At 46.3% G+C, this 72089-nt stretch overlaps 1 protein-coding gene and 1 long non-coding RNA gene across 2 annotated transcripts; both read left to right on the plus strand.

The window, feature by feature from the left end:
• The first annotated feature begins 5676 nt into the window (after positions 1-5676).
• Positions 5677-27283, plus strand: LOC135823777 (bifunctional ribokinase/ribose-5-phosphate isomerase A-like). Its single transcript, XM_065336621.1, has 19 exons — positions 5677-6030; positions 9746-9802; positions 11188-11224; positions 13123-13199; positions 13646-13744; positions 14029-14054; positions 14258-14354; positions 15854-15944; positions 16174-16219; positions 17087-17133; positions 17627-17716; positions 19373-19487; positions 20481-20611; positions 21453-21530; positions 21977-22212; positions 22830-22931; positions 23982-24107; positions 24670-24776; positions 26677-27283. The coding sequence occupies exons 1-19, from the start codon at positions 5916-5918 to the stop codon at positions 26791-26793; spliced, it is 1794 nt and encodes a 597-aa protein (XP_065192693.1). The 5' UTR covers positions 5677-5915; the 3' UTR covers positions 26794-27283.
• A 9013-nt stretch (positions 27284-36296) lies between these two features.
• LOC135823778 (uncharacterized) lies at positions 36297-45095 on the plus strand. The gene is made up of 4 exons (XR_010554751.1): positions 36297-36677; positions 40421-40522; positions 41493-43228; positions 44757-45095. It is a non-coding gene; the product is annotated as an uncharacterized LOC135823778 (long non-coding RNA).
• Positions 45096-72089: the final 26994 nt, after the last annotated feature.

A 72089-nucleotide genomic window follows, 5' to 3' on the forward strand; every position in this document is an offset into this window, starting at 1 on the left:
TCAAAAATACCTGATCTAGAATATCAACTCCAAAAACGGTTTAACTTCATTCTCTTTGCTGACGAAGACCTAGTTCTGCGCCTTCATGATGAGAATGCTATCAGTGCATTTCATAACACGAGTACTAGACGATTGGCTGCAGCGATGAGGTTGCAGAAGGTTCTTGAGAGAGATCAGCCAGCTAGGGCGAGTGTGGAATATCCGCAGCCCAATGCATTCATAGATAAGTTCACGTCAGACTGCGTGCAGAGCTGCGCATTTGATGGTGCTCTGGATATCTACCATCGCTCCATTATTGACTATCTTCTTCCCTATTCAGATCATTACGACAAGATCAGCTGGTCAATGTCTCAGTATATTATGAATATCCGCAGTCAATCTCTCATACTGGAGCGCTGTAACCTCTACCGAGAACTCTACATTGCTCCAGGCCCAAACGAGCATGGGAGATACCCACGTGATCCGACAATTCGGGCTTCTGTCACTGATAACGTATTTCAGTGTCTGCTGAAGCATGGTGCTCCGCTAGTGCACAACAGGGCGCATTGCAGTGAGAGTGAGGCCCAGCGTCTGGCTTTGCAGCGCCCATGGCCTGGCCAGAATGTCACCTTCTGCACGTCCAGTCCACGGGCTGTAAACTATTCCAGCTTGTTGGGACCTGACCTAGCCAGGTGGCCACTTCATTGCGGCCAATGACGATACTAAAATGTATAATTATAGTACACTATTTGTAGATCCCTATCAGTCTACATACAGTGTAGAGATCCAATCATGAGCACGTATAAACGTCGTTGCTTTCAAGTTTCTACTCTTCTATCTTGTCTTGGTTTGTGACACAACTGGACCGCGAGCGAAGGGCCCTTTTTGTTGACAGTGCCTATAACACCCAATCCTTTCTGAAGGAGACTTACTGGTGGTCCAGATACTGATAGACTATTTCTCAAGCCGATTCCGGTACAGTGACAAGTCCGCTGCAAACGCCCACCGGCCTTGTGCAAGATCTGCTGCCATTTACCCGTGCACTTTCAACTGTATTGTAGGTGATAAGGTTGACTGACTTGAAGTGCATCTCTCACACCGTCCCACCTCCAACAGAGCTGTGCCTGTGCAGCTGCCTTCACTGTCCTGCACGCTCTGTTATGTCCAGCAGGTGGCTAATGGCTATCCATCTCTATGGCACGGAGAGTTGCGGGACCTGACCGCTACCATGCTCACACCAGCATTGGGCCACGCCTCCAGCCTATAATCTGGTGAGAATTTTCATCACCGGACGTCTATCCGTGAGGACGGTGCCAGGCTAGGTTGGATGTTGCTGCAAGCGGAGTATGGGGTGGTCGGTTTGAGCGAGCTTTCTTTGATATCCGGGTATTCAACCCTCATCCTCCCTCGAACTCGGTCCACTCTGGGCCGCATACTACATGTAGTACCCAAAACACGAGCGTGAGAAGCGTCGGCACTATGACTAGTATGAGGAGCGCTAGCGCGTTCGCGAGCTGGATCATGCCACCTTGCCTTCCTTCCCCTCGTTTTCAGTGCTACCGGAGGCCAAGGCAAGCAGCTGCTCTTTACAAGCGGCTTGGACTGATAATCAGTGACAAGAAGAACGATCCTTACATGTGCTCCATCACCATGATCACCATGATCACCATGATCACTGTCAAGGTAGTACACAAGTGAACGAAAGCCCAAAGCAGAGGCCGGGTGAGTTCCCGAGCGAAATGCTTCTTGTGTTGGCTGGAAAGTTTTAGTGAGGTTTGCCACATCGTGATCGCTTTGGAGAAGGAGCATTGTGAAAGGCCACATTGTATGCAACCCGCGGCCATATCAAAGGAAAGGAGAGAAGCAAGGACAAAGAAGGTCGGCAGCTAGCACCGCATCGTCGCCAGTTGGGAAAATATATGCTGAAAGGACCATGCTGCTTAACTGCAAGGAAACGACGTACAATACAGGGCAGTTAAGGCTGACCAAAACCTATGAGGTGGATCTAAGAAGTCGCTAGTTTCTTGCAAGCAGGTATGCCACTGGCCAACGTGTGCGAGCTCCGACCAGTACTGGAGGATTTTGTGTCAGGATCAGAAGGTCTGAAATCTCGATTAACTGCTCCCTCTACATAAAGTTGTCATTTCATTCTTCTTGCAGGAGATCCCCTCGACAGGCCCAAAGCCTTTGGGAAATCCTTAAATATAATAAAATACAAAATACTAAAATACCCTTTGCTCGACAATGACACTGCCATACGTGCCCTGAAGGAGGAGCTTCCTTCATATCTTGCATTTGCCAATGCGAATGATGTGACCACACCGGCCTTCATTGGTTGAAGCAGCAGGTGAAGCTACCAACCTGACAGCATCTTGCTATTTTTAAAAAGCATGTCTTTTATTTGCTCCCCGCTCCATCAGCCCCAGCAGTAGGGTCCAGCGGATAAAGCCGGCATTATATTCGGCATTATGAGACTATCCGAGCATCAGAGCATTATCTATGGAGCATTAGGAAGCAAGAAAACGAGCATTTTGTGAGATTTGATCGGCATTTGGAGATTTTTAGTGGATACCATCGGAAAATCCCAGCTTTTTGGCAACAATCGGCTACACTCATAACATGAGTCATAACTAAGGTACATGTTTGTAGATTATGCAGCCCTCCTCGTATTGCCATGGTTACTGGATAATTGTGGATCGCTTTGTGGAGAACAGTCATATTCTCATAACATTACTTTTTCGTCTTTTAGTTTTAGTTTTAGCACTTGATGTAGTAGCAGTGACTTGACTACGTAGTCAGGTCAATGTATATACTATAGACCAACAATGCATGACACTTGACAGTGCAGTGTGCCCAACCAAAGCTGTTGCAAAAATTCGAAACAAGGATTTACAAGGAGGAAAATGTTTTGTCGAAAACATAGAGAACCATGGAGGCGAAGTGGATATCGAACAGCCGAAGAGGAGTTTCTCGTTGTGCCTCAGGCTCTGAAGGTAGCGTCACTAGGCTACGGTAGAGATACTGAAGTAGACGCCGATCCTTTGAAAAATTGGACCCTGAGGCTGAAAGAGCAGCCACAAGCAGAACGAGATACAATGTTGTTCTGATGCTGCCTTGAACTGCCTTTGCGGAGTCCAGCCGAGCTGGCTCGAAAAGAACTAGAATTACTCATGGATTCAGCACCAATACGTTATGAGCACTCTACATGCAGCAGCGCGTGTCTGAGTTACCTGATGAACCACGGACAGGTACATGTAGATGTGGACAGCTGTACTCCCAAGACCGTGAGCAATGACTGAGCCAAGTGCTATCAACAAAGAAGAGTATTCTTGTCAATGTGGCCACCCAAGTTGTCTACGCAACACCACAAGGAGAAGAGGACTGCAGAGAAGTAGAGCAGCAAAATAATCTGGCCACGTGTTGTCAGGCTTATCGTAAATGGAAGGGATTTCGATCTGAGATCAGCCTAATACCTGCTGTTTCAGATGGAGAAATTATTCACAGCACCAATGCAGCCTCGGTGACAGCTTGTCTGCAGGCAGGACTACCAGTTGCCATGATACGCTTCATCCCAATGATGCCTAACATAGTTTACACCTTTCACTCCCTGGATAATGTTGGGAAAGGATTTGATGTACACTATTCAGCCATAGCCCTGCGTCAACTTGAAGCTGCAATGGAGAGCAGCCACTGGCGAATGGATTATGTCTGACAGTGCTAAAAGGTGGTGGAGCTGGTGGAAAATATTGCGGCGGATTGAGCAGGAGATTCAATATGTGCAGCCTTTCTTCCTTTTGACCCAAACCAAGAGCATTACAGCCCTTCGGTTGAAGCATTGTAATCAGCATTATGAGGCAGTTTTAACTTTTTAGAGCATTATGCTTAGCATTATGCGAACATTTTCGGAGCATTATCCGCTGGACCCTACCCAGCAGAAGGCATGTACATTGTATATGTGGATTTGTCATGCAAGAGAAGCAGACAAATGAGCAGAATAATGGTATTTTGCAATCAGAATAAAAGCAGAATCCACAATATTTCAGGGCAGACTCTGCCGACCAATATTCTCCATGGATCGGAGTCGTCAATATGACGACCTGGTTCAAGTCCTGCCTGGGAGCGGTTTTCCAGCCGTGCTACTACCCACAGTCAACTGGGAACTTGTGGCCAGACACAAGGGGTCAGTGGCTTTTCGCTTTTTTTCGGCACTTGTTCCCAAGGTTGTGAGACTTATATCACCCTTCATCCCCACCTTTAGGTGCTGCATCTGCCGCAGGATTTATTATCATTATTCTTTTATTCCACGATGGCGTGACGCCAATAAGGATGATTGATAAGTGCGATAGAACTGGTACTAGCCAGAAACAGCTAGATGGAAATTAACCGGGGAGGCAAGAAGCAATGGATCATGAAAAACAAGCGGGATTTACCGGAAAAGTACTATTTAGTAGCCGTTGCGAGTTCTCGCGACATACTTATTACTGTAGATAGGTAGGTCGATACGAGGTACATGTAGGTACCATTATTTTTTATTTGAATTTGACGGACCAAACGGGCGCGGTGGAATCCGGAAGCGCTCCGTAACGATACGTTAGAACCAGGGAGTAGTACAATACCGGTAGTACTTCTCCCTGTACTACTCCCTGGGTAGAACAAAGCACAGGCGCTTATTAACTTATACTAGTTATAGTTATAGTCTGTCCCCGGGGAAAATTGCGGAAAAAAATCGCAAAAAACGCGGGGAAAAACGCGGCATAATATGGCATAATTTGCGGTGAATTTGCGGTAAATATGCGGTAAATATGCGGTGAATAATATTGATGTGCGGCAATTTTCAGTGAGTATGTAGTGAAATCAATCAGTTACAAGTCTCTGGTGTAAGCACTCGTCATATTTGAGTAAAAAGCCGCCACGATGAGACGTTGCTGACCGAACAGTGCACTGTGTGTACGTGTAGTGCAACAAAAAAGTTCAAAAAACGCGGGAAAATTGCGGAAAACGCGGTCTTTTAAAAAATCGCAAAAAACGCGGAAAAAAACGCGGCCGCGGAATTGCAATTTTCCCCGGGGACAGTATAGTTATACTTAATTAATAACTTATGCCTGCAGTGCAGGGCCGGGTAGACTGTACTGGTAGATCTACACGTGATGTCAACCAGGGAGTCGTAAAATACCGGTATTTTACGACTCCCTGATAGTCAACCAGTACTTGTACATGTACTAGCTGTACAGTAAGATCGGGCGCCGAAGAACACCTCGCCGAAGAACACCCAGGCTGGAAAACCGGCAAAATTTAAGAACAGTCCAGGCTAGAATTATCAGATTTAAGAACACTTTTAAAATTTGGAACATTCTACATGTACATGATGTATGGGAGGTGAGTACATGTCATGTACACGTGTAAACAGTAACTGCTACATGTACAGTCATTCCCATTTACGACACCCACTAGTTTAGAAGTACTTACATTGCACTACAAAGTACATGTACATGTACATGACAAACGTCATGACGTCACTCGACTCGCCGCGCGCGTGTGAATAAGAACGGTCTGGCTAGAATCAAAAATTTTTAAAAAGAACTTTCCTAGACTGCGCTCGAGCCCCTGCGTTCTTCGGCGCCCGATCTTACTGTACGGCAGTAGCTAGCTAGCTGTCTTGATTTGAATTATTAAAATTTTTTATTTCGGGTCTTCTGGTCTTCATGGTCTTGCAGCTCAGAAAGTGTCATGGTCATGTTCCTTAGTTGGTGCTCCGCGAGCTCCACACCGTTCTTCTTTCTTGTACTGTCAATAGTGTGCAGGCTGAATTTACAGGTCAGGGACAAGGCCGAACTCGTGCTGTGCCAGTAGATATTATTGTGGCCAATTTCAGTGACCTTGTTTTCTGCACTAGCCATTGAGGTGTTCGTTCGATCAAGCGCCGTTGTACAGTCGACATGCATTTGCATTTGGTCAGCTTGGGCAGAAGTTTACGTCCGCTGCGTCAGACCCTGTACAGGGGCGTCACTCGGTACTCTAGGTCCCTGTCGTCACCTGGTCCGAAACACCAAGGTACCTTCTAAACACACACACTCGGACCCACCACCCTCCCACCACTCACTCATCTGCCTACCTAGGCTTGGTGCTGTCAGCTGAACTACTGTAAAAGCAGATATTTTCGGTGGTGTTTTATTTTCGGTAACTTCGGTGCCGACAATTTCTACCGAAAATAAAACGCACCGAATTTTTCGGTACAACCGATACTGTATACATGTAGTACTAGTACACCTACATGTACCTGGAGAACGGGTTTTACGGAAAATTTCCTGCTACCGAACCGCCGATTTTGGCAAATACCGAAAATATTACACCACCGAAAATTTCTGCTGTTACAGTACTTCTCTAGATAATTGAATGATTGTGAATCAAACTGACTTCTTAGATGTCACTCGCACTGCGGTCTCATATCAGTGATACTTGTGAGTTCAATGCCCGCAAGGGTGTGCGATGGGAGAGACTATACTGTCCCCTTGGAAAAACGCGATTCCGCGGCCGCGGCAATTTTCGCAGAAGTTGCCATCATCCGCGGAAATCACGGAATCCACACTTTTGCCCGCGGAATCTGAATTTTTTAGGGTAAATTACTAAAATTACTACTCAGAAAGCATCAGAAAAACTACTTTGCGACTGTTTGAGCACATTTCTCTTGCCAGTGCAGGTCTCTCCAAGATTCTTCGCTCATATTCAGTTTGTGACTGCAAAGGATAGTATGAAAAGTGCTCCTTCATGCGACTAATTGTCATAATAATTATCCTCTACGAGGAGGGTGAGAAACTTGCAGAAAGTGCCGCAGATTTTTGATTTTACCGCAGACAATGCCGCAGAAAACCCCCCTTTTCCCCGCGGAATTTGCCGCGGAATTTTGAATTCTTCGCCGCGTTTTTCCAAAGGGATAGACTATAGTACATAGAGGCTGTGCCGCGAAAGCTGTCATAATGACGAGTCCGCAGAATTCCCGGAACCGCTTACCGTAATGTCGCGTATAAAAGCAGGTGCCTACGGCCGTATAAGCCGGGGTTCAAACCATGCTTCTATTCAAAACATGCTTCTATGCTTCTATTCAAAACATACTTCTACGTCAACATCATCAGTCTGCACCGTGCAGTGCATACTGCCATGCATGTACGTGCACAATGTACTTTGCAGGGAGCGGCTTCTATTCAAACCATGCTTCTGTGTCACGACGCGCTTCAAAAATCGGCTTCTATTCGAGTCCTGCTTTTATACGCGACACTAGAGTATGTGCGCTAAGTATACGGCGGACGCGCGGATGGGCACTATGTACACGCAGGCTGTCCAACCGCTCTGCTTTGAGCAGGACAGTCCTGCTTTGGACCAACACATTTGTATACATTTACATGGGAGACAATTACCTTTAATATTATAATTATTTTTTTACTTTGCACATTCAAACGGGATGACGACCCAATAAAATGATGGCCTTTGTATACAATAATAATAAATATTTATACTGTATGTTAACTGCAATCAATAAGACAAGCTGAATCGCATACGTATACACACATGTCGATTCAGCTTGTCTTATTGATTGTGGTTATCAAATTATTGTCTCCTCGCCGTTTGTTTAGGGGCCGTCCGGGGTTACCGATTGTTTTTACAAAACGAAAGTTTTAGTATTTTTCAGCCCCCACCCACCCACCTTCTCTGCAGGTAAAACGAATTCCAATAAATATTGATGTCAATTTTCGACACCCACAAGTAACTGGACATTCCCCATCTGCATTCAATAATTATTTTCAAAACGAAACTCCATCAAACCCACCCACCCCCAAACGAAAACTTTTCGTTTGTGGGTGGGTGGGTTTGATGGAGTTTCGTTTTGAAAATAATTATTGAATGCAGATGGAGAAGCCAGTTAGGGCCTGGTCAGACTGCGGCAAGTTTTGGTTGCCTGGCGAAAAAAGAACAGCGTCCAGAATTTGAATCGCGATCACACTACACATGTGGGGAGAGTGAAAATTCAAACTTCATTGCGAGCGTCAAGTGGGTAATCTCCACGAACGACGTCAAATTCCTTCACCTTGGGGATCGCCAACACCTTCAGTGCAATCCTTGCAACCATTTTTTTTGAGTTTTGTTGTTGTCCGTGGCCAATTAGCTCCTCGATATCGAGATGAAAAAATCAGTGATTATCAGCGTCCCCAAGGTGAAGGAATTTGACGTCGTTCGTGGAGATTACCACTTGACGCTCGCAATGAAGTTTGAATTTTCACTCTCCCCACATGTGTAGTGTGATCGCGATTCAAATTCTGGACGCTGTTCTTTTTTCGCCAGGCAACCAAAACTTGCCGCAGTCTGACCAGGCCCTTACTTTTGGGTGTCGAAAATTGACATCAATATTTTATTGGAATTCGTTTTACCTGCAGAAAAGGTGGGTGGGTGGGTGGGGGCTGAAAAATCCTAAAACTTTTCGTTTTGTAAAAACAATCGGTAACCCCGGACGGTCCCTTATATACTGTGGGTGTCCTGCTTTGGAATGGTGGCAAGGTTGGACAGACTGTACTTCTGTACAGAGTGAGTCGCTAGTGGCAGTGCATCACTGTGCCGCGACTTTGCCAACACCTATCCACTGATGTAACCACGCAACCTCTATATTATACAGTAAAAACCTATGACTAACGACCACCCCTTGGGGCCCAGAGAAAACGGTCTTTTGTGGCAGGTGGTCCTTAGTTAGAGGGTTTGCACCGCACAGCCATAAATATAATGTGAGACCGTCCGTGCCTGGCGAAGTGGTCTGTAGTACCAGGCTGGTCGCTAGTCACGGTGGTCTTTAGTTTCAGGTTTACTGTAGATGTTATGCGAATGAGTTCATCGGGATTTTCTAATGGGCACAAGTATACAGCGTGAGTCAGCAGATTTTCGAACGTGAGCCGAGGATGCAGCGTGCCTCGCTAGTGCAAGTGCAGGGCTGTGCCGTGAGTCCGCGACTTCGCCAAAGCATATCGACTGATGATGTAATCGCGTTGCCTCTGTATAAAGGAAAAGACCAAGGAGCTACAAGTTGCGCTACTAGCAGCATCAGTTACTTGACAATCTGTTCCTGGTACATACACACACGTACATACACAAGTAGGAGATCCCCCAGGTACAAGTAGACGTTAGCGTTTGGGTAATCCTGAAATAAAGATTATTTATTATACAGTGAAACCTGTGACTAACGACCACCCCTTGGGGCCAGAAAGAGCGGTCTTTAGTGGCAGGTGGTCCTTAGTTAGAGGTTTGCACCGCACAACCATAATATTATATGAATGTGAAACCGTCCGTGCTTGGCGAAGCGGTCTGTAGTACCAGGCTGGTCGCTAGTCACGGTGGTCTTTAGGTACCGGTTTTACTGTAGTATTTATATATTATCAACTCATGCGATAACATTGCACGGCACTGATCAACGGTAGTGACATTCTGCAACTAACTGTAATCACTTGAGGCAAGCACGCCTTGTTAGTCCTTGGCTCTCCACCTGAGTCTCTCTATATAAAGGCCGGCATTTGTATTGCCTTCATTTCGCACCATTCGCACCCACGGTCTTGGAGATTTGTATGAATTGTAGTACATGTACATGAAGTAGTAGTAGTAGTAGTAGTAGTAGTAGTAGTAGTAGTAGTAGTAGTAGTAGTAGTAGTAGAGCTGTACCAGTCACTACCAGTAGGTTTGGACACGATCAACAGGATGGAAGTCTGTGTACATTTACTGTCTGATGCTTCAGGTCGTGTTGCGCTCGGTTGTGGCAGCAATGTTGTGGATTCGTTCTACATGGTCAAAGGTATGTGTGAGAACCGGTTACAATGAGCTGTAATGCTGCATGGATATATGAACTCAACGCAATAATTAAAGCAAGTTGCGTGTTCAAAGCACACACCATTCGTACAGGTTAGGTTTCCTTGAACGTTTCCGTTGCCATCTCTTCATAAGGAATTTACTGGCAAAGGTAATTCAATCTAACGTGTGCAAATGGTGTGTGTTTTGAATGCTCAACTTGCTTTACTTATTGCGTTGATTTCATTTCTGTCTTCACGAAAACTGTAGAATATATGAGCCGCACCATGGCAAAAGGGTGCTTATGGCGAAAATGTCACAAACTGAGTTATGAATACACCGCAATGGCTGAATTCTCACTGCTTGTGTTGCAAAAAAACGCATTCAAAAAGCTTGATAAATCGCAACGAAACTGATCGAATTCAAAAAGAAAATGTGCACTCTCAATATTGCATACTCAACTTTCAAACGAGTTTTTCGCAGTTTTATGTCGCTTGCCATAAGCACCCTTTTGTGATGTCGCGGCTCATATGAACAGTGAGCCTATCTTTGGATGACAATCGGCTGAATTGATAATACATGTACCACAAGCACTTCTTTGAATTACAAAGAAGGAGCTGTATTGGAGAGAAGTGTGATGAACAGAGACTACAAAGCATCTAGAGGTCTGGCAAACTGCCTGAGAAGTGCCCAGTGCCCAAAGCGTTGTCAGTTGGACCCTATCTCTTTTTCTAAGAGTACATGAAAACCAGAGTGTGCAGCTTGGAGCTTTTTCTACTGTGGGTGTCTGTCACGGCAGAATTCCGTGATTACATCATATTTGGCGCAGGTCTGAGGCGGGAAATGGCTTAGGGGTCGTCCATAAATATCGAACTTTTTTCACAAAATGAAATAATTTCGTTATGGGGTGGGAGGGGGTTGACCAATTTCGTTTCAGAAAACATTGATACATGTACATGCCCATAGGAGCAGTTACACACTTGCAACTTTTGTTGTATTATGCATGCATATGTCAAACTTTTTTTACGTTCTGAGGGGGAGGGAGGGAGAGGTTGGGTCTAAACTAAAATAATTCGTTTGGTGAAAAACGTTCGATAATTACGGACGGCCCCTTAGTGTGTACAACTGAGCTGCAGTTGTGCAGAAAGAGACCTGCTTGAATCCTGCTTGTACGCACTACATCACTAAAATGATTTGATCACGGAATTCCGCCGTGACAGCGACCCATCCGAGCTGCACCCTCTGGTTTTCATGTACTCTTTCTTGCTTTTTCATATGTGAACAGATTATAGCAGGAACTGCGCAACATGATTTGAACTAGCTTTCGTACAACTCTCACGAAACGATCCTGTCCTTGTCAACCTTTTTTTTCTCTATCTCTCTCGCTTGCAGCCCTTCCCCGGCCCGGAGAGAAAGGTTTCTTTCAAGAGTAAGTGGCTATGGATATTTGTGGATGTTATTTTGTGTTCTTTCTGACACCTCACATCAGCCATAGCTAGTGCAGGGTTGGCTGCGGACAGCCATATTGCACGACCTTCCATGTCATTACCATGACACCACAATAACATTCAAAAAATAAAATGAAATAATTATATACAGAAAAGAACAAAAACACAAAAAACACGCATCGCAGATGTTCGTCGTTCGAAAGAACAATACTTCTCGTGTATTTCGAATATTCAGCCAACGAGAAGCGCACGCATCCTGTCATTGGCGAGTGATGTACACGTCAGGCTGTGTCTGCTGACATGTGTATGTGCGCGTACTATAATTATATTATATACTGCCGACATGTGTATGTGGGCGCACTATATGAATCATTCAGGGGGAATCAGGGGACTAGAGTTGCTCGCGTCATCTCCAAAGTCACCGTAAACGGACGCAGTGCTGCTCAAGGAAGTCGCCGGCAAAGACATCTTGGCGCTCGATGCGGGAATCCTCGTGCCGGGGCAAAGTGCCACGAAATATCTGTGGTGATGAGTTCCCAGGTAGTTTGGTGTACGGGTGGTGCATCTCCCTCCTCTCCGTACATACCGAACACGTCACGACCGGCGGAAGTAGTTTTTGATTGGTCCGGGCATACCATCATAGTCTTTCATACTTTGTGTACATGATACGGCGGGCGGGTACACGTGACCTCCTCGGCAGTTAGCACACGTTGGTGGCCAAAAACGTTTGTCCGGCCGTGGCCTGACCAACTGGACCAGTTCCGGCGGGCCTGCACGTGCCTAGCTTCTGTAAAATGGAAGAATTAAGTAGCGTGCAACTGTTGCATTTTTAAGAATTACTCTGGTTTACGATTAGAGATTTTTCGCTATTTGATCTCTTTTAAAGTCTCATCATGTATCGTCCACAAAATGCACAGAGTAGTTTGGTGAAAAAAGGAGAAAGACAAAATGTTGCGAGTTATGACTAACTGTCCACCACTGTCCTTTTTTCACCATATTTTAATTGGCTCACCATCAGAGCAGTTTGGGGCGATTAATGAAGAAAGTGTCTGCTCCAAATGTCGGAGCTCGCGCTTCCTGCCGACTGACTAGACCCTTGACCAACTCACGACTGCGTCTGGAGCACACGAGAAGCCTGTCGAACCTTCCACTCGGCAAACCTGGAGGAAAGCATCACTCCCTGCTCAATACACAGTGTTTCCAGACGCATCGTGAGTCAGTCAAGTGTCAACAAATCAGTCGGCAGGAGGCGCGAGCTCTGACGTTTGGAGCAGACACGTTCTTCACACATCACCGCCGATGTTGCAACATCTTAGCTCGGAATGTGTGATGGTCGCACATGTAGTAAAGTCTCATCCCTAGCGAACGTTTCCCACCACTTTACAATACTCGAGTTTTAATGGGCCGGAAGATACCTCTTGGTGGAGTTGTTCATGATGAATATTGAGAGTAGTAAACTAATAATACTTATTGCATGGCCTTTTCCATGCCAATGTCCAGTCTGGGCAAGCTGGGGATGATGTACGTATTTGCTCTTTTCCTCCCAGCATGCCGAGGAGAGATGTCCTAGATGATATTGCTTCAAACTAGACGAAGCACAGTGAGGTAAATGCGATCACCAACTACCTTCACTCGCTCAAACTGGACATCCAGGTCCGGAAGAGAAGAACCGAGAAAACATGGGAGCATCGGTGTACTGTGCACTACTGTGGGTCTCTGAAACAGGGTGAAATATGTTGCACGGAAAGAGACACTCCAGGCACAATCCCACCAGTACTTCTGGTGGGGAAAGCGTAGCATGATGTGGTAGCATGCTTGCACGCAGCTGATACGTTTGTTTGCCGTTTCCGATTCGTATTGTATATTCTATGGTCTGTAGCCCAACCAAGGTGCTGGAGGCCGAGTATGTTGGTGGCGTGACATTGAACCATCTGTGTTGGGCCCAGCTGCTAGGGAGTAAGTTATGGTCATTGGTACTTCGTTTGGGAGCAGCGATAGATTGGTTTTGTGGTACAGTCTATGCACCTATTGAGTCGGCTATGCACGATACGCCACTTATTTAGTTATGGGGACAAAATTCGTAATTTCATGCAAGCGAATGGCTTGCTAGTTTAGTAGTTGCTATTCACATTCATACATGTGCATGCTGCCCTGACGTGTGTGTGGCTTATGACGAGTACGTGTGAGCTAACTTAGACATGCGAGAGTCATTGCCATTCTGTACTGTGTGGTCATTGTAGTTATGCATTCTCGTCCAGACACACTCTAGAACAGTTACGAAGGGACTGGGATTTATCTGATGACCGAACAATGCTCCCGAAGTCTTGCTTCCTGTTGTTTGGATGCGTGTACTGGTGTATCCAGCAACTTAATTCATATGATCCTGCTGTATCTTGCTGCAGCACCGACGGGCCTGCTCGCACTCCAGGGCACGGATCACCACGGCAAGCTAATTCGGCAGGAGCTTGACAAGATGGGCGTTGCAACGAAATTCATCGAGGGTAAGCACTGCTCTGGTGCTCCGCTTAGCGATGCGGCAGGGTGGGCAGCGTACAGCAGTGTTGCACATACAATGTAGTTGGTCATGGAACTCCGAGTGTGGCCGCGATTTATCTTGTCCTGTTGCAATATTACCACATGTATATGACTATGACTGCGCTGTCTCACCACACTTGCCGGCTTACGCGTGCATTCATGTGTGTACGTGTGTATGTGTGGGTGCACGCATGTATTGAGTGTGTGTGTGTTTTGCATGCGTGTGTGCATGCGTGTCTGTTGTTTGCAGTGAAAGATTCGTACACAACTGCCCAGGTACGAGCATACACTTCAAAGTAATTCTTGGCAATGCTTGTGTATACGTCCGTGAACATCTTTCGTAGAATTCAGAAGTACTAGTAAGTAAATGTTTGCGTTTTCGTTGTTCTCAATCCGAGGCACTATCAACAGGAAGTAAGAATGACAATGGAAATCAAGTAGTGTTCTTTGCCTTTTCTCGTTTGCTTGTTCCCCAATAGTCGCTGGTGTTTGTGGAAGAAGGTGGTGAACGGAGTATCATTATGGCCAAAGGTGCCACATCCCAAATTAACAAGGAGCAAGTTGCTGAATCATTTGGTGAGTGATATTATTATTATTATTTTGCTTGTTCGCGTTGGCATCAACCTGCAGAAAGCAGGTATATAGCCTTCGCTTAAGCTGCCATAAAAAAGAAAGCTCATCCTAAGCGAGAGGGCTAGAGGAAAAGATAACGATAACGAGATACAGAATACAAAAAACAGCCAGGAAGCTCAGGGCGAGTGATAAACTGATAATAAATGTTCTGCCCAGCAATCACATAGGACATGTTTGATTGGTCAATCCGTTTTCAGATCAGACTCACCGGAGCATTCGGAACAGCAGCAATCACACAGAACATGTTTGATTGGTCAATCCGTATCCAGAACTGAGTATGGCAATCTACGGGGACGCACACAGCCCAGGGTACTGTGGGCTGCCTATTATTCTCTACCTAGAAATGTTCGCGTTTTTCGCGAAGGCCGTCAAATCGCGAAAGTTCGGCAGCACAAATTCAATTTTCTGTGCCCGTACAAGAGGCGTTGTGCAACTCTTGTAATACCGGAGACTGCATTAGCTTCTGCAGCAAACCATACGAGTATGTACTGTAATTTCACAAATTTTCGGTGTACTTTTATTTTCGGTACTTTCGGTGCGTCTGTTTCATACCTAAAATTTCAATACTTGTACACCGAACAAACACGAACACACATAATCCAATAGGGAACTGCTTCTCCGTACCTAAAAACTGTTCACCTAGCTTGGCCTGTTGCCCTCATACCGAAAATATTGAGCACCGAAAATTTCTGAAATTAGATTACTTGTATATCAGGGTTCTAGCCAATAACAACTTGTAGAGGGGGTGGGGGTAGTGAAACAGACAGTTCACCCCCGCCCCTCCGCCCTCCTTTGCCTGGAACCCTGTATATTGTATCTGGATCGCGAGAATCACGAGTAAAAAACGCCGCAAACTGCTCCATCTTTCTGAATTGCGAACATTTAGTGTTGCGAACATTGGTTGGTTTACTGTGATACAGTAATGGAATGGAGAATAGTGTGCAGTACTGGGGGAAGTGGATATATTCTGGTTGCAGTTGTATTGCAGTATGATATCTTCTGGTTGTGCGGAATGAAGTTTAGTTGGGCACAATGGGAGAGCTAGGGGTGAGTTCAAACCGCACAAGGATCTAGAGTATTGAACAATTTCCGTTTCTTTGAAGTGATATGGCACGAGCGAGAACTCGCTGTTGCCCCAAGATGAAAACGGAAAAAGAGGGTAACTCAACAGAAAAGAACAAGATGGATGTCATGTCGTGGTCGACACGCGGTGGTCTGGGTGTGAGCCCAGAATGGTGAACTCGCGAGGTACTACGTATGTAAGTGAAAAACGAGGAGAAAATAAGGTGAAGCCAGATCGCGACTCCTGTACATGTAGTAATATGATGACTTGGTTTGCATATGTGTTTAGCTGGAATAGAATCACGACACTCGTCGTGACACTGGTTGCAGGTGTATTGCAGTGTGTACATGTGTGCCTTTCCTCGCTCTGTCCTGCGCAGGTGGCGCCATAGCAAGTTCAGCCAGTCTGGTGTCCACGGAGATATCGCAGGTTCCGCTCAGCGGCGTGCTGGAGCTGATTCGACTTGCTCGGTGAGCAGCCCAATCTAATCACCACCTCTACATTGCATACCTGCATACGGCTTTCTTTAGTGGTGAAAACTGTTTTCCTCCAACAATTCTTTGCAACTGCAGCTGTATTGTTACTTGACACGAGAGCTCTTATCACTTGCACGCAGACTTAACAAACACTCACTGAAGCTGTAGATGTGTGCCAAGACCAGTCATTGACCGCAACGTTTTTGTGACTTGATTCCTTCAGTGAGAACGGCATCCCGTCTGTTGTCGACCTGGATGTTTCGCCGGACGTAAGTTTTGAAATTTGATGGTCTGCCCTGTGTTTTTGTTGCCTCCTTTTTCTCTTGAAGTAAAGGATAATTAGGGTGTGTTCGTTTATCCTCTGTCAGAATCTCCAAAATTTGGAAGAGCGTTCACTATCGTCTGCCCAAAGCAGCAGACTCTACCAAGCTCTGCCGGTTCTTCCAGCTCTTGAGGTGGAAGAAAGTGAAAGAAAGTGGAAGATTCCCGCGTTTTGTCACTTGCGCATGCACGAAAGGGACTTTGGGTCAGTTTTTGGCAAAACAAAAAATGCGTCTTCCGAAAAAATTCTTGTTTGCCATGACGCATTGGGAAAAAATGTCCTGTTTGCCGTGGCACACTGGGAAAAATCCTAGATCTCTTCTGACCCGTTCGAAAAATATTCTCATCTCATCTATTCCTAGCAGACCTTTCAAAGAAGAGACAGAAGAATAAAGGAACGCACCCTTAGTGTTTTAACAGTGCAGTACTGTCGGGCGCCGTAGAACGGAGCTCCGAAGAACGACCAGCACGATAGACACATGGGTCAGCCACCTACCTAGACCGTTCTTATTCTCATGTACTATTGTCTATGCACAGTTGAGTCACCGTGCGTACGTTGGTATCCTGTGCTTGTTAAAATTCTAGCCTGGTCGTTTTTCGGCGCCCAACAGTGCTAGACCCAAGTTTGAGTATGTTGTTTTGTTATAGCCTTAGTCACCGTAACGTAGTGCATCGATAGTCTTACAGATCGCTATTATGACTCAATTTATGAGTGGTATAACAAGCATGGCAGGCGATCAATCTTGCCAGAACCTATAAAAGTACATGCGTTGTGTTTACTTGAACAGTAATTTTTTTCTTTGTTTGTTTTTCAGGTTGCTGTACACGAAGCCTTGCTTGGCACCAAGGAGGAGTTCGTTGAGTAAGTACCGTGCTTTGGTAAACGTGACATTGATCACACACGACGTAATAACCAAGACTTTGTCCGCTTGCAGCAGTCATGCGCCCTAGAACGTCGTTTCCAAGAGGTGTGACTGGGACATTCGTATGTTTGAGCATTCTGGCTGCATGTGTATAGCACATTCTTGGAATCAATTTTTACTGGATTGTATGCACACATGTTTATATACAGGTGTATGACAAAAGCTGCCAGAGCACCAATATCGACTTTCTTAACTTAAGTTAGTCTACGGCGTTCTCAGCACTTCAGGTTGGGAGTTCGTGGGCTCCACGTTCTTCTGCACACGCCTCTTCTGTACTTGTTTTCAGTTTGATAGGATGTGATGCAACTCCAGCAGAATGCCTCACTGCGTCATCTGCCTCGCCACTCCATTTCACATAACATCCTGGTTGCCGCATGCAATTTCATCCTGGAGATGTGTGCTTCTGTGGCGTGGCTGGTGTTTTGTCCACAGAGTTTGCCGCAGCGCTGATGTACTCAAGCCAGCGAGGCATGCTGCCGAAGGTGCTCTCAAGCTGATTGCTCCGCACATGAGCATGATGGAGTAAGCTACACACTTGCTTGCCCTTCTCTTCCTTAATTGGATGGTTTGAGCTACGCGGAGAAATTTACGAGAAATTACGACTCTATGCGTTTGTTTCCGAAATTGGAATACTTAAAATTAAATAAAGAGTCAAATCTCGAATGGGCACGAAGTTTGATTTAACGAGAAGGAACAATTTTAATATCGCAATGAGGATGAGCTGAAGAGACACCATCCCTATTGCGATATTAAAATTGTTGTCTCCTCGCCGACTGTTTAGGAACAATTTTGCAAATCGTTAAAAAAACCTGTTAACCAGTTGTAGTCTTCTGGGTGCTGAGTCGAATGGTCTTGGTCCGAGGAAGCTGCGACGCTCCCTTCCTACTTGAATCCCAATCGAACTCGCGCACTTCCACCGAAACTGGGTGACTGCGCCCTACTAGATGGGGATTTGTATGCAAAATGTCACTAAAAGCGCCATTTCGTTCTTATAAAAGCACGGATGACCGCGATTGGCCCATATATTGTAGTCGTTTGGACGCTGAGTCGACTGGTTTTGGTCCGAAAAGGCTGCGATGCAGCGTTCCTCCTTTATTCCCAATCGAACATGGTTGAACAAGCGGTCACGTGCTCCTGGGTGCCCAAATCACCTGGTCACCGCGCCAGCAGGCGACAACTTTCACACCAAGGTTCAACTCGAGTTCAACTCGAGTGACAGGACTGCACCCAAAAAAGGTCAAACAGGCTAGTAAGTTGTACCCTGCAGGCACGGTGACCAGGTGACTGGTGTACGCAGGAGCACGTGACCGCTTGTTCAACCATGTTCGATTGGGAATAAAGGAGGAACGCTGCATCGCAGCCTTTTCGGACCAAAACCAGTCGACTCAGCGTCAAAAAGACTACAACATATGGGCCAATCGCGGTCATCCGTGCTTTTATAAGAGCGAAATGGCGCTTTTAGTGACATTTTGCATACAAATCCCCATCTAGTAGGGCGCAGTCACCCAGTTTCGGTGGAAGTGCGCGAGTTCGATTGGGATTCAAGTAGGAAGGGAGCGTCTCAGCTTCCTCGGACCACGACCATTCGACTCAGCACCCCGAAGACTACAACTGGTGAAAATTTGATTTTAGGGTATACTTCCCCTTTAAGCTCGTTAAACTTTCAACTCTTGCAGTAGTCCAGTGAAAATGTTCTCAACACGGTCAGGTGAAGGTTGCGCATAGAGCAGGGAGCGTGGAGAATCATCAGTTACAATCACAGAGTTCCACACTCTAAGCAATCGGCGGACATGCGGAGGTCAACGGGGTGAAGTAGCCAGTTTTTCGCTGTTCCCGGCTGTATGTATGTTTTGCATACTACTACAGTGTGCTACACTCTTATCCTGTACTATACAGTCTATGCACAGTTGAATCACCGCATAATATATTGGTATGCTGTGCTTGGTGAAATCATACGCTGTTTTTCTTCGGCGCTCCGTTCTTCGGCGCCCGGCAGTACTGTTTGTCGTGCTCTTTCATAAATTTCTAATGTACGGCGTTAATCTTGGTCGGGGATTCAACGTTCTGCACGACGAAAACGGGACACTGACTGTTTGTGTGTGTGTGTGTGTGTGTGTGTGCGTGTGCGTGTGTGTGTGTATATGTGTGCACGTATGTGTGTGTGTGTGTGTTGCATAGTATTGAGTCGATGGACACAATGCAGCTATCGGCGCTGCTCAGACAGCTGTGCGACTCGCGTCTTATTGCCATGACGGACGGCCTCGCGCCGTCTTGCTTTGTCACCGAGTCGCATGTAAGTTTCCCAAGCTCAGGGCACAGTACCATCAGGTGTGGTCATGCAGAACTCAGCTCAGGTCCAAGCATGCACAGTACATGTACCACTCGGTGCTATCACACAGTATCACAAACCTGAGCTCAGGGCACAGTACCCGGTGCTATCACACAGAACTCAGTTCAGGGCACAGTTAACTCAAAGCTTGTGCAGCAAACTTTTGCCTCTTTGCTACTATCTGTGTCATATTTACGCCCAGTAGGGAGAGGGACAGAGAGAGAGAGAGAGTGTGTGTGTGTGTGTGTGTTCGTGTGTGTGTGCGCGTGCGTGCGAGTGCATGCGTGCGAGTGCATGCGTGCGTGTGTGTGCACGTGTGCGTGTGAGAATGAGTTAGTGTGTATGTGTGTGAGAGAGAGAGGGGGAAATTATCTATCTGTGTCATGTTTATGCACTTCGAAACACGAAGACGATGTGGTGGAATCGAAGTATGCTGAAGAATGCGATACTCTTGATCCTACTTGGCCGGTGTGTGATTCAACTCATCCGATTACGGCCTCGAGACGAATGTGACATTGCTCTTCTCTGCTGAACTTGATCACTTCAGTTCCATATTTCCACTCATGGTCGGAGCTAGAAAATCTATTCTGGAAACACACATTTTCAAACGTCTAACAAGTCGTCATTCTGCGTGGTTATGTCTATGGCATTCATACTTTCAAGTTTTCATAGCTGTTACTGTATGACATGTTATTATAACGAGTCGCAAATTTAACGATTGTCCAAAATTCATAGGTTAACGAGAAGATATGTTAACGATCTTGCAGTATTTTGCCATATCCACACACAACATATATGAAGCAGTACGGCCTCAACGGATCTTATTATAACGAAGAAATGTCATCCGTTAAAACGTTAGATTTACTTCCTCGTTATATATACATGTCTTACAGTATTAGACGATTATCTCAACATAGATTATCTCTTCTCTGCTCTTTGTCTTAACACGCTCTACAGGCTGTCAGTGTAGCACCCGTGAAGCTGGACAGAGTGGTAGATGCCACGGGAGCGGGTGATGCTTTCCTTGGAGGACTGATTGCCACCATGAACACCCTGGGTAAAATACCTAGCTCGCGCGAAGAACTGACGTAAGCACTCCAGCGCATACCCGTGTGTGCGTGTGTATTTGTGTGTGCGTGCGTGTGTGCGTGTGTATGCATGTATGTGTGTGTGTGTGTGTGTGTGTGTGTGTGTGTGTGACAGCAATTCTAGCTACCCGTCTTAATTGCCAGCCATGGCTCTTTATCAGTATCACAGGTCTCTCGGTAGATGCCGTAGTCTCTAAAATAGCAACATTGTCATTGGTAGCAAAGTGATGGAGTTGGAAACGGAGCGATGCCGTTTTAATGTTGATTGTAACGAAGCACTTCAACTTTGAAATATGACTTTCAGCCATTGTAGAATAAACCAACGACTGTCCCGGATGTATACCCTAGTATCGCGTATTCAAGCCGGGCGTATTTCTGTAGAAGCCGATGTCTGGGCTAGGCTTCTATTTGCATCAGGCTTCTATTCAAACCAGGTATTTCTATATGTGTCAACACTAACGAAATTCTACGAATGCAACAACCGATAGCGAAGTACAGCACTGCTCAATGAAATCCAGTCGCGTCACTCAAGTACGCGCCTTGCACCGTTTCACAGACCAGTGTTTTGTGCCGACAGTGCATCTTGAAGATCAGGCTTGTATTTAAAACAGGCTTGTATTCAAAACAGGCTTGTATTCAAAACAGGCTTGTATTCAAAACAGGCTTGTATTCAAAACAGGCTTGTATTCGAAACAGGCTTCTATTCAAAACAGGCTTGTATTCAAAACAGGCTTGTATTCAGAACAGGCTTTTATGTCAGACAGGCTTTAAAATACAAGAGACTATGATAGCTGTGTGTTTTGATTGCTTTCCTCTGTTTTCTTTTGTCACTGAACAACAGGCAGTGCGGGACTGTTGCGAACCGCTTGGGCAGTGCCTGCTGTCGAGTCCTTGGAGCTGTGCCAACGGCAGAAACGAGGTATGTCGAAAACTGGGCCGTTGAAACTTGAAGGCCAATGATATCCCAGTGCTTTCCGCACACACTCGAAGCATTCTAACATGACCGGGCAGCATGACGCTTCAGGGTGGAAGGTTTGCTCTGCTGTTTTTCAGTTGATGTTTTACGTCCATACTGGAGACAGATGGAATTAGGCTCGGAAGATACGGATCATGGCTTTGTTTATCTCGTTTTTCAATCCAAAATTTTTATTTGTGTGTGTGTGCTCTTGTGTGTGTGTGTGTATATGTGTGTGCACATGTGTGTGTGTGTGTATGTGTGTATGTGTGTGTGTATGTGTGTGTGCGTGTGTGCATGCGGATGCATGTGTGTGGGTGTGTGGGGGGGGGGGAGGGAGGCACATGTACGTGCGTGTGTGTGTGTGTGTGTGTACGTGCGTGGGCGAATGTACCCATGCACATGTGTAGGGAGCATGTTCAAGATCTAATCGTTGAGCAGAAATCAACCTCTGCGGACGCTCCAGCGCAACCATCTACAGGGGTGGCTAGTGCATCCAAGAATTTTCATCCTACAATTCACCAAAGTCTTCTCTCCGACATCGAGGCCGTTAACAGTGTGATCGGCTCAACATCCTATGCCAGGATTTCTGAACTCAGTGACAAGCTTATAGCCTGCAGGGGAAGTGTGCTCATTTCAGGAGTAGGTACGTTGCATTGTTCAGCCTGATGATGGGCCAGGCCCGAGTACTGTAAACCACGATATTTTCGGTGTAACTTAATTTCGGTGATCTCGGTAGAGAAGCCAGGCACCTAAATTTAGATTACACCTAAAAGGCACCAGGGTATACATTGTATGCGAAGGGAATGCTGGTCACCTAATTCTACATTACACCTGAAGCCTGGCATGTCCCTGACACCGAAATTGTGATACAACTAAAATGTCATGTTTTACAGTATTTGGTTAAATGTAAAGTGATTCGCAGCAAGGAGACCGTTTTTAAAGTTGGAGAAGTGAAGAGTTATAAACAGTCGGACCTGCACAATTTAGCACCAAACTGACAAGGAGTACTGATATGCACCAAGGCATGAACGTCAGCTTGAGCACAGCTCGATAGCGCTAGCCAATGACCTTCCAACTTGTATGTTTCTAAAATGGCCGGTCGTCAATGATGGTTTCTTGCTGCAGTAGTCTATTTGCACAGGTCACTGCACAGTTATGTGCTAGAGCTGATTGGCAGTCAGTTGTAGAACAGGTATATGAACTGCTATATGAATGCTGTGTACGAGTTTTTGTTGTTGTTGGTGTTGTTGTTGTTGGCAGGAAAATCCGGCCTTGTAGCTCGCCGCTTGGCAGCAACGCTGAGCTCGATCAGCGTGCCGTGTGAATTTGTCCACGCCACCGAGTTTCACCATGGCGATCTAGGTGAGACTGCTTAGCCGCAGCAATGTCCTGTAATACCATTAGACTGGAATAGAATAGCATAGCACTGAGTGCAGTACTGTCGAGCGCCGAAGAACGGAGCGCCGAAGAACGGAACGCCGAAGAACGGAGCGCCGAAGAACGGAGCGCCGAAAAACGGAGCGCCGAAAAACGGAGCGCCGAAGAACGGGGCGGCGAAGAACGGAGCGCCGAAGAACGGAGCGCCGAAGAACGGAGCGCCGAGGAACGACCAGGCTAGAATGCCACCAAGCACTGTATACTAATGAACACACGGTGACTCAACTGTGCATAGACTGTATTACAAGAACATGAGAAGTGTTTAATAAAAAGAACGGTCTAGGCTACAAGGCTTGCCCCTCAGTTCTTCGGCGACCGATAGTGCTGTAGCATGCAAGTGTAGAACTTCAAAAGGGATGTTTTCTTGACGGGTATTCCCCTTTCTGAAAGGCAAGGATTCCATGTGCACCGCGGGAGCTTGATGATGCGTTCAGAAGGCAGCCGGGGTGAAGGGGTAGCCACGGAACTGAAGTCCATTTTTTCTTTCCTTTTTCTGTCTTGCGTTTTAGTTAGTTTGCTACTTTAGCAGTCCTACCAGCACATACTGTAAAGTCTTGTATGCTAGAATGTGACTTGCTTAGAAAGGATGATGGCAATCGAAAGTGGACAGAGTCGAGGTGTGTGCCGATGCACACGCATGCCTTTGGTACATCAGTTTTGCTTGTAACTGCGCCCTGGCCTGCGTTGGGTAAAACCACGGTCTCAAAACAGTCATCAGTGGGTTGTAGCATCTAGAGATTCGACATGTGTGTGTGTGTGTGTGTGTGTGTGTGTGTGTGTGTGTGTGTGTGTGTGTGTGTGTGTGTGTGTGTGTGTGTGTGCGTGTGTGTGTGTGTGTGTGTGTGTGTGTGTGCGTGTGTGTGTGTGCGCACGCGTGCGTGCGTGCGTGTAAACGTGCAATCACAAGTGTGTCATGCGAGAGAGATTGCATTGATTGTTCTTTGCTTTCCTGTGGGATCACTTTGTTCACGACAGGCAAGGTCAGCAAGGATAGCATTGTCATGTTGGTGTCACACAGCGGGAACACGGCCGAGACGGTCGCTCTGTGCGATGAACTGAAGCAGCGTGGCGCCAGCATTGTGGCATTGACCTCAAATCCAGGTTGTTTGCTTGGTCGTCAATCGTGCATTCCAATGTCATCCCTGCACAATATCGAGACGGGTGCATGTGGCAGTAATCCCTGTTGGTATAATTGTGTAACTGTAATATTCAAAACTTCGGCGGCTATTCAATTTCGGCTTTATACGGCACCGACCCAAACCGCCGACATTAAAACGCTGATGAAATTTTCACTTCAGCTTTGGTGATGTACACTGTACTAGTATTGTAATCCCGTGCCGAAAATAAATCGCTGCTGAAATGTCGAAAATCGTGAAATGCCGAAATGTTGCAGCGACAGAATTTTGTATATTTATGGTCTGTGATTGTCTGTTTGGAATAGCCAAGCCAAGACGGGTATGACGGGTATGGTCTTGATGGTGTCTTCATCATGCACAATGCATTATACGCTTTCCACTAACGTTTCGGGAATCTGTGTTTTTTTAAATTCTTTATTCTCACGATGGCACCATCGCCAATAAGAGATTGTCGCGGGCATCATTGCCACAGACATGGTCTTTTCTGAAGTAGTTACTGCTATTCTTTTTGCTGCACTGACTTTCAGATTCCCGTCTGGCCCAGCTCGTCGAGCCGTGCAACGTGGTGGCGTACGGACCATGCAGCCTGACCGAACCCGCCGGCGGCGTTCCAACAGCCAGTCTAATTGCTCAGGTAAGCACTGGTGCCTGCTATCCTACTACTTGCGGCTGTCATCACCTCCTACTACTTGTGGTTGTCATCCCCTTTCCAAGAGCTTTCCACCGAGCCCAAGATCATGAAAATCGGTAAAGCAAGAGTAGAGGTATGTTGGAAATTTGAAAAAGTAGTACAATTGCGATTGTGCTTATATTTTTGGTGTTGTGTGATCAGTAGAGCTCCAAAGGGTTGAGAGGTGATGTGACGAATAGGTTGCAGCATGGGAAATCAAGCCGCATGGCAAAGAAATTCCCAGTCAACATTCGAAAAGCGGAAATCTTCTGCCAAACATTAGCCAGTGTTTGCAAATCAACATGCGGTGCAACGGTATTTCCGAGACGGAGTGGCTCTCAACAGCTCTGCATGGGTCTAGACTGCCGCAGCCATGTGCAAACTCCTTTCACCAAGATTAAAGCCTGATTTTCAAGATACACTGTCGGCACATAAGCCTGGTTATAGTGTTGACATTCATAGAAATACCTGTCTCGTAAACAGGTGTCGTTTCATTCTCTGGCATCACATCGACTCTGAACAAAACTGCAATGAAAGGATTGTCCGTCAAGCGCTAATTTGAGACTCGCTACATGCTTGAGTATTAGGTTGCATTGGATTGTGGAACCTGAATCTGCATCCCGCCAAGCCGATCAGTTTGATTGAACGGATCCAATCGAGCAGTTGAAACTGATTTCAGATCCATGTGGTTTAAAAAGGATGGGGTTGGTTGGCATGGCAAACAAGAATGGCGCGCTCAAAAATGTTTTTGCCAAGGCCAAGAATTATTGAACCGCAGCAAGAAAAGCAAGAATTTTGCCCGATTTCGCGAGCAGAGCGAAAATGGATCTGTTGAACTTGTCGGATCCACCTTTGGGAGGTGAGTTGACGAGATTCGAATCCGCGCGACCTGAATCCGGCTTTGTGCAATCGAACAGGTCCAAACCTGGCGAATCCGGATCCGGAGCCCACGGGTTCGGCCAATCGAATATGCCCTTACATGGCATCGCGGGAACGTCTCTCGACGTGTTATGCCTCTCAAGGTGTTTCTGTCAAGGTGTTATGCCTCTCAAGATCAGATTATTTGACCATAGCACAGGTTTAGTTTGTCTCCAACTTTGATGCTCACTTCACCGACCCCATGCCTCTTAGACAATGCAGATAAGTTTGACATGATAGCCAAGGTTCTATTCGAACATAGATGCCTCGATTAGGACAATCGGGAAGGGAACAGTAGATTTTGGCCAATTCGATAGTCCGGGTCCCAAAGGGGCATACGACCCAGAGATAACCTTATTTGGATATAGGGCACCCGGGTATGGTTATGTTGCCTAAACTTGCCTGCTGTTCTTATAGCAATCATATCTAGCCCGAGCAGAGATGGCTCAGAATACTCGTGTTGCTGTACAAGTTCAGCAGATGTGGATCAGGTTGCCAATAAAGTCTTGTGTTCTCATGTTGCACGCACAGGGCATTGTTTGAAGCTAGCATTATGAAGAATTGTTCGGTACTTTGACTTCGGGACCGTCCTCAGATGCACCCGATATGTTTTCAAAACGGAATTTTGTATTTCCTCATACCCGCACCCCGTCCTCTAAACAAACATGTGTGTATGCTGACCATTGTGTCGGTTTTCTCCCGAGTGCATCATTGTTCTTTGAACTCACTTTTTTTACGAACTTCCATACTCCAAACGTCTTGTGACGATTATGATGAATACATGCAGAGGAGTGTCATGGTTGTGGGGTACTTGTGAAACGAGCAGCACTTGACCCCTCCCCCCCCCCCCCCCCCCATCGCGTCCATTCCTGAAGGGAGCTCATGACGGTCGCTAACACTCTAACGATCAGTATGGAACTATATGTGTCATGCTCCCATCCTTCAGGAGTCACTCGTCAACTGCATCACCAATGACATCATAACCAAGACCAAATTCGACGCTGGCCGTTTCCGGGGCAACCACCCTGGCGGCGCACTGGGCGCATCTCTGCCAAAGTCCTGAGCGGCTTTGTCGTGGCGGCAAGCATCCGTTTTCCTACTACGCGCTATACCACGCGACGGAATCGAGTTTTATCATTGCATGCGTGTGAGTGTATGCCTGGAACTGCAGGTCCAGTTTCCAGGTGTTTACCGATGTTTTCATTGTCCTGTTTCCGTACTCTATGCAGGGACGGTTTAAAAGACTGATCACCTGCTCTAGTGTTACCTTCTATTCTAAACATTACGTTGAAGTACTCGTCGGTTGAGCCTGATAGCATACATCAGCAGGAGTATGTAATGTATTGAGAGCAACGTTAAACGCAATACCGGCATGGTTTTACTCATTTAAATGTATTTTGAACCGCCTGTTGGCAGCTGAGCTGCATCTCAAACTTTGGAATATACATTGTAGATGGGTGCTTGTGTCCCTGTGGAAGCGGGGAAGGTCAAAATGACTTCGTACATTTTCTAACTTCACCCTGTAGAATTTCCTTTTGCCGACCTGGTGTGAATTTTTGTTCGCTACTGCTGCTGTTTCTGTCAAGAATCTACTCAAAAACAACAACAACAACAACAATAACAACAACTACAACGACAACAACAACAACAACAGCAACAACAACAACAACAACAACAACAACAGCAACAACAACAACAACACTTTTGAAATTTTCTTTTATTGGGCATGGGCCATAGCAAAAATAACAATTTGAAACGACAATAACAACACAACCGCAAGTCAACAACAGCAACAACAGCAGCAGCAACAACAACAACAACAGCAGCAGCGACAGCAGCAACAACAGCAACAACAGCAGCAGCAACAACAACAACAACAACAACTATCTCTTATTGGCCACTGGCTATCGTGAGAATAAAGATTTGAAACAACAACAACCACAACAACGGCAAGAGTGGTTTAAAAAAAAGCAACAACTTCTGACTGTCGTTTGTCGCTCGAGTGTTCTTGTCCGAACCGGAGTTATCTTCGTTCCTAACAACGGTTTTCATATATGCATTTCCCGAGACCTACTAACCGTTGCAATGGTCTAGACAGACGTTCTTAGCTTTGGTGTTCTTAGTATTTTCAGTCTGGGCATTCATGGACTCCACGTTCTTCGGCGCGCGACTTTTGTATGGGGTCTCAAAGCCCTGGGCCACCATAAGTGTGACGGGACGCGCCAGTCCCCCCCCCCCCTCCCCCCTGTCACAGTCATGGGCGGGATCTCCGGGATCCTGTAAACGGCCTGCAAAAAAACTTATAGGGGTGGACGAATGCCGCTCCCGTGGGCACATTTCCGCTTCCGAGGTGTTTCGAGGTCCCGACCCCCTCAGCAAGCCTATTTTGCCAGTCTTCTGTCCTTCTGCTATTTGCCAACTGCTACTTGATAACTGTCTTTATCACTTGTTGTTCGCAGTTACGTGTACCTATAGACTTACGGGGTGTCCCATATTGCCGAGACTACCCCCCCCCCCCCCTCCCTCCCCTCCCATACATACGCACACACACACACACCATTGGACCATTGGACGCCCATCGCCAGAGGCGATGATAGCGATGCTACAGCAGAAGCCATAGCAGCTTGTGCTGGGATTGCACCGTTCAACAGCTTGCAGGGCTGAAGAATTGACCGCCACTATTCAGCCTGGTCTACGCCACACAGCTATGAAGTTGCTTTTTCTGGCCAGTGAATCCCTACTTTTTGGTCTTTTTAATTTTTCCTTTTTGTTTAACGCACACACATCACACCACATACTCCGGCATGCACTGGCTGTTGGTAACCACCCAGGAGAATGAAAGAAAAGTCAGGAGGAATCTGAGAAAGAGAAGAAAGACGTGTGTGACCATAATGTGGGAATCGAACCCGCAACCTATCAACACACACACGCACACATACACATACTTGTACTTGTTGCTCACTGCCAAAAACTGGTCACGTGGGTCTCCCCGGGAGAGGGGAGAGAGACTCAAAAGGAATCTTGGAAAGATGACTCAACTGGCTATTGAACCGCCCAACGGCCGACACCCCCTGATATCCCCAAAACTCTGGGTGGACTTGAAGATGATCCCACTTATTGGCTCACCACACCTCAGTAAGTGGGTGAGGACAAGGTGCAGAAAAAGGATTGACGGCATCAGGGTATCCGTCCAGAGATCTAACTGCAGTTACCCCTGCCCCAGTGAAGGTAATGCTTGCTACTAGTGTGGGTGGCTAAATCAGAGTGGATCAATTATTCTGATCTAAGCGTCACTAGGATCATTGATTACACAAGAGTTAATTAATCTAGCCAGAAGCAGTCCATGGTTAACAGGTATGTATACTTCAAATAGAAAGTATGCGAACCCTGAAACCAACAAAGGTGGCAGATACAACAATACACCTTCAAGCACCCGAGCCTGTTGGCAACATACCCAACACAAGCAGGCATAAGTGTACCGACCAACCGGACTAGCTGGCACATACACACACACCATGTACCACACACTACTACTACTACTATTGACAGCTGCCAGAAATGGCCACGCCGCTCCCCAAAGGGAGGTACTGTCAGAGAGGTTAGGGGGGAGGAAGGCAATGCTCCAAGTGGCGTTCCAGATCTTGCCGCCTCCGGAACCGTCGGTTGTGGCAAACTTGGCAGTGAAACTTGAATTGTTGGCGTTCAGCCACAGTAGGGCGCTTTGGACAGGTTCCACAACGGTGACGCTTGAGACCCGCAGCCGATTTAAATGAACGCTGACAGTTGGTGCAAGTTACACCAGGAACAACAAGAGGAGCAGGGGCAGGGGCCGGCGGCTGGTCGACATCGCCTAGCCGACACTTATGCACCGCAAAGCCTCCTCTGCTACGTAGCCATCGGTTGCATGTTGGACACTGTACTGATCCAGGCTGCTCCGATACCGGGAGCTGACGGATTGCAAGGGTGCAGGGGCCTTTGGTGGTCTTCGGCGCATCCTACATGACCGGAGCCTGAACCTCCCTACCAGGCGCCACCTGTATGTCGTTTGCGTACTGTCAACGGTTCTGTATGGTTCAGAATGCTGGACGCCGTTGAAGGCAGATTTAGATAGAATGGACCGGTTTCACCATGCCAACATTCGCTCCATCCTTGGCGTATCGCGAGGCCGACAGTGGGAACAGCGCATCTCTTCACAGGAACTGCGAGCACAGTGGGGTGATCCCACACCATTGTCACGCATGGTGCAGCAGAGACGGTTGGAGTGGCTTGGGCACCTGGCTCGTCTTGATGACACCAGAGTACCGAAGCAGTTGCTGTTTGCCTGTCTCCCTCAGTCTCGGCCATTCTGTGGACCTCGTCGTCGCTGGAAGGACACCATTCACACGGACCTATCCGTGGCTGGAGTGCGTAACTGGTTTGAGTTGGCAAGCGATCGTGGAGAGTGGCGTGGAGTGGTGACAGCAGCAGGTGAGGACAAGGAACCCGCCCCGAAGAGCATCGAGTGCCCAACCTGCAACCGTCTGTTCCGCCGTAGTTCCGACATGGTCCGGCACAAGTGTTCAGCAATCCGTCAGCTCCCGGTACCACACACACACACACACACACACACACACAAAGTTAAAAGTACTAGTAACCTGCTACAGGCAACAATAATAATAATAATCCGCGTCCAACTAGACTTGAAAGGTGATAGCTTCCTGCTCTACACCGTTTCCTAAAATACTTGTAGCAGGGTCTCCACTGTACAACCAGACCACCATGTAGTTGCATGAAAGATAGTCCAGGGCGTGAAAATCTGAGTTTTGACTTACCGTGAAATGTCCTCTCTCCCCAAATGCATGTGTATGAGCAAGAAGTTGAGCACTCTTTGTTCCGTAGAGAACTCTGCTTAGCGGTGTGTAGCAAGTCTCATGTGCATGTGAAGTACAATGTATGTAAACATGCCGGACAGTTTGTTGCTGTTGAAGAGTGGTTGGTGTGTACTGCGCATGTCGTGCTTGTGCCACAGTTGAAGTAATACTAATAGTTGAACTTCCAGGCTTGTCCACTCCACTGCACACTGTCGTGTCTTTGCTACCATCACTATGTCGTACATGGCAGGTATGGCGATGACAGCTGCATAGTAAGTTGGGGGGACACATGTCATTGCAAGGAGAGCAGTGTACCTGGCTGCAATCATACTTCATAGCGCCGTTGGCAGCAGGATGGTGTTGTGTCATTATGAATTGGTGCTTTATGCCATTATGGCTGAGTTTATGCCGTTTTCACACTTGGCAAGCTATCAGGAAGGCGTACATCAAACCTGCACATGAAAGAGCATTTGAAGCGCTTCAAGTAGTGTAGTGTCTGCCAGCCTGCTCGACTCTGAGGCACTTTGGGCTTACAACAGAAAGTGATACAGGCTGACAGCACTAGCGGGAGGAAAACAAGCTCTTGGGCTTAGACTCTTCACTTCATAATTCCACACAGCAATGAGAAAGAATGATGGGTTTATATAGGCCAGAGGGAGAGAGCAGCTGGGAGCGACTGCAAAAGATTACTAGGAAGACAACTGTTGAAAGATCTAAGGAAAAGCCATTTGAATGTGTGTGAGCTAGGGCTGAACAATAACATGGATTCGGGGAAGAAAGCTGTTGGATGCCTAGAATCTCGCAAGGGATCAAGAGGGCCAGTGATGGGGAACAGACTATACAGGAATCAATGTAATGTATTAGTACAGCATGAGCGCAATAGGTCATGCGGCCGTACCGGTCTTGCAAGCAGGGCTATCTAGTCCTAAGTGGTTGCGCGTGAGAAGCACTTAGCTAGAATGTTCCTGTAACTACTGGTAGAGACTTGGCTGTGTGATCACTGACAGTCAGGGATACTACAGTAGGATCTCTTTCACATGTTGTTCTACTCACTCTGAGCTGAATGCAAAAACTTTTCGGTGTCGTTTATTCCATCTTACTTGTAGGTGTCCACATGGAGTTTCTGCCAGCTATGGCGTCAGAGAGAGCTTCCAATCAGCAAATTCGAACCGAGGCGTATAGCAAGTTGGTGAAGCGCCATGTGTTGATTATAGGAAGAACAGGCTCTGGAAAGTCGACGATTGTGAACATGCTGGTGAACAATGGGTATTCGGCGAGTGAGTGCAACAGTCCAAACGCTGTAGGTCATGGTGCAGCTGCTGGAACGACAAAGGCAAAGTTTTCGATTGCCCCACGCATTGGGATGTTCATTTGTGATACGATCGGATTCGGTGATCGGACAAATTCAGAGGAGGAGATCATTGAAGATCTGAGGGCTATCTACAAGACTGCCGAGATGGGCATAAGTTGCATCGTGGTGGTTGCAAAGTGTCAGCGATGGTCTTTGGAAGACGTATTGCTCATCCACGTTCTCGACAGAATGTTTGAGCGAAACTGGCCCAAGCAAGCTATTCTTGTTCTGACGCACTATGAAGGTGATGTTGGGAACGAACAGGAAGCTCTGGCTGCATGGTGTGATGGCGACGCGAGGACAACTGCAATTGTGAAGCGATGCAAATATGTTCTGCTGACTAACAATGGCACAAGCAAGATGATGGAACCTGTTACAAGAGAGCACAGGAGACTCTGCATCGAAAGGTTGGTAGCATGGATCCAGGCATTCGATACAACTATAACTGTCTCACCGGCTTCTTTCAGTGAAGTTCTGACGTATCTGATAGCTAGATTGAAAGAACTCTTTGGATTCACATTAACCCGGGTCAAAGCAACTTTTGATCATGGCTTAGGCCTGGCAGTAAGCGATCCTGGAAAGTGCGGTTTCTGTGGAGAATGCTGTATTTGCCTGAAAGATATACCTATCACGGCTATGGCAGCCATCGACTGTGGTCACCAGTACCACTCTGACTGCATCCGCAAGCACGCAGCTGCTTGCAAGGCTGAAGGCAAGGCACCCCTCTGTCCTCAATGCCGGCAGTCAATCAGTGTCCTCTACTTGTAGTGATTCCCATCACCAGCGCTTCCTCTTCTATTGTTGCACGTGTTCACGTGAAATTCTTTTAGGTTCTATTTGTTTTGAAGCTTCTGTGTTGTTGTAAAATGTTGCCACAATATGGCAAAAGGAAACAACAGTGTCTCTCTCCCTCTAGACTAGACGCACCAAGCAGCACTGTGTTAAGATTCTCGCAAAAGTCCACCGCTCAAGCTCCTGGTCAATGTTAGCACCACGGTTCATAATTTGAGATTCTTGTTAGGAAAGCGTGGTTCTTCACTATGATGAGAATATAACGCTCTTCATCATCCAATGCATTCTCTACTGTTTTCATAGAAGGGTTGCTACCCAGCATTATTTCCTCAGCAATTCTATTCAAAAGCAGAATTTTTTTCGCTTTAAGGACTAAGATTTCTTTGTCGATGAAAATTTAAGTTGCCTTTTTTAAAGATGCCTTAGCCAAAAGTTAACCTGATACTACAATACTTCTTTTGTGGTTTTGGTGATGATAATAGTGCTGGTGCTGGTCATTAAAACCTGAGTACAATTTGCGATTGAGTGACAATGAATGTATTTGTATAACCATTGTTTGAGCCATTGTGAAAGATCCACCGGCTGCAAAGCAGGAGCGTTAGATGTATGGAGTGCTTGAGACAAAGACCTTATGGTTGTCTTGAAGCTATTTCGGCGCATTCTTCCTACCATAGGAGCAGCATACCGATTTTCTAATCAATTTATTCATTCACCGTGCTGTGTCACGCCCCAATGGCAGTAGCCAACAAAGTAAATAATTATAATGATTGCGTCAACGAAAAAAGACCAGAGTGAAAGATGAATATGAAAATTTGGAATGCGGAAAGACTTAGCGACGTTGGTGTATGTTGACTGTGGTTACACGTACTTTTCGACTGATGAACGTTGGAAATTTGGCGATCCTAGTCTGAGTTCACGACGGTACAGTCCTATTTGCATATACATGTACAGTAAGATCGCCTCTTTTAGAAGAACACTGAGAAGACAAACTGTCGCTTTAGAAGAATTAATATTAATATTCGTAACTCTTTTCAATACATCACTGTGTACTCACTACGTATTGCTAGAAGATACTTGTATCAAGTTGTATGGATAAGATAAATGTCCGTTATTGCGAACAAATAACATCGGTCCCTTGGTGTTCGTGCTAAAGAGGTTTGACTGAGCTCAATCTGCAGACAACTACATGTACATGTACACATCTACTGTTTGGACAGTCTTTTTTGAATAATTATGTAGCGTCACATCCTATTGCTTTTTATTTAGAAGCTTTTCTCTGGCACACTTTGCATTATCCCAGTTCTGCACGCTTACAATCATATGTTCAAGTGCTGAGCTCTGCTCTAGACTATTTCTTTATCTCTTTCTCTGCTCACCTATTGCTCATCACCTCTTTTACAAATTTAACTCGGATACTGAGCCAATAAATACAATACCTAGTAACCTCTTTTACAGATTTGGTATTATGGAAAGTTTGGAAACCCCCTCGATAGGCGAAAGCCTTTGGGGGACATAAACAACAAAAAATTTAATCAAATTTTAAACAATATAAATTACAAATTACAAATCTTAGGTCTCATCAGCGGAGCTGCGGAGCTACATGAGTTGGCGACAGGTGGGGTGTACGTGCCTGTCACTCACTGCTCGTCTAGTTCTGACAGGAGTCGGGGGGGGGGGGGGGGAGGTCTGATGCCACACCGCCGCTGGAATGCTTCCTCGTGTTCGTGCCAAGCACGGACGGCCACTGGCGGCTAACTTTGACAAGTTTCTCGGAAGGGCCGCTTTGGGAGTCAAGATAGCATCAGCGGATCGTGTGATGTTGTTGTAAATTGCTCACATCAGGGTTGACAAACCTGAGAAAGTCACGCGATGCCAATGAGGTGGCAATACGTAAACAGAGTATGGCACGATTCCCTGGAAACCTCAAGACTTCAAGGTGTCGTTTTTCATAGCTGCAACTGACCCGCGACTATGACTGATCACGAACGATAAGCTCCGGCTGAGAAGTTGACTCCGATCCCGATTCAATATTTACGAACAATAGGTATCCAAAGGCATTTCTGGCCAAGCTAATCAACGAAAAACCGGCGACAGACAAGCCTATCCAATTTGGACCTGCCCGTTGCCCAGTGGTGCTCCGTTTACCCTGGGTTGGCGCGTGTTCTACGCGCGTGGAGATGGATGTTCGTGGTATCGTATGTCCATCTTATCTGTGCGTCAAGCTGTACGTCATATTTGGGACAGTGCGTGCGTTCAGTGTGAAGAAGGACGTTCTACCTACCCTTAACCCTTTGGAGTCCATGGTTCGATTTCGAACCATGGGCATTTTGTATGCATGTGGGCGCAGTCAAACTTTCGGTTCTTGGCCAAATCTTGACCAAATGCAATAATCGAAGAGTCTAGATGGTAGAGAAAACTCCCAGCTATCGCTTGGAATAGGTCTGAAGTCTCGCCAATGAAGTTTGAGTGAGCGACGAGCGATCAAACATTTCGAATTTTCTGCGCTGCGTTCTGCGAGTCAGCAGTGCGTGAAAAAAAAAAGGATTTCCCAGCTTCATGACAGGCGGCACGTGCCAGGACCGGCGCAGCGCAAAGTCACGGCAAGGTAGGCTTCTACTCGAAAAAATTTGAACAGTTCCGAGCTAGATTCAGTGAAATGGCTACAGGAGACCGATTTCGTCTCAGATCTGGAGCTGGACTCGCGTGTGGGCCTGTTGTGGCGGACAATGAATAGTGCTCTTGGCGAGTTTGGGCTCATTGTATTTCTCTCATCAAGAGCTTTCCAACGAGCCCAAGATCTTCAAAATCGGTGAAGTAGAACCAAAGTTATGTTGGAAATGGAGTGCGCATTTTCGTGACTGCCACAAATTCTGCGGAAGCAAAAAAGTTACGGACTCCAAAGGGTTAAAAGCTAAAGTAACTGTAATGGGTAGCCGACAAGAATTACTTTTATTCTACTTCTTTCAGGTACACACCTGAGATATAAATATTAGTGAAAGAAGAAGCGGCAAAATAACTGACTTTCTCGCCGGTGCTCACCTAGAGGTTGAATCCTTCTTCTTCGAGTTAGCTTTCATTGCTATCCAATCTAATCTAATCTTCTCTTCTCTTCATCAAAACAGAAATGCACAGCCGCTTTTATGCAGCAGACGCCGTACGCTTACATACGGAGATACACTAAATATACATCAGGCAAAGCTCCGTATTAGTTCCGTACTGCTTCCGTATTGGTCGGGCAGGGATACTACAGTAACCTTATCTATTTCTTTCAATGCCGACAATGTGAAGATCGGTATGTGGGTAGAACCATTCAGCACCTGGGCGCACGCATTCGTCAACATATGCCGTTAAAGGGAAACTGAACGCCAAAAATAAGTATGGCTTATCCGAAGGAGAATTGGGCACTGATTCCGATGAGCTATGTCTAGCTCGAGCCGATCAGAGAAGAGGAACCATGTCAAAATTCATAATAAAACCTTCCATATTTGGACATTGGGCTTGATGACGTACGTACTGCTTAGCTGTCACCACGGTATGTGCATGCTCAGCAGTGTAATTGAATGGAAGAAAACAATTACTTTGGTGTTTGGCAGCTCTATTTCGTTCCCTGACTGTAACCAAATCTAGATGTAGGAATCTGTTGAGCAGGAGAGTGACACATGTCTTCCCGAAGGCTGTCCAGGCTGCAGTGGTGATGAAGAAGACACGATCATCACCCCGAGATCGATTGTAGCGAATTGGAAAACTCATGGTGAATTTGCTTCCACTTCAAGGCAATGTCGAGGTATGAAGGGTGCTTGTACTGCCTTCCAAAGTGAAGCGGAGATGAACATGGATTTGCATAACTGTTGTTCTACGCCAACTTACCTACTCTTGCTGGTACCGTAGTGGTATATTGCAAATTTCGTGGACGAACAACTCTAGTCACTAGTGGCTAGTGAGCAACACTAACAGGTGAGATTTTTCAATTTCACAAAAATTGCTTTTTTTAGAACTGACGGAGACAGTCACTAGACTCAGTAGGTGTCTCTGCTGCTTCTTTCCCCACCTTGGTAGGGTTGTGCTTGATAGTACAAGTGCTTGAAGTAAAATAAAATAAATAGAACATGTGGAACATAAATCTAATCGAGCATCAGTATTGCGAATTTCAACTCCTAAGCACATGAAATCACAATGATCACAAAGTTTATGGAATCAGGAGGACTCCCTGTGTTCAACTAACACATTCACACATGTAAACACATGCTATATTGCGCACACACATGTACACATGTGCGTGCACCCCCACCTCATCCCACCGACACACGCATGCAGCACGCACATCCATACACATGTGCGTGTACACACACTCCTACCCATACACATGTGCGTGTCCCCCCCCCACACATATATGTACGTCATCCCACATTATGAGCTACATGTTTGTGTATAATTTATATTGTCGCTCATCCAGCACCGTCAAGGCTCTGCATGTAAAGTACTAAACACAGGAGAACACCATAATAATTATACTACTCAGGGGATAATATTTTGATTTTCCCGTTTGTCTCTTTCCCTCAAACCAGTTAATAATAATAACAATAATAATTATTATGGGTCGCAAATATCCACGCAAACACACATCCAGTCATAATAAGGCACTTGTCATAAGTATCCGAACGTTTTCGGTCCCTTCTCATCAAGGATTATACAGGGAATGGCTCAAGCTGGAAAGACTAAAACTTATATAGCGTAAAGATAATTAGATAACAACACTCGTGACAAGGTGGAAAATTATCAAGTTTAGCACGACACAAAACTCGAAGGAAAATAATAATAGTGACAACAACATAGTGAGCAAATTAAGTTACATTGTTACCACCTCGGTTACTCCTCGTCGAGGTGGTAACAATGTAACTTAATTTGCTCACTATGTTGTTGTCACTATTATTATTTTCCTTCGAGTTTTGTGTCGTGCTAAACTTGATAATTTTCCACCTTGTCACGAGTGTTGTTATCTAATTATCTTTACGCTATATAAGTTTTAGTCTTTCCAGCTTGAGCCATTCCCTGTATAATCCTTGATGAGAAGGGACCGAAAACGTTCGGACACTTATGACAAGTGCCTTATTATGACTGGATGTGTGTTTGCGTGGATATTTGCGACCCATAACTTACCTTCGTTTTAAAGTATTATCCGCCTCCGACCTCTTTAAAAAAATAATAATAATAATAATAATTTAAAGAGTCGGCGTGGAGAAAGCAATTTTATTAGTGCAATTAGGAGTATAATCGATGCAGACATGGCCAGACAACAACGAGTTCATGGAATTTTTAAGGATTTTTTATGTTATTCAAAATCGATTTTCGTGTTCCGCTCATCAGTGAATAGTATCGGAACTGAGGGTACTGTGTACAAAAATAGAACATTTTATAACAGCATAATTAATTAAAAGTGTGAACAACAAAGGAAGTGCTACAGCATTACATAATAGGTGTCAAACATAGTGCTAACGTATATAACTGAGTGCAGCCACAAAGCAAGAAGTGATACAGTGCAACATGACACAACATTTACATCTGATAACCAGCTACGAGAACAACTTTAGCGCGACTACGTGCTTCTTTTGTTTACAAAGAACAGGATTATGCACACGAATACATACAGCTTCCAGAACCTTCAACTGCTTAACATAACTTGCACGGCACAACTTTTCTGTTTTGTGCCGTGCAAGTTATGTTAAGCAGTTGAAGGTTCTGGAAGCTGTATGTATTCGTGTGCATAATCCTGTTCTTTGTAAACAAAAGAAGCACGTAGTCGCGCTAAAGTTGTTCTCGTAGCTGGTTATCAGATGTAAATGTTGTGTCATGTTGCACTGTATCACTTCTTGCTTTGTGGCTGCACTCAGTTATATACGTTAGCACTATGTTTGACACCTATTATGTAATGCTGTAGCACTTCCTTTGTTGTTCACACTTTTAATTAATTATGCTGTTATAAAATGTTCTATTTTTGTACACAGTACCCTCAGTTCCGATACTATTCACTGATGAGCGGAACACGAAAATCGATTTTGAATAACATAAAAAATCCTTAAAAATTCCATGAACTCGTTGTTGTCTGGCCATGTCTGCATCGATTATACTCCTAATTGCACTAATAATAATAATAATAATAGTTTCGTAATAAGTATTCGCATGCAACGACACAAATCCACACAATTCAGTAGACACTTCTTTTCTATCAAACGTTTTCTTTCCCTTCTCTTCAGGATAGTACAGGGAATGTTGGAAATTTGGAAAAAACACATAACTATATAGAAAAATAGAAAAAAAGTCAACACTTCAACATAGGCGATAAAATGACTCAAGTGTGAAAAAAAACTCGAAAACAAAAGCAGCAAGTTGTAGACAAACACGTTGAACACATCAAGAAGCACTTGTCACACTTTCACGAGGTGTGACACCAAACAACTGCAACGATAACACATTCTCCTTCTGTACACATAGTTCTGGATCTAGTTTACGAATATACAGAGCTTCTAACACAGCAAGATGTAACTTAGACCTTCCACGAGTTAAAACCGAAAAGACATCATCACTATACAACTCACGACAATTAGCACTTCCCGACAAATGACGCTTGATGGACGATGTCCGATCATTTAGCTCTGTCACCTCGTGAAAGTGTGACAAGTGCTTCTTGATGTGTTCAACGTGTTTGTCTACAACTTGCTGCTTTTGTTTTCGAGGTTTTTTTCACACTTTAGTCATTTTATCGCCTATGTTGAAGTGTTGACTTTTTCTCTATTTTTCTATATAGTTATGTGTTTTTCCAAATTTCCAACATTCCCTGTACTATAGGGCTTGGCGGATAATGCCGGCAGAAAAATTGGCAGAATTCGGTACTTTTTCTGGTAAGTTTCATGCATGTTTGGTATGTGGATAAAGAAATGGAGCAGAATTCGAGGAATTGCCCGCCATAAGGTTTGTATGGTTCTGCCAATTTCGGTGTAAAAAAAGCAGAATCCGCCACCTTTTCGAGCATTATCCGCCAAGGCCTACTGTACTATCCTGAAGAGAAGGGAAAGAAAACGTTTGATAGAAAAGAAGTGTCTACTGAATTGTGTGGATTTGCGTCGTTGCATGCGAATACTTATTACGAAACTGTTTTCCCACCGCCTCCAAACTACTGTTTGAAATAATAATTTATTATTATTATAATTCGCGTCAAACTAGACTTGAAAGGTGATGGCTTCCTGCTCTAGACCGTTTCCTAAAATACTTGTAGCAGGGTCTCCACTGTACTATCAGACCACCATGTAGTTGCATGATGATCGTCCAGGGCGTGAAAATCTGAGTTTTGACTTACAAATGTCCTCTCTCCCCAATTGAATGTGTATGAGCAAGGAGTTGAGCACTCTTTGTTCCGTAGAGAACTCTGCTTACCGGTGTGTAGCAAGTCTCATGTGCATGTGAACTACAACGTTTAGCTTGAGCACAGCTCGATAGCGCTAACCAATGACCTTCCAACTTGTATGGTTCTAAAATGGCCGGTAGTCAATGATGGTTTCTTGCTGCAGTAGTCTATTTGCACAGGTCATTGCACAGTTATGTGCTAGAGCTGATTGGCAGTCAGTTGTAGAACAGGTATATGAACTGCTGTATGAATGCTGTGTATGAGGTTTTGTTGTTGTTGTTGTTGTTGTTGTTGGCAGGAAAATCCGGCCTTGTAGCTCGCCGCTTGGCAGCAACGCTGAGCTCGATCAGCGTGCCGTGTGAATTTGTCCACGCCACCGAGTTTCACCATGGCGATCTAGGTGAGGCTGCGTAGCCGCAGCAATGTCCTGTAATACCATGAGACTGGAATAGAATAGCGTAGCAGTGCAGTACTGTCGGGCGCCGAAGAACGGAGCGCTGAAGAACGGAGCGCCGAAGAACGGAGCGCCGAAGAACGGAGCACCGAAGAACGGAGCGCCGAAGAACGGAGCGCCGAAGAACAGAGCGCCGAAGAACGGAGCACCGAAGAACGGAGCACCGAAGAACGGAGCGCCGACGAACGACCCGGCTAGAATGCCACCAAGCACTGTATACTAATGTACACACGGTGACTGGCCCTGTGCATAGACTGTATTACAAGAACATGAGAAGTGTTTAAAAAGAACGGTCTAGGCTACAAGGCTTGCCCCCCCCCCCCTCCCCCCCCCCCCCCCCAGTTCTTCGCTGACCGATAGTGCTGTAGCTTGCAAGTGTAGAACTTCAAAAGGGATGTTTTCTTGACAGGTATTCCCCTTTCTGAAAGGCAAAGATTCCATGTGCACCGCGGGTGGCATAATGATGCGTTCAGAAGGCAGCCGGGTGAAGGGGTAGCCACGGAACTGAAGTCCATTTTTTTCTTTTCTTTTTCTGTCTTGTGTTTCAGTTAGTTTGCTACTTTAGCAGTCCTACCAGCACATACTGTAAAGTCTTGTATGCTAGAATGTGACTTGCTTAGAAGGGATGATGGCAATGGAAAGTGGACAGAGTCGAGGTGTGTGCCGATGTACACGCATGCCTTTGGTGCATCAGTTTTGCTTGTAACTGCGCCCTGGCCTGCGTTGGGTAGGACCACGGTCTCAAAACAGCCGTCAGTGGGTTGTAGCATCTAGAGATTCGACATGTGTGTGTGTGTGTGTGTGTGTGTGTGTGCGTGCGTGCGTGCGTGTAAACGTGCAATCACACGTGTGTCATGCGAGAGAGATTGCATTGATTGTTCTTTGCTTTCCTGTGTCCTCACTTTGTTCACGACAGGCAAGGTCAGCAAGGATAGCATCGTCATGTTGCTGTCACACAGCGGGAACACGGCCGAGACGGTCGCTCTGTGCGATGAACTGAAGCAGCGTGGCGCCAGCGTTGTGGCATTGACCTCTTTAGGGCGCGCTCACACTGCGACCATGAGCACGCGTCCATGCGTCAGCAAAACGCAGAAACGTGGGAGTCGTGCTCACACTAGGCCTCGTACACGCGTAGACGTGAAGTTGTCACACAAACTTTACGAATTGCAGTTCGTATCCAAAAGAGTCCGTGCGTTTCCTAATAAAGTTGTGGCCCGTTTTGGATGTAATTTTTCGCATGTTGCATGTTGGAGGAAGTGCCTCGTGGCTCGTATTATTGAAGTCGACGAAAATACTTCATACAATCAGGTAGGTTTGGACTCTTGAGGGACTGCCGCTGACATCCAAGCGCTTTCGCTTTCCTGACCTCGTGGTCAGAGCAAGTGCCAGTGCAGTGGAAATTCCGGTAGTGGTTTCTTTCGTCTGTTGCCGAGATGAGAATTGTATTTTCCGATGATATGTAACTGAAATGTCTTGAGGTATGGCATTCCATCATCGCAGAAAAGTAAAGAAAGATAATTTCCGAAACCGAAAAGCCAGACCAAGCTGCCATCGTATTGAACGAGTACACTGTAGAAATTGGTCACTGACCCGATCACAACGAAGCAACTACAAAAACAAAATCGACATCGTCCAAAAAGGGTAAAGAATGCATATATGGCGGTGCGTGCGTGCAGGACCACAACTACAAAATTTTTAAAATGTGCAAATGTCGAGGTGACATCGACAACCGCCGATGTTCATGAATCAACACACCGGAATTTGAGAAATTGAACATACTTCAGGCCAGGTTGTACACAAATACGCTTCACGTCTACGATCATGTTGCCGCCAAGTCGTGGCACCCCCCTCCGGGGGTCGCGGTCACGATTTGAAACGTGGCCGCGACGTTTTGGTCAAGTTCATGCCGTTGCCATGCAACTTGGCCGCATGGCCGCATGGACGCTGGTTTTGGTCGCAGTGTGAGCGCGCCCTAATCCAGGTTTGTTTGCTTGATCGTCAATCGTGCGTTCCAATGTCATCCCTGCACAATGTCAAGACGGGTGTGCGTGGCAGTAATCCCTGTTGGTATAATTGTGTAACTGGAATATTCAAAACTTCGGCGGCTATTCAATTTCGGCTTTATACGGCACCGACCCAAACCGCCGAAATTAAAACGCTGATGAAATTTTCACTTCAGCTTTGGTGATGTACACTGTACTAGTATTGTAATCCCGTGCCGAAAATACATCGCTGCTGAAAATGTCGAAAATCGTGAAATGCCGAAATGTTGCAGCGACAGAATTTTGTATATTTATGGTCTGTGATTGTCTGTGTGGTTTAGCCAGGCAAAGACGGGTAAGACGGGTATGTTCTTGGTGGTGTCTTCATCATGCACAATGCATTATACGCTTTCCACTAGCGTTTCGGGAATCTGTGTTTTTTTTAATTCTTTATTCTCACGATGGCACCATCGCCAATAAGAGATTATTGCGGGCATCATTGCCACAGACAAGGTCTTTTCTGAAGTAGTTACTGCTATTCTTTTTGCTGCACTGACTTTCAGATTCCCGTCTGGCCCAGCTCGTCGAGCCGTGCAACGTGGTGGCGTACGGACCATGCAGCCTGACCGAACCCGCCGGCGGCGTTCCAACAGCCAGTCTAGTTGCTCAGGTAAGCACTGGTGCCTGCTATCCTACTACTTGCGGCTGTCATCCCCTTTCCAAGAGCTTTCCACCGAGCGCAAGATCATGAAAATCGGTAAAGCAAGAGTAGGTATGTTGGAAATTTGAAAAAGTAGTACAATTGCGATTGTGCTTATATTTTTGGTGTCATGTGATCAGTAGAGCTCCAAAGGGTTGAGAGGTGATGTGACGAATAGGTTGCAGTATGGGAAATCAAGCCGCATGGCAAAGAAATTCCCAGTCAACATTCGAAAAGCGGAAATCTTCTGCCAAACATTAGCCAGTGTTTGCAAATCAACATGCGGTGCGACGGTATTTCCGAGACGGAGTGGCTCTCAACAGCTCTGCATGGGTCTAGACTGCCGCAGCCATGTGCAAACTCCTTTCGCCAAAATGAAAGCCTGTCTCGTATAGAAGCCTGTTTTGTATACAAGCCTGATTTTCAAGATACACTGTCGGCACATAAGCCTGGTTTTAGTGTTGACACACATAGAAATACCTGTCTCGTAAACAGGTGTCGTTTCAATCTCCGGCATCACATCGACTCTGAACAAAACTGCAGTGAAAGGATTTTCCGTCAAGCGCTAATTTGAGACTCGCTACATGCTTGAGTATTAGGTTGCATTGGATTGTGGAACCTGAATCTGCATCCTGCCAAGCTGATCAGTTTGATTGAACGGATCCAATCGAACAGTTGAAACTGATTTCAGATCCATGTGGTTTAAGAAGGATGGGGTTGGTTGGCATGGCAAACAAGAATGGCGCGCTCAAAACCTTTGTTGCCAAGGCCAAGAATTCTTGAACCGCAGCAAGAAAAGCAAGAATTTTGCCCGATTTCGTGAGCAAAGCGAAAATGGATCTGTTGAACTCGTCGTATCCACCTTTGGGAGATGAGTTGACGAGATTCGAATCCGCGCGACCTGGATCCGGCTTCGTACAATCGAACAGGTCCAAACCCGGCGAATCCGGATCCGGAGCCCACGGATTCGGCAAATCGAATATGCCCTTACATGGCATCACGGGAACGTCTCTCGACGTGTTATGCCTCTCAAGGTGTTTCTGTCAATGTGTTATGCCTCTCAGGGTGTTCTTGTGTTCTCATGTTGCACGCACAAGGCATTGTTTGAAGCTAGCATTATGAAGAATTGTTCGGTACTTTGACTCCGGGACCGTCCTCAGAAGCACCCGATATGTTTTCAAAACGGAATTTTGTATTTCCTCATACCCGCTCCCCGTCCTCTAAACAAACACGTGTGTATGCTGACCATTGTGTCGGTTTCTCCCGAGTGCATCATTGTTTTTTGAACTCACTTTTTTTACGAACTTCCATACTCCAAACGTCTTGTGACGATTATGATGAATACATGCAGAGGAGCGTCATGGTTGTGGGGTACTTGTGAAACGAGCTGCACTTGACCCCCCCCCCCATCGCGTCCGTTCCTGAAGGGAACTCATGACGGCCGCTAATACTCTAACGATCAGTATGGAACTATGTGTGGCATGCTCCCATCCTTCAGGAGTCACTCGTCAACTGCATCACCAATGACATCATCACCAAGACCAAATTCGACGCTGGTCGTTTCCGTGGCAACCACCCTGGCGGCGCACTGGGCGCATCTCTGCCAAAGTCCTGAGCGGCTTTGTCGTGGCGGCAAGCATCCGTTTTCCTACGACGCGCTATACCAAGCGACGGAATCGAGTTTTATCATTGCATGCGTGTGAGTGTATGCCTGGAACTGCAGGTCCAGTTTCCAGGTGTTTACCGTTGTTCTCATTGTCCTGTTTCCGTACTTTATGCAGGGACGGTTTAAAAGCCTGATCACCTGCTCTAGTGTTACCTTCTATTCTAAACATTACGTTGAAGCACTCGTCGGTTGAGCATGATAGCATGCATCAACATGTGTATGTATTGAGAGCAACGTTAAATGTAATATTGACATGATTGGATAAAAAGGAAAAGGACAAAATGGCACGAGTTATGACTAACTATCCACCAATGTAACCAGATCATATACAGTCAGCGAGTGCGACAGAATGGCACAAAACTGACAAGGAGCACTGAGACATGCAATGACCTGACACCTTGCTCCAACCTAGCTTCTTTCTATGTTTATCGCATTAAACTTGAGCCTCCCAATTTGGGTAGTATGTTGCTTTGCGTCGTCGAGTTGTAGTAAGGCCGGTATGTCCAATAGCCTTACTAGTGTCGTCATCATCCAGTAACTTTCGGCATTCTTTGTTGCAGTGGTGCGTAGCTCTTGCTCTTCTTCGTGCTTTCCTTCCCCTCTTGGACTTGCTTTCCTTCCCCTTTCCTAACCTGAGCCTTCCAAGTTGGAAGGTTGTTGGTTTGCGCCTCGTAGAAGTGTTGGAGCTAGGTTTCAGATCATTGAATGTCTCAGTACTCCTTGTCAGTTGTGTGCCATGCTGTCGTACTCGCTGACTGTCTGTGATCTGGTTGCATTGGTGGACAGTTAGTCAAAACTTGTAATATTTTGTCCTTTTCCTTTTTTTATCCATGATTACATTGGCTCACCATCCGAGTTCAAAATTGGCCTGATTGTTACTTTTTTATCCTCTTTTTTTTTGTAATCCATTCAACGCTTTTAAAAGTCAAGACGTATATATCATTACATACAGTGTCGTATAGAATGACACCCTCATATATACCGTATACGTCCACGGTCCAGGTATAAATAGCCGATTTGAGCCTGGGTTTTCTTGTGCTGTCATCCCTCTTCGTTTGGTACAGTTCTGACCTCCAGTACGAGAAGTTGTGGGTACGAATCCTGCTCGGTTACATGGTGCGTCTTTTATTTCTCCTTTTCGTGCAGTGATTTGACTGAAATGGCCAACTTTGTCTTTTACCCAATTTAGGTGAACTTGCATGTTCATACAGCACTTCTCTCTCTCTCTCTCTCTCTCTCTCTCTCTCTCTCTCTCTCTCTCTCTCTCTCTCTCTCTCTCTCTCTCTCTCTCTCTCTCTCTCTCTCTCTCTCTCTCTCTCTCTCTCTCTCTCTCTCTCTCTCTCTCTCTCTCTCTCTCTCTCTCTCTCTCTCTCTCTCTCTCTCTCTCTCTCTCTCTCTCTCTCTCTCTCTCTCTCTCCCTCTCTCTCTCTCTCTTTTCGCGTTCAGCCCAGACGAAAGTTTGTTACGACTGATCTCCTCCTGTCAGCGTCCTCAGACTGGAAACTTCTTGTCGACTCAGTTAGTGCAAAGATTTCTTTCCCTAGCTGTGTTGCACTAACCACCATAAGACCAGATATAGTTCTTTAGTCTACGAGTCTTAGGATTGTATTCTGGATGGAGTTGACAGTTTGTGCTGAGGACAGATTCAGTGTCAGTAACTCGCGGAAAGATCTGATCTGACCGATCAATGCCGAGCAAACGGCTGGCAGGTCTTTTCTTTTTCGGTTAAGGTAGGTGTGCATGGTTTCATCCCGGACTCTCTTCGGAGGGCTCTGAAAGCGCTTGGGTTTTCTAATCGAAGAATAAAATTTATTTGTAATTTGTGGAGTAAGACGTCTCTGCGAAGCAGCTACATCATCTGGCTGCGACGTCAACAAAAACACCGGTCGGAAGATCAACTTTTCTGAGGTACTGTATGTGGGGCTCCGTTTTTTGAGGTGCGTTGAAGTTTATTCTCTTTATCTTATATCTTTTCTATCATTTCCCCCTATGGGTTGACCCTTCCTATCAGTTGTTGTGAACACCTTTAGTGGAGAGCGCTTGCTCGAGCGTTGAACCCGGGTTCTTAATCTACCATTTCCAGTTCGCAAGGCTGGGCGGGGTTGTGAGCAGGGTTTCATTTCATCTTTTCTTATTATTTCTTTTTTCTGCTTTTCATCTCATTACAAAATGTCTGTGCATTTTTCTCCATCTGCGCATAAAATCTAGACTGACAACCTGCGTGTTGAATCATGCACCTGCTTTCAGGCGTAAAAACCCTGTTGTAGAGTCTCAGTCCTCATTTGTTAGACTTACCTGTCTTTAAAAATGTAACTTTCTCTCTCTCTCTCTCTCTCTCTCTCTCTCTCTCTCTCTCTCTCTCTCTCTCTCTCTTTCTCTCACACACACACTCTCCGTAGCTTTCTTCCGCTTTGAAATTCGCTCCCATAGAATTGGGCACCATTGCCCGTTTGGCCTTGCGAAGTAAAATAAAAATCAACAAACAACTGCATCGCAGTCTTTTCAGACCAAAACCAGTCGACTCACCGTCCAAAAGACTACAATATAAGGGCCGAGCTCGGTCATCCGTGTTTTTATAAGAGCAAAATGGTGCTTTTAGTGACATTTTGCATACAAATCCTCATCTAGTAGGGCGCAGTCACCCACTTTCGGTGGAAGTGCGCGAGTTCGATTGGGAATAAAGGAGGAACAGAGCGTCTCAGCTTCCTCTGACCAAGACCATTCGACTCAGCACCCCGAAGACTACAACTGGTGAAAATTTAAATGTTTCAAAGTGGTAGTTGATGCAACATCATATAAGTCTGAGTTTGAAATGTGGCAATCTGTTTGTTATGAACCCTCTGATTCTCTAAAGTGTCAGGAACGAACGACCACACGGCACGAGGACAACTATTGACTCTAAAACGGTATATTTCACTTGATCGAACATAATAACTGACACTAATACCACCAGCTAGTTATAGCGTGAAAATGACAGCGTTTATCAGAAAAGCATACACATACAACATACAACTACAGCGCACACAGCAACTCGCACATAACGCATGTAGCGTATACCACGCCGTAAGCATCAGCGGTACGGCGGAGTCGAGATACAACTGCATTGAAACGAACACAATGTCACAAGCGAGAAGGCCTGGAACACTTGAGAACTTGTGGTTTCGTATAACACTGTTGACCTATTTTACAAAGGATATGGCGATGCAGCACTTCCAATTATTTTATCAATTTGGGTTGAACCAAGCGGAGAAGCTATGTATGAAGTGGGGAAGAATGTACGATTTGCAAAAATAAATGTGACAGCTATGAGGCAGATAGGTGAATTGACTTGTCACTATACCAACGGACCGGCATACCTGGCAAAATACACGATCAGCATAATAAGACCAGGATAGGGCACGGTCAAATACAATAGTCAATACTAAAGTTGTTAATTAAGGTGAGCCGCCACAGAGAGTGAGTGGCTGGGATTTTTAGGGAACTGGAAGGCGCTAGGCTTGGCGTAGATGCAGTCGTCATTTAAGTAGTGATTACCCACCATTTTAAAATTTCATTATCATTGTTGGCTGATGACTGCGAAAGCTGCATGATGAAAGTAGCGGCTAACAAGCCTTGATTGCCCTTGTAGTTCTGTGTATTATCATTGTAAAAAGTTAAAAACTTCATCCGGGTTCTGGAATGCAATAAGTCGAGAAATTCGGGTTCCAAAATAGAAAAAAATCAAATCAAACTGTTACTTCAAGTAGCTTTAAGACAGGCAGAGAATAAGGCTATAACCACTGGGTGAGTAGTGGTGGACCGTTTTTTCAGCTCGTAGATTCTCGCTCCTGGAGAGCCCAGTCGGCATCAGGCCGGTCTGGAGGTGGATATATCTCAGCAGTAGTAGTAGTAGTAGTAGTAGTGGTAGGGCAGTGTAGTGGTGGTAGGTTCGCCATCAACGGCGATTAGAGACAATACCAGAAAACACAAAAACAAAAAATGTCGAAGGAGAAACCGACACGAAGATCGAGCTCCCTTCCGCGTGGCTCCAATAAACGAGGCCGAGGTGATCTCTCGATGGATTCCTCACCCGAGGGTTCCGCTAAGACCAACAAGAGGCTGTTCTCAGCGGAGGAGGCCGCAGAGTTTGTCTCAAGTGACTGTGCCGGATCCCTCGAATCCCTGAGAAAAGACTCTCAGCTTGAAAATTCTCCGCTGGGAGAAAATTCTCAATTTGAAAATTCCCGGCTGCAGGAACTTGTGCGGGATGAGGTCGTGAAAGCCCTCCCATCGTGTATTTCCTATCTCCGAGATGCTGTTGTGGCGGAGGTAACGGCAGCATTGCAGCCCCAACTCCAGCGTCTCATAGAGAGGCTGCTGGTCAAGCTCAGTCCTACACCCAGTGATGCTGCGACTCAGTCCAGTCGTCTGCCAGTTTCTGTCACTGAGCAGCAGCAATCTGTCCTGGATGCGCCAACATTTGCCTCGGTGGTCAGTCCTACACCCAGTGATGCTGCGACTCAGTCCAGTCGTCAGCCAGTTTCTGCCACTGAGCAGCAGCAATCTGTCCAGGATGCACCAACATTTGCCTCAGTGGTCACTCAGAACTCTGCGGACATGACTAAACAGCCCTGCAAATTACTGCTGCAGCAGCCGGCTGCAGAAATCCCAGCAAACCCAAGGCCACCTGAGCCACGGCAGATTGAAGACCTGGTCCAGGCTGCCAGAGCGGCAGCTACATCCCCATCGACAACACCTGTTCCGGAGGAGCCGTGGCAGGATGTATGTGCTCCTCGCAGGAAAGTCGTTCTGTATGTTGGAGGGCTGTCACCAACAGTGACAGAAGAACGACTCCGTGGCTACGTGACACGGAATGCCAACAACCCAGCTGTTATTGTCGTCTACAAGTGTCAAATACAAAGTGCGAAACCTGAGAAGTCGACCGCATTCGCTCGGCTCACTGTGAGCGCACCCACAGCTGCGGTGCTGCTTTCTAAGGGTTTCTGGCGGGGTCGAGCATACTGTCGTCGCTGGGTGTTCAATGCTCCCGAATCCAAGGCCTCCCAAACTCCTGTCAGCAAGGACAAGGGCAGGACGACGACTGACGATGCGTCCACAGACACTGAACTCAGTTCCCAATGATAGCGGCGGGAAATCGTTCACCACAAGTCATGAGCCAGGCTATGCTTGCCGTATCCTTTCTCAATATATGTAGTCTACAGAGAAAAGTCGGCGAAGTGCAACAGTACCTTGCTGTGCGTGGAATCCATGTCCTCGGCCTGGCTGAAACTTGGCTGAAGCCATGCATTAGCGACGGCGAGATTTCGATTCCGAATTACAAGCTGTTCCGAAAGGACCGTTATCGTCAACATGGAGGAGGCGTCGCTGTGTACTGTCATGATTCTGTCCATGCCAGAAGGCGCACGGACCTGGAGTGTCCAGAGCTAGAGATGATGTGGATCGAAATTACAAGTAATGGGCGAACCACTGTTCTCGGGTGTACATATCGCCCACCAAACAAACCTGTATCGTACTGGGATGGTTTTGAGAATAACATTGAGCAAGCTTGTCAAGGACGGCAACATTCCACAGTACTCGTTGGTGACTTTAACGTGGATTTCAGCATGCCTGGTAATGCTGCCCACCCTCTTCAGCATATTCTGACGAGATTTGATCTGAAGAATTACGTATCCTCTGCAACACGAGTGACAGCACATTCCCAGACCATTCTCGACCTTTTCCTCTCAACAACAGCTATAAGTGGAACATGTGAAATAATTTACCTCGATATAAGTGATCACTATGCCATACTCGCTCATCTACCGATTCCGTCTAAACCTGCTCGCAAGGGAACATCAACTGTCACGGGTCGTCGTCTCCATCAGATTGACTGGGGCTGCTTTCAAACTGATTTACATGGCATACTGTCTGTCGGCTTTGATGATCAAGATGTTGACTCCATGACAACTTCCTTTAACAATGCTATACTCTCCACCCTTGACCAACATGCACCCATCACCACCCGCCGCCGTGCAGACCGGCGTCCATGTCCCTGGCTGACTCGCGAGCTGGTTGAGTGTGTCCGGAACCGAAACAGACTGCACCGCCGTCTAATGCAAGATAGAGCAAACGAGGCACTCCAGCAGGAGCACCGAGCTGCACGTGCCAAGGCCAGAAAGCTAGATAGACAGTTGAAGAATGCTTACTTTATGGATCAATGCTATACGTCTGATCAGAGGAAACTTTGGTCCGTGATGAACACTGTCACCGGACGAAAGAAGACCCGCCGAGTACCCCAGGTATCAGCTGACCAGCTGGGCGACTTCTTTGCAGATGTTGTTCATGACCCCAGTCGACCTACGCACCTACAGATGCCAGTTGGCCCTACGAAATCTGATGCCCTTACAGCCTTCCAACCTGTGTCGTTGTATGATGTCGCTAAGCGTTTGCAATGTGTGGATCCACATAAAGCTACAGGAAGTGATGGAATCCCAGGTATTGTGTTGAAACGTTGCTCGGACACCCTCTCCCCATACCTGATGAAGATCGTCAACTTATCTCTTGCGTCTGGTATAGTGCCATCAACTTTCAAACATTCTCTTATCAGCCCATTGTATAAAAATGGCGACCCACTGTCAGCTCGTAACTATCGGCCCGTCTCGCTACTGCCTATTGTTTCTCGCATACTGGAACACTTTGTCAAGAAACAGCTGACAACTTTCCTAGATGATCACTCCTTGTTACCTTCAAGTCAATTTGCATACCGAAGAAATCACTCAACAGAAGATGCTCTTATCCTTGCCTCCAACCGCTGGAAATTGGCCAAATCGGAACGAAAACACACCGGGGTAGTAATGGTAGATCTATCGAAGGCATTTGATAGAGTCCAGCATGCCAGGCTTGTGCAAGTGCTGTTTGACCTTGGCATTTGTGACACACCACTGGAATGGTTCCTCAGTTATCTCTCGGAGCGGCAGCAGTGTGTACGGGTGGAACACTCAGTTTCGCAATATGTTGGATGCTCCCGAGGAGTGCCTCAAGGCAGCGTTCTGGGCCCTCTTCTTTTTGTACTGTACACCAGTGATATGTCGTCAGTTCTACCAGGTAGTGTATGCCACCAGGAATTCGCTGATGATGTGGCTCTGGACTACTCCGACTATCAGCCTGATTTAGTGTGCTCTGTTCTCTCTAACGCTGTAACACGACTCGCTGAGTACTTGGACAACATTGGTCTGCTATTAAATGCCAGTAAAACCCAAGTTATGTTTGTGAGACCCCGTGGGTGTCTGGATGGACCATCTGAAGTGAAGTGTGGTACCACAGTGCTTGATGTTACTCCAGTCACGAAGTATCTCGGTGTCATGCTTGATGACCAACTGTCCTGGAAGCCCCAAGTGGACTTTATTGCCAGCAAGACTGCTACTACAATCAGGCAGCTCTGGCGCCATGGACGGTGCCTTTCACTCAATGCCCGCCGGGCCTGGTACATGAGTATGATCCAGTCTGTTCTCTGCTATGCCTCAAACTGTTTCTTTCCTGCTCTATCCAAACTGCTGCTACATCGACTGCTACGCATTGCTAAGTCTGGCATACGAGCCATCTTCCAACTCCCCAGAAGGACCCCCACTGCTCCCCTATTTGCCAGACTATCAATGCCTCAGCTCCACCAGCTGTACGTGCAACGTCTGCTTCTCTTCGTCTTCCGCTGCCTTCATGGCAGAGCCAGCTCACTGTTCCAATCCTACTACTCCCTCATTGCCACGGATGTGGACAGAAGTTGTGTCACGCGTGGTCAGGTCAGCCAGCTGCTCAGAGTGCCGTTCCTACCTGGTCCCTCAGGCCGTAGCTCTATCGCCTTTGTTGGCAGTACCACATGGAACTCTCTCCCTGCTGATATTCGCGCTTGCGACGTACGCCACACGTTTCAAGCATTGCTGTCTGGCTATGACCTCATCTCCCTCGTCAACTAGCTCTCCGATGTTGTGCCTACTATGTCTTCTTCACAGATTCTGCCTGAACAGATGCTCATCAATTATGTTCTTGTCCTCTATCCTAGTCCAAATCCTGCCTTGCCCATGCATGACTCTCATGAAATGCCCGTACTAAATAGTCTATAGAACAAGAATATTGTATATCATACTTCTCTCATCAACTATGATAATACCCATTTCATACCCCCCCCCCCTTCATAAAATTAATACCTACTGTTTTCTTTCCTTTCATTTCATCTTCTTTTCCGTTCCTTTCTTCTTCATACACATTTTAAACATTTTCATCATATTGTGAGAGCCGTGGGCCAACAGCCCCGGTGAGAAGGCAGTCTTGCCTGTTCATATGGTGAAGTAAAATAAAGAAACAACAACAACATGAGGGACACTTTGGTCGGCGCCATGACTCCATATCCCTTCTCAAGTCAGCATGGGCTGAAGCACACCTACGGTGAAACTGGTGTCCACATACTGTGAATACCAGCTCCTGGATTAGTATTTCCTCGGAACAGATGTCACATGAGCCACAGGAACTGAATGCATACTCTCCGTAGCGCCGAACAAGTTCCTTGCAGTACTTGAACGTAACTTCGGCCAAATTGGGAACAGCACCGAACACTTCTTGAAGTTTTATGAAGAACAAGTGTATCAAATCGGCAAGTGACCGTACCTTCCTGACAATGTGAGAATCGAACGACTGAACCAATGTCACCAATTGCTCCAGGCACGACTTTCTATATCCCACGCACACTGTAGCTAGCATGTCGGTAGTGCTGTTGTTCGTTGTGATGACCCATTTGAATCTCTCCAAGATGGCTTTAACTTCCTCGTCTCCAGAGCACCAGGTCCTCCAAGCGTCCTTGTCGGAACCATAATAGCCTTCGTAATGGGTCAGAACGAGAATAGCTTGCTGGGGCCATTCCGACCCGAATATATCACTGAGAGTGTCGATAATGGCGATATCTTCCCTGCACCATTGCTGACATTTGGCAACAAAGATGATGCAATTGATTCCTATTTCGGTAGAACGGTAGATCTGTAGAATGTTGCGTTTGATAGCCTTTTCGGTGTGGTGGCGGCCCCCAAATCCAATTGTATCGCAGAGTATCAACTTTCTTTTAGGAGCGAAGCAGAACTTTGCAGATGAGGTTCCAGCTGCTGGACCATGGCTTACTTGATTTGGATTATTGCAATCGTCGGGTGAGTAGCCATTGTTGATAAGCATGTTGATGATGGTCGTCTTCCCGCTGCCTGATCTGCCCAGGACCAATGCGTGCCTGTCGATCAACTTGCTGCAATCCTCGAGCGGGATTCCAATGGAGGGGCTTTCTCCTTCGGCCATGCTTAACCCCACTATTGGAAATCAAAACGCTTTTGTGGTACTTCAAGTAGATCAACGTAGTGAGTGCTGGACGCTACCAATTTCTGCCTTCTCTGTTCCAGCGCTTCTGTAGCAAATACCGTAAAGCCGCACATCCGTCGAATTGGCTGATAGGTATGCCTTTCGAGCTAGGAGGAAACACGTTTGCACGATACTAGTACACCTCCAGCTTCACAGGCCCGTCCGGGTACTGATACAAATGCGGACAGCTATCAAAGGAATAGAAATGAGCAGCTCATCACGGACTAGGATCGGTGATCTACTACTCGACGAACTTTATACCGTTCTTGAGCAGCGCTGTGGGCTTGCCTGCGCCGGCTGTCAAGGCCCGGTCTCGAACTTAGGAGTGGGGACACGCGCTGGCAGCAGATAGTATGTACTAGTACTAGCAAGAGTACATAACCCGTACTCTTGGTACTAGCAAGAGTACAGTAGAATCCCCCAAGAGTGTGCAAACTGCAACTCTGCATATACATGTAAATGGGCATGGGTTCTCCGACGGCGAAAACTCACAATCACTTGTCTCATTTTACGTTCGTACTACGTACAAACGAAGGATCGCGTGCGCGCAATCCGAATATCTGCCATGATCATGATTGTGTGCATACCCGCAGTCAGTTTCTGTCAGAGAGTGCTTTTTTTATTACTCTCCGCTGCTCGCTAAAACCGGCTGGAAACATAGTACACGTGATGTGAGTTTTCGCCGTCGGCGTACCTGAGTATCGATATAATCAGGAGTTGCACACTCCTGGCCTGGGTATTATACTCTTGGTAGTACATGTAATACAATCATGTACTGTACATGTACTGCACATGTGCTACTGTAGTAGACTGCTAACAAAGTGATTATAATTATGGCATGGTGGTGATGGATGCGTGAGCCACCGCACACCGAGCATGCATGTAACACCCATGTTGTAACACCTTCAAAAGATGGTGAAGCATGGAGAAAGACAAAAGTTGAAAACTACTTGGCTCACCCACTGTGCTTAGCACTTGGACCTCCCGCGTGAGTCTGGCAAGTGTCAAAAAGTAAAGTAAAGTTCACACGTTCGCGTTACCACTTTCATCCTGTGGAATGTCTCAGTACTCCTTGTCAGTTTTGTGCTAGATTGTGCACGTCTGACTCTTCAAAATCTGGTTAGTTTTTCCTTGACTCACCATCTTGGCTCACCATCTGAGTAAAATAATAATAATGATAATAATTAAGAACTCAGATGGTGAGCCAAGGAAAAAAAAAATTGTAACATGGAAATTGTGGGCACAAGTTATGCGATCGAGTCCACAAACTAAACCAGATTTTGAACTGTCAGACGTGCACAATCTAGGCCAAACCTGACAAGGAGTACTAAGTCATTCCACGGCATGAAAGTCAGCTTGAGCATTGCTCGATAGCGCTAACCAACGGCCTTCCAACTAAGTTACTTGGAAGGTTCATGGATATTAGTGCTAGTTCCAAAGAGGGGAAGGCTAGCGCCATCAAGCCGAGCACAAGCTACATCCCAAGGCTTCATGGAATGCTGAGTATGATGAGGGGATGGCAAGACCAGACAGCATGGTCAAACCACAATTCGACACCGTAAAACCAAGACACTTCCTCGGCTCAATGGAGGGAAGTATGCATTCAGTTCCTGTGGCTAATGTGACATCTGTTCCGAGGAAATACTAATCCAGGAGCTGGCATTCACAGTATGTGTTTCGAAAACGTTGAGAATTGATCGTATCAGCTTGGCTGTCGCGGGTCTTCAGGAGCTCTGCTGGTAGCTCGTCAGGGCCACGTGCACGTCCATTCTCTTGAGGCGCCTAAAAGAATGCGCGACCTCATGCTGTGTGATAGGGCAGTCTAGGGGCCTTGGAATGCCTTCAAAAGGCTCAATGACCCTGCAGGTGGCTGGTCCAAGCTGGTCGCGGATGACCATGATGACGTTTGTAAGCGAGTCGTAGAACTGTTACTTCTCTAACTAAGTCTAAGTCTAACTCCTCGGGCGCTTTCCCAGTTCTATAGCTGATGTAGGACCGTAAGCATTGAAGACGCTGAGCAGCAGCCAGCGAGTTCCGTTTCCGTATGGCACATGAAATTGTGCTACAGCGATGCGCTCCGTATCTTGGGCGGACCATGCGCTGTGCAGGGAGCTTGTCAGGGTCGGCCCGACAAGAAACCGCGAGCAGGCGTGTCTGGTTTTGAATGTAACTAGCTGGTGTTCGTCTATCCTCTCGTTCAGGTTCTCCTGCAACTTCGTTTCCTGCAGCGCGATAATGTCAAGATTGAAATACATAATATATACATGTATAAAGCGAGGGTCCCTGGTTCGAGTCCTGGTGGTGACAGTCAATTTTTTCTTCAGACTTTTTCCGTTTGTGTCTTTCCCTCAAACCAGTGAATATACATGTATACCAAAGAATAGAATGGGATACGGAGCTTGGGTTGGCTGTGACTCGGAGTTTAGAATGGGATACGGAGCTTGGGTTGGCTGTGACTCGGAGTTTAGAATGGGATACGGAGCTTGGGTTGGCTGTGACTCAGAGTTTAGAATGGGATACGGAGCTTGGGTTGGCTGTGACTCAGAGTTTAGAATGGGATACGGAGCTTGGGTTGGCTGTGACTCAGAGTTTAGAATGAGATACGGAGCTTGGGTTGGCTGTGACTCAGAGTTTAGAATGGGATACGGAGCTTGGGTTATTATATTTATACCTCATTCCATATTCACCCACATACAATTGGCCATCTACATAAGTGGTGAATATTGCTGAATATTCACCGCTTATATTCACCACTTATATTCACCGCTTTTCGATACTAAGTCTTACTGTAAAGAGAGCAGTACTCAGTGCTGCGCTTGATTCCTCTTCAGTCAGCGCACCGGAGCTGTCGAGTGCCCTAGAAAATTTCTACGCTAACCTCCGTAAACAGGACTTTTCTTACTTTGAAGTAGTACAAACGAAATTCCTTGCTTGCCATTGCCGCTGGATCCACATGTGACCAGGTGCTGACCAGTCATCAACCAACAGTACTTGTGAGCATCTTCACAGACCGAGCGTTCCAGCGAGCAAACAAAGTTTTGGACGCTCAACATGTCAATGGCCCGATGATCGCGGATCAAGCGCAAGCCAGGAATTTCGTTTGTACTCAGAACAGCCCTGTTCACGGACGTCAGCGTAGAATTTTCCTAGGGCACGCAACAGCTCCGAAGCGCAAATTGTACTCAGGTTTTAATGACCAGCACCAGCACTATCATCATCACCAAAACCACAAAAGAAGTATTGTAGTATCAGGTTTTAACTTTTGGCTAAGGCATCTCTAAAAACGGCAACTTAAATTTTCATCGACAAAGAAATCTTAGACCTTAAAGCGAAAAAATGTCTGCTTTTGAATAGAATTGCTGAGGAAATAATGCTGGGTAGCAACCCTTCTATGAACACAGTAGAGAAAGCATTGGATGATTAAGAGCGTTATATTCTCATCATAGTGAAGAACCACGCTTTCCTAACAAGAATCTCAAATGATGAACCGTGCGCGTGGTGCTAACATTGGCCAGGAGCTTGAGTGGTGAACTTTTGCGAGAAACTTAACACAGTGCTGCTTGGTGCGTCTAGTCTAGAGGCAGAGAGACACTGTTGTTTCCTTTTGCCATATTGTCTCAACATTTTACAACAACACAGAAGCTTCAAAACAAATAGAACCTAAAAGAATTTCACGTGAACACGTGCAACAATAAAAGAGGAAGCGCTGGTGATGGGAATCACTTCAAGTAGAGAACACTGATTGACTGCCGGCATAGAGGGCAGAGGGGTCCCTCGTCTTCATCCTGGCAAGCAGCTGCGTGCGCGCTGATGCAGTCAGAGTGGTACTGGTGACCACAGTCGATGGCTGCCAGATCCGTGATAGGTATATCTTCCAGGCAAATACAGCATTCTCCACAGAAACCGCACATTCCAGGATCGCTTACTGCCAGGCCTAAGCCATGATCAAAAGTTGCTTTGATTAGGGTGAATGAGGATCCAAAGAGTTCTTTCAATCTGGCTATCAGATACGTCACAACTTCACTGAAAGAAGACGGTGAGACAGTTATAGTTGTATCGAATGTCTGGATCCATGCTACTAACTTTTCGATGCAGAGTCTCCTGTGCTCTCTTGTAACAGGTTCCATCATCTTGCTTGTGCCATTGTTAGTCAGCAGAACATATTTGCATCGCTTCACAATTTCAGTTGTCCTCGCGTCGCCATCACACCATGCAGCCAGAGCTTCCTGTTCGTTCCCAGCATCACCTTCATAGTGCGTCAGAACAAGAATAGCTTGCTTCGGCCAGTTTCGCCCAAAAATTTTGTCGAGAACGTCGATGAGCAATATGTCTTCCTTAGACCATCGCTGACACTTTGCAACCACCACGATGCAACTTATGCCCATATCGGCAGTCTTGTAGATAGCCCTCAGATCTTTAATGATCTCCTCCTCTGAATTTGTCCGATCACCGAATCCGATCGTATCACAAATGAACATCCCAGTGCGTGGGGCAATCGAAAACTTTGCCTGTGTGGTTCCAGCAGCTGCACCATGACCTACAACGTTTGGACTGTTGCACTCACTCGCCGAATACCCATTGTTCACCAGCATGTTCAGAATCGTCGTCTTTCCAGAACCTGTTCTTCCCATAACCAACACATGGCGATTCACCAACTTGCTATACGCCTCGGTTCGAATTTGCTGATTGGAAGCTCTCTCTGACGCCATAGCTGGCAGAAACTCCCTGTGGACTCCTACAACTTAGTACAAGTAAGATGGAATAAACGACACCGAACAGTTTTTGCATTCAGCTCAGAGTGAGTAGAACAACATGTGAGAGAGATCCTACTTGAAGCGCTTCAAATGCTCTTTCGTGTGCAGGTTTGATGTACAGTCAACTTCGCTTATTACGACACTCGGCGGGGCGTCAAAAAGGTGTCCTTATTCGCGAAGTGTCGTTATACCCGAAGTCTCATTATATGTATTACAGTGGGATGGGACTTTGCTCTGGGCATGGAAATTCTGTCGTTATTCGCGAATTGTCGTTATATCCGCAGTCGTTATTAGCGAAGTTGACTGTACGCCTTCCTGATAGCTTGCCAAGTGTAAAGTAAGTAAGTAAATTATCGTATCCGTTCCCAAAGGGAACTCACGACGGCCGCTAACACCCGATAAACCCTAGCGGCAGATGCAGCGCCTAACGGTGGGGGTGAGTGGGTAAGTCTCACAACCACTGGCACAAGTGCCGAAAGCGACCCCATTAGCTGCATCCATGTACCCCTTGTGCCTGGCCACAAGTTCCCAATTGACTGTGGGTAGCCACACGGCCGGAAAAACCGCTCCCAGGCAGGGAGACAAGGGTGACAAGTGTGACAACGGCATAAACTTAGCCATTACTAATAGCACTTTATGGCTGAGTTTATGCAGTTGTCACACTTGTCACACTTGATAGGGCAGTCTAGGGGCCTTGGAATGCCTTCAAAAGGCTCAATGACCCTGCAGGTGGCTGGTCCAAGCTGCTGTTGAAAGTGCTTAGCTACTACTTTGGCTTTCCCCTCATTATTTAGAATTCGCTTGCCATTCATATCCTCGACAGTAACAGTACCATCACGCTTCGGTTGCTTGACTGCTGCAAACATCTGTGCATTGTCTTTGAGGTCTTCAATTCTCTTCACTTGCCCGTCCAGATAGTCTGATGCCAGTTGACGTGACGTCCTCTTTATTTGGTTTTGTATGTATGTATGTATGTATGTATGTATGTATGTATGTATGTATGTATGTATGTATGTATGTACATGTATGTATGTATGTATATTTTTATTTGAATTCGCAAGTACACACGGGCTACAAGCCCAATTACATGGAAGCGAATGCCATAATGAGGCCAATTAAGAAAAAAAAGGTGGAGGAAGGAGGAGGACGGTAGCAAAGCAACAGGGATTTTCAATTTTGTTCAGCTCTTGCTGTAGCTTCTTACGCTTAGCAATATCCCGCGTGCTATTGATGTCCATTCGTAGAACTGTTACTTCTCTAACTAAGTCTAAGTCTAACTCCTCGGGCGCTTTCCCAGTTATATAGCTGATGTACGACCGTAAGCATTGACGACGCTGAGCAGCAGGCAGCGAGTTCCGTTTCCGTATGTGCAAGTGGTCAAAGACCGAAAATCCCATTCACTGCATCCATGTTTTCCTCGTGCCAGGCCACGAGTTCCCAATTAACTGTGGGTCGCAGCACGGCTGGAAAAAATCCTTCCGCTTCCAAAACATTCAATATACAATACGTTGTATGTACATGTAATGAATATGTGGTCTTGGTTGATTGTGCAAAGTTACATTGATAAAATACAATGTACAATGTTGGTGGTTGACAGCATGTTACAAAACCAGACAATGTACAAGTACATGTACATGTACACACACGAGCACACGAGAAATCCATCGAACAGTCCACTAGGAAAACCTGCCAGAAAGCACTACCACTCCTTGCTCAGGAGCAGGAGCGTGTGCTCTGATCTGACTGGATTGCAGTCGAGAGTCAGTCAAATGAGATTTCAAGTAGGCAGGAAAAGCACGAGCTCCTACATAGGGAGAGACACACAGCTCGTCTTGTTCTGACAGGACTGGAGTTGGAGTGAATTTTGATGGCACACTGTACTGCTGGAATGCTTCCTAGGCCTCATGTTCGTGCCATGCACGGATGGTCACGGACACAGTGACAGCTTATTTTGACAAGCTTCCAGGAACTCAAAAGTGCCACTTGGGAGTCCAGATGGCATCAGCGGATCGTGTGATGTTGTTGTAAGTAACTCACTGCGGGGATGACAAACCTGAGAAAGTCACGCGGCGATAAGGTGGTGGCGATGCAAACAGAGTATGGTAAAGCTCGAGACTTCATGGCGTCATGTTACATAATAACTAAGAAAACGTGTCGTGGCAATCTTATAATGATCACGACCTCATAACGTTAATCAGGGAGACTCTTGGTAGCATTGCCAACTAGCATTGTGTCCACGGTTATCACGGATAGTCTGAAAACAGTGAAATGGTATATGTACATAGCTCGTTGATGAAGCGCGTCAAGAAGACAGGGAATACTTGGCGTAGTGTTGATTTCTTCGTCACCAGGTGGATGGTTTGATAGCCTCTAACTCACTATCTCAACAACATGGCAGAAAGACTTACTCTCTCCGCACAGACCTCCAAAATACCGCCCGTCATGTTTTCAGCCTATTGTGAAGCTGTACACCGCAAACAGTAAAATAATGGAATTCTGTTCGTGGCGGAGTAAAGTCTACTCTTCAAGTATAAAATTGGAAGCAAGAGGTGCACAAAAGGAAGTAAATAGGGCTGGTTTTTGTTGTTACTCAGAGTTTCATGGCAAAAATCAATCATCAGACAGTTTCTTGAATTAAATTGCATTCCGCCCGCAGCTGGAATGAAGTACATGTAGTTGTAATTCAAGTGTGTGTGTGTGTGTGTATGACTGTGTGTGTGTGTGTGTGTGTGTGTGTGTGTGTGTGTGTGTGTGTGTGTGTGTGTGTGTGTGTGTGTCCAGTTGTGGGGACTACTGTAGACAGTTATCTGGCGCTAGTCTTGATCTGTTTAAAGGGGAAGTCCGGTGAAAAATTTAAATTTCACAGTCCGTAGAGTTCGGGGCGCTGAGTCGAATGGTCTTTGTCCGAGGAGGCTGCGGCTTATGGTTCGTCAGATATGCCCAATCGAACATGTGCGAATTTGAGCGCGCATCACCCAGATCCAGGTGATGACGTCACAGCGTGCAGCCAGGTAGCCACACCATCTAGTTGTGTACAAAAATGGCCATATTCGGAGCGCGTTCGATTGGGGAACCGTTTGTCGCAGCTTCTTCGGACCAAGACCATTCGATTCAGTGTTACAAACACTACGTACCCTGTGATTTTCAGCTTGGTAAACCTGGAGGTTATACCGTATTATAGCCGTTTCCGAGTTGGACTTTTCCGTCAGCCTCTACGCGCTCTGCGCTGCGTGCATGCTGTGCGTGCAGTGTGTTATCTAGCTGTAGTGCAGTCGACTAGTCAACAAACTCATCACAGACGGAACTACTCCCGCACTGCCGTGCTGGGGTAGTATGTACAAGACTCGAGTCACAACTGACACAAGACTCAGAAAACTAGTCAACACACGGACTTGTCATGTACTACACTCGTATCAGTCGGACAGTCATGTAGTCAGAGAACGTGCGTTTCTCCTTGCCGGTGCCGGTGGTTGTGCTTTGAGAAAGAAAATTTTAGTTTTCCGCACCCGCCTCATTATTTTTATGTTACAGCGATGAGTGCACAACCGTGACAAGTCAAGTGACAAAACAGCGAACAGCTCCCGGACCTAGAACTTTCAGATTCCATAGCGTTGCGAGCGAAGAGTCGTGCCCGTGGTTCAAAGAGCCTGCACTGTTCTCCAATTCAGTAGTCCGAAATATTCCAAGTTCGCACCAAAACATCACCATTTGGCAGGCTACTGGAGTCTAAGCGAATCTAATCGGTATGGAACAACATTTAGAGCACTCGCATCACTCTTCTCCATTTTGGCGACCCTGCTCTCCAGCGATCTGATCAGCCTCGTCTGCAATAGCTGCTGCTTCTTCATCAGTCGGAAACTCAGTAGCGCTCACTCTTGACCGGCCCGCGTGGCCATTTCTTCAGCTGAATACCGAGGTTCTCAGCCCCAGACCGAACTCATGAAGGTCAGCCATGGCTGCATCCTCACTCTCACAAGGAGTTACAGGTCTTCGGGGTCGCTTGCACCAAACTATCAGTCGCCAAATCATTTGAAATAGCACTGACACTATTACTTTCACGCACTCCTTTTGACCTAGCTGCACGCTATGACGTTGCAGAGGGTGTGGCGCGGCCGCATGACGTCATGGCGCAGCCCCCGAAACTCAGTTTTTCAAACGGAAATATCTCGAGAACGCTTTGTCGGAGACACGTGGGACCAACACCATTCGACTCAGCGCCCGAAACTCTACCGACCCTGAAATTTAAATTTTTCACCGGACTTCCCCTTTAATTCAGATTCAGATCCGCTATCGTTGCTATCAGATAAAAGCTGTGGGTGCACATCCAGTGCATTTGCAGATTTGCTCGCGTCTCTTGCGACGGGCTTATAGTGGCGCATGGTGTGTGCGTGTGACCTGCAGCTGCTTATGATTTCTTGGAATAACGCCAGCGGTGTGGCGAGGATATCTGCGCGGCGGGAGATACGGTCCTGTGCCTGTTTCATGTAACTTGTTGCTACGACTTGCCCAACGCAAAGCAACATTTTATCAACATTCGATCCCATATTCATGTATTATACCAGGAAGCATGAGCATGAATGAGCATGAATGAGCACTTCTGACATGTCACAAGACTGTAGGCACGGAGATGACCAATCGCATTGCACCTAGCAGGGCCTAGATTAGGCGATCAAAGCATGCTACAAGAAGTAGAACTCCATATTTAGTGGAGCGGGCTTTGATTTTCCCATCAAAGCCCGCCCAGGCGGGCTTTGATTTTACGATCAAAGCCCGCTCCACTAGGACTTTGATTCACTGATCAAGCTCGCTTTTTTTACTCGACTCGGGCTCGAGAAGGCTGAGAGACTGTGAGAGTCGTGCTTTCAAGCTTTGGAATTCGACCGGAAATGGGCAAAATTCAGAAAAAATGCAAAAATGCAAAATGTACCCCAAAATGCAAAAAAAATTCAGAACATATTTCGGACAGGCCTAGCTTCGAGCTAGGGCATGATTCAGCCAGCAAGCCCAACAGACCGTGTATGATTGGATTTCTTACTTGACCCATGCGCACGCACGGAACGTAGCCTACTCAAACATTGAAACAAGCCAAAGACTAGCACAGTTCGGCGAAAAGTCACTCTGCACTGTACTAGTCACAGCCAGAACACACGAAGTAACAAGAGTCAAGAAGACAAGCGACATTCCTTTCTACATGCACTTCCACTTCTTTCTTCAAAACCCGCGCCTTGTCACATTATTGGCTACATCTCGTTGCCACTTGACCACAGGCATGATTGTCAATCATACCTGAAGTGACGTCAGTGTTGCCAAGGGCAGCGGGCATGATGGCTGAATCATGCCCGCGGCGGGAAAGGTGGTGATTAGACAATTCCTAGGATACGGTCACGTGTCATGTAAGAATAGGCGATCTCACACTCGTACTCTTGCTTGATTCCATACTTCTGACATGTCACAAGACTGTAGGCACGGAGATGGCCAATCGCATTGCACCTAGCAGGGCCTAGATGAGGCGATCAAAGCATGCTACAAGAAGTAGAACTCCATATTTAGTGGAGCGGGCTTTGATTTTCCCATCAAAGCCCGCCCAGGCGGGCTTTGATTTTACGATCAAAGCCCGCTCCACTAGGGCTTTGATTTACTGATCAAGCTCGCTTTTTTTTTACTCGACTCGTGCTCGAGAAGGTTCAGAGTCGTGCTTTCAAGCGCGATGGGAAGCTCGAAGTGCGTGTTCATGTCAGAAATCCAATCAAAACAGTCGTAGTCGTGTTCGATCAGCCTACATCACAGCCCTTCGCGCTTCGCGCGGCGGGCTGTGATTAGGCGATCTCACACTCGTACTCTTGCTTGATTCCATACTTCAGAGGGCGTACGAGTCTACCAGTGGTCTACTGAGTTGTACGCGACTCGAGTCGTGACTGCAGTTTTCACCTGGCCCAGCCCGGGCCGGTACTGAACTCTCTACATGCCTAGTACCTAGCTAACGACTACTATCAACTAGAAGATCACCACACAATAGCACCGCCTGCTGAAGGACATGTACAGTAATAGCGAAAAGATCCCCTTGCTCACCACCACGATTATCATTGAACAGAACCTTCGTGCTGATGAAGATGAAGGAACTAACTACAAATGTGAAGATGAGTCCGAACAGGTACCAGTCATCATGGGTTTACTTGCGTTTCACTGTGTGTCTAACAACCTTGTACCTACTGGTTGGCTTGCTCTCATTTGCCGATTGTGCCGTTTACGATATACCGAAGATCTGCAATGGCATTAATCCGGTCCAGTATCAGGGAATCCATACGGAGGGAAGCCGGATTGATGCGGAAATTTCGCTGGGAAAGAAATTGGCTGATACACACTTGCAACTAGTCCGAATCTACGCGACACTTGAGGTGGATAATCATACCTACGCGCCCGGGTATTGCCCTAAAGACGGATACAGGCCGGCACACGAGCTCGAGACGAACGGCCCGTGGCTTTCGCTGGCGTTCGTGTATGGACGTGACGCAGGCTATGCAGAATCATTTCTCTCAATTCCCGCCCAAACCCACTTCTATTCCCTGGGAACCCTTCATGCTAGGGATGCCTGGAAAGCCAATGATCATCAGACGCTCAAGCTCTCCGTGCGAAGTCAGAGCTGCTGGGATGCAAGTAATGCAGAGCAGCGCCTCTCATTCATCACCCACGTAGTCAACACAACCCTGACTACGGTTTGGAGACGGGTTACCAATGGATCGTGGCTAAGTGGAACCATCTACATACGGTCACCAAGCAATCAGCTACACGTAACACTCCCATACATCATCATCTTCTCCACGAATGGGTACGTATACAAATACAAGAAATGTGACCATCCTTATGGTGTGCTCAACAATGCATCAATGCTGCTCAATTTTACCTTGTGTAGCAGATGGGTTGAACTGGAAGTGGTTTCGCCTGGTAAATGGACGACAATTAACGTTTTGGCCCCAGTCGCAGTGTTTGCAGCTCAATACTTAATCTGGATCATTTATCACTGGGTTAGCAAACGTTCATCACAGGAGCGGATCCGCAACATTCAGAAGCAATGTGAAGCTGACAACTTCCCTGATGGCATAGACGCACCTGTACCAACACATGTATTGGACACAGATATCGCGGAGATTTTCTCCGTGTCATTCATTTTCCAGAGCACTCGTACTAGGGAAGGCAACTGCTTCAGACGTTTTATGGGCTGGTTGGTCTCAAAGGTGTTGTCGAATATAACCCGTTGCTTGACAACAGTTCAAGTAATAGTTGGTATCATCCTGGTGGTCTTGTTTGCCTTACGGGAAACAAACATCCTAGGACAATATCAGGATAGCTTACTCCCTGCATTGAGTTGTCCAAAGTTACTAATATTCTCTCCATCTGTGTCCCTCTTGCTATCATTGCTGGTGTTCCTGTTAGAGGAAAAGTGCAAAAAGTGTTTAGGCAAGTGTTTAGGCAAGCTGGGTTTCATGTATATTCCTATTATGGTCCTCTCCTCATTTCCTCTATGTCTAACTATACTCAACATCATCCTGTTTACTTTCTCTGGCATGATTATCTACTACCCATTCATCTTGCTAGCTATCTTGGCGGCCATCAAAGTGATTGTTATTGACGTGCTGTGCATCACTAAAGTGAACCAGACTGTCTCACCTAGTATAGTGGCATGCCAGCGTGCCGCTGACAAGGCAAGGCAATTGCTACAGGAAGAAGTTGTAATGGACTGTGCAAAAGCTCTTGGTAAATTATCGACGCCAAGCCTTGACGAGCAAGGATACATCCGTGAACAGTTGTGCCAATTTGTACCACATCACCTTTTGATTACGAATGGTAGCCCTAATTGCGTACTGGCGAGCGCTCCTCGAATCGCCAGTTTACGGCTGAAGACAACACTGCTTCTCTGTGCACACCAACATGTCGTTGAGCAAAATACTTCTACAATGAACGCACAGCTTTATAAAGCCATCTACCAGAAGTTGGCCGAGGTGATCAGAGAACAAGCCACGACATTCATTTGGAGAGCATTAGCACTGTGCTGGATAGTTCCGGTGGCAATCCTATCGATCGAGACGATCTTCACTGTCTTCAGCAACGGCAATACTAGCATCACAGCATGGACTGGATCCATTCTACCCGCCATACTCCTCATGGTCAAACCCTTGACCTCAGCACTGCGGAAGAAATCCAGCGGCGGATCCACTGATATCAGGGATGACTATTTACTCACCGAAGCTAAGCGCTTCATTGTACTTCTCATACTGGAGAAGCTTGAAAGTGACCAACGGAAACAACAAGCTCCCAGTCCGCCAAAACAGACAACCAAGCCCAAGGCCAACGCTGGCAACGAAAAAAAGAAACTGAAGCGGATGCAACGACTGGACATGGCTAGTACTAGTAGTGACAGTACTAGTACTAGTAATAGATTTATTTGTTTAACTGTTGAGTGACCAGTGAGGGCACTATCCGCTGAGCTCAGCAACCAACCCCGACATGCACATGTGGATGCGGACACAGTGTCACCATGGTCACAGGCGGTCAGTGATGCTAATTCTCCTGCACCTGGACAAGCGAAGCGCCACGGCATGGAGACCAGGAAGATGAGATTTTACTTGCACGCAGCCGGCCCAGATGCACCCATCCCTGGAACGGACGTATAACCATGGTAACGATCATTTACATGTACATAGCCATACCTTGATTTTGCTTGCCTTTAGATTTAGATAGGGCATTCGTTTGTAGAACTCCAGAACTCCACTCCATGATCGCCAGCTGTGTTCAATATTCAACAATAGAATTTCATTCCTATCCAACCAGCCGTGTTTTAATACTTTAGTATTCACATATTTTACCGCTAGCTCATTACGATAAGCTTCTCGGCAATCAAGCAATCAGAAATGCAGAAGCGGAACGAGGTATTACTTTTGCTACGCAAAATATTTTATCTCTCTTACGCAAACCTGTGTAACACAGTGCATATTGCATATTTGGGCATGCCTCATTCATTGTACCTTGTATGGAGGGATGCCAGTGGTTTGGGAACAGTAGATCGTGTAGTTTAGGTTCGAGCCACCTTGTTGTAAAGCTTTAATCTTTTTTCTTGTTTTCATACTTTTTTAGCAGGCATCTGTTACTTGACATCATGCATGACTCACTGCATTCCTAGTTGGTGCAGTTGCACCACACCTGTAGTCATGGTAGTCACATGCATAGCTCCTGATTGGACAGAGAGCACTCTGGCCAGGTATAAGTATGGCTGTCACACTTCAGTTCATCCTCTTCCAATTCAGTCTGATTCTGAGTCTACATCTGATCCACAACTGAACTGTGACCTACTTGTGAGTTTGAGCTGATGATTCTCCTTGTCTGCTGCCTGGCCCACTGAGGCCAGGCTACACCTGTACAATAATAATAACGAGAGAGCTTGGAAGCTCAGGGCCCTACGCTATGCTTTTTTGTCTTGATGACCTAGGCAAAAAAAGCATAGGGATATTTTTTTCATTTCTCCTATTCTTTTTCAAGACAAAACCTGGGGTTCAAACCCGCACTATCGCTCTGCATGCATCACCCGATACACTTTGCATACATGTACATACTAATTCTTCCAAGTTGCTTTACATTATGATCTTGCATTTGAAAGCCCTATTTGAATATCGTGGCCAGCTGCTTGTGGCCAGCCGTCTTTGATTAAAAATGCTATTTTGCTTGCCCCTTGATTTCTCCTCTGCACATTTCTATGTTCTCGCTCGTGTTTGCCCCCTTTCTATTCGACGCGGTCTCCACAGCAACATGCTAATTCAAAAGATAAAACTCGAGAAAGTACCAAGACATTTCTTTCCCTATGACTGGTTTGTGCGGAGCCGTTCAACAAGGGCACAAGTCTCGCTACCTGCAGCTCGCACTGTCCAGTTTACAAAATCCCCTTTGTTTCATTCCTATTCTGACTGGCTCAAGCTATCAAGCCTCGCCCACCACTGCCACAGCATGTCTCAGTTTCGCCGAGTTGTCTGTACTGAGTCGCGTTTTCCTGCAGCACTCACGCGTGTTTAGCTAAACAATGTAATTTCCGGCTATCTCACTTCATTGGCTGAGCTTTGTTTTCCTCCCTGTTCCTTTCTTTCCACTGTTTTCTTGTTTTCTTGTGTACTTTTACCATGGCTGGTTATCGCCCTCATCTCTGGGGTTGCTCCCCATATTAGCAATGCGTGCACATGCTACGACATTGAGTTTAATAATAATACTTGAAGTAATAATAATGGTACGGTACGGTCGAGGGTAATACGACACCGTCTACCACCTTGATGACCTAGGCAAAAAAAGCATATGGATGTTTGTATTTGTATTTATATCATTATCTCATGGCACATCATGATGACGGCCAGTAAAACTGAGACAAGGGTGAAAGCCAACCACAGCAGTAAAACAGATAAAAGAATACAAATAAGAGGCAAAGAAGGCAAAGGAGGCGACAAACCAGCAGGATATGTAATGGGTAGCCGAGTGGTAGGCGCGGTGAAATTAACAATAATTACTTTTATTCTACTTTCAGGTACACACCTGAGATATAATCGTTAGTCAAAGAAGAAGCGGCAAAATAAATAACTTTCTCTCCGGTGCTCACCTAGAGGCTGAATCCTTATTCTTCGAGTTAGCTTTCATTGCTATCCAATCTAATCTAATCTAATCTAATCTAATCTAATCTTCTCTTCATCAAAACAGAAATGCGCAGCCGCTTTTATGCAGCAGACGCCGTACGCTTATATGCGGAGATACAACATAAGGTCGTTCCGTATTAGTTCCGTACTGCTTCCGTATTGGTCGGGTACACCCTCCCTTCCTACAGATAATCACGCCCTCGTGATTTTCAAAAAATTAGTGAAGAGTTACGAACACAGCGTCAACCGGAAGATGGCAAATTATATCGGAAATGATAACGTTTAGAGTAGACAGAAGAAATGAACCGATAACAAATCATAAAGTAGAAGCACACCAGGTTCACACGATCTCTCGGGGTAAAAAGGGGAAAGAACTGTCCTCCAAATAGGACCTGAAGCCACAGCACTCTTGCTGCACAACGCTGGCACAACCCGCCAGGAACATCGCAGTTCAAAAACCGAACTGAATACACTATAACTATAAGGGGCGTTGTCACACACATTGTCCCACGTTAGCTGGGTAAGCCGTGGCTCACCATGATCAGACGCCTACCAAACTAAACTGGATTCACACACTCGCATAAAGGAAGACTGAAGAGAACAGGGAGACTGAAGGAAGACAGGAAAGAAAATGCCATACCTGGAATCAGCGTTAGTAACCACGGCGGCGGCTGGAGCTACGGCGGAGAGCAAGCCAGGTTTTATCTTCATCTTGGTTGAGCCGGTCACCCAGAGCGGCTAGCTCGGCGTCAGACAAATGACCTCCCTCCTCGACTTGAATCGTGGTCTTCACATTGTCGATAGCATCGCTTTGCGTGACGTAAAGAGTGATGGTCTAGCCAGGAAGAGTGTGGACGAAAATCTGCATCCCACCACGGAGACGAAGTACCAAATGAAGAGTGGGCTCCTGCTTCCGACTGCGTGCCGGCGAAAATCAAACGCTGCTGGTCTTGGGGAACACCCTCCTTGTCTTGGGCAGCAGCCTGCCTGTTGTCGTCCTCATCAGCTTCGCCATCACCACCGGTAGTAAACATGTAGGTAGCGGGTCGCTTGGAATAGCCATCGGAGTCTCCAGTGAGTGCCGTGCGGAGAGAAGGGTGGTCCACGCTAGCACCCTGACTGTGCTGCAAGCTAATAAGTAGGGCCAAGCCCAGGACGGCAAGAAACATGATTCTCATCTTGATTCGTCGCAGGGAGCTGCAGCGGGTTGAGCCATGGGGGTCTGGGGTCGAATCACGTTGTTTTATTTAAAACTACACCGCTGCCACCAATGTAATAGGTAGCCGAGTGGTAGGCGCGGTGAAATCAACAATAATCACTTTTATTCTACTTTCAGGTACACACCTGAGATATAATCGTTAGTCAAAGAAGAAGCGGCAAAATAAATAACTTTCTCTCCGGTGCTCACCTAGAGGCTGAATCCTTATTCTTCGAGTTAGCTTTCATTGCTATCCAATCTAATCTAATCTAATCTAATCTAATCTAATCTTCTCTTCATCAAAACAGAAATGCGCAGCCGCTTTTATGCAGCAGACGCCGTACGCTTATATGCGGAGATACAACATAAGGTCGTTCCGTATTAGTTCCGTACTGCTTCCGTATTGGTCGGGCAGGGATACTACAGATATACATGAAACCTATAATTGAGCAGAGATTTTAGCAACAAAATTATCCATCGACGTGCTGGTCTTGGCCTGCGTTGGTAATGTTGCCCAAAACACATAGCCAGCAAAGATCGGGGATCTAGTGAATAGGGTGGAGGCAGCGCGTGGGAGACTGAATGAGTTCCGGGTGTTCCGTGTTTCGGAGAACCAATTATAAGCCTGCATATGCAAGGGTATTTTATTCCCGTAGCTATGCAGAAGACGTTACTTCAGTAACGTCTGGCGCTAGCCAGGGTCCACACAGCTTTAATTTGGTGTTTGTGTGTGTGTTTGTTTGATTGTTTGTTTGTGTCACGCCTGGCGCTATCCGTATCTGACGGCAAAAAAGCATAGGATGTTATAAATTTTTCAATTCTCCTACTGTATTTTTTTTTCAGGCATATCCTGGGATTCGAGCCCGCACTATCGCCCTACATGCATTCCCCCATACACTTCGCATTCATACCCATTCTTCCAAGTTGCTTCACGTTATTATCACAGCTGGCCACATACAGCTGGCCGCAATATTCAAATAGGGCTTTCAAACGCAAGATCATAACTTGAAGCAACTTAGAAGAATGGGTATGAATTCTAAGTGTATGGGGGAATGCATGGAGGGCGATAGTGCGAGTTCGAATCCCAGGATATGCCTGAAAAAAATATGAGAATTGAAAAATTTATAACATCCCTATGCTTTTTTTTACCGTCATCAAGGCGGCGCGCGGTAGACGGTGT

This window comes from Sycon ciliatum, chromosome 8 (genome assembly GCF_964019385.1).
Source record: "Sycon ciliatum chromosome 8, ocSycCili1.1, whole genome shotgun sequence".
Lineage (NCBI taxonomy): Eukaryota > Metazoa > Porifera > Calcarea > Leucosolenida > Sycettidae > Sycon > Sycon ciliatum.

Coding starts and splice junctions, on each gene's coding strand:
- LOC135823777 (XM_065336621.1), top strand. CDS start 5,916: ATGCATTTGCATTTGGTCAGCTTGGGCAGAAGTTTACGTCCGCTGCGT. Junction 17,134..17,626: donor ACCAAGGAGGAGTTCGTTGA/GTAAGTACCGTG, acceptor TTTTGTCCACAG/AGTTTGCCGCAGCGCTGATG. Junction 22,213..22,829: donor TGTGCTCATTTCAGGAGTAG/GTACGTTGCATT, acceptor TGTTGTTGGCAG/GAAAATCCGGCCTTGTAGCT.